Source organism: Apium graveolens, chromosome 6 (assembly GCF_009905375.1).
Source record: "Apium graveolens cultivar Ventura chromosome 6, ASM990537v1, whole genome shotgun sequence".
Lineage (NCBI taxonomy): Eukaryota > Viridiplantae > Streptophyta > Magnoliopsida > Apiales > Apiaceae > Apium > Apium graveolens.
In genome coordinates this window covers 245,549,203-245,621,291 of record NC_133652.1, presented here as the reverse complement: position 1 = coordinate 245,621,291, position 72,089 = coordinate 245,549,203, and the positions used below count along the sequence as shown (strand labels likewise).

Here is a 72,089-nt window from a genome sequence, read left to right as displayed (position 1 = left end):
AACGACTTCGGAAGAATTGATAAGGGATTTTGAGAAAATGGAAATAGAAGTAAAGGTAACCGGAACCGGAACTGAAAAGCTTTTTGAGATCTCAATGCAGCCAGAGTTATTGGAAAAGATCAGATTGTGCCAGGAGAAAATAATGAATGAAGGCAGAGAGTCAATGACTGGAGAGGAGATCCATACTGAGAAAGATGATAAAGGGATAATGAGGTACTCCTACCGAATTTGGGTTCCGAATGTTCAAGAACTTAAAAATGAGATTTTGGATGAAAGCCATAGTTCGAGGTATTCCATTCACCCGAGAAGTACCAAGATGTATAGGGATTTGAAGGAATATTACTGGTGGCCCAACATGAAGAGGGACGTAGCAGAATGGGTAAACAAGTGTTTGACTTGCCAAAGAGTAAAGGCAGAGCACCAGAGACCCAGTGGACTTTTGCGACCCCTGGAGATTCCCGAATGGAAATGGGAACAGATAGCGATGGATTTTGTTGTAGGCTTGCCAAGGACGAAAGCCAATCACGACGCCATTTGGGTAATTATAGACCGACTGACAAAGTCAGCTCATTTCATTCCTATCAATGAGAGATACACAGTCGATAGACTGGTGGACATTTACCTTAAGGAAATAGTGACGCGACATGGAGTCCCAGCGTCCATTGTCTCAGACCGAGACCCCAGGTTCAACTCCAGATTTTGGAGGAGCTTTCAGGAATGTGCGGGGACCAAGTTAAATATGAGTACCGCGTACCATCCCCAAACGGATGGACAGAGTGAAAGGACCATCCAGACACTAGAGGATATGTTGAGAGTCTGTGCAATAGACTTTAAAGGAAGTTGGGATGATCACTTGCCGTTGGTCGAGTTTTCTTATAATAATAGCTTTCATGCTAGCATCGGAATGCCGCCTTATGAGGCCCTGTACGGAAGAAGGTGTCGATCTCCCTTATACTGGGATGAAGTAGGAGAGCGGAAGATGCTCGGCCCCGAAGTGGTCCAAAGGACCAAAGATATAGTGGATCTTATCAGAGGGCGACTTGTAGCAGCCCAAGACAGACAAAAGAAATATGCAGACCTAGCCCGAAAGGACAAGGAATATGAAGTAGGGGACTTAGTACTGCTGAAAGTATCCCCTTGGAAGGGATTAATGAGGTTCGGAAAGAAAGGAAAACTAAGCCCAAGATACATTGGACCTTTTGAGATATTAAGACGGATTGGAAAGTTAGCTTACGAGCTAGCCCTACCCCCTAATTTGCAACAAGTTCATAATGTGTTCCATGTGTCAATGCTAAGGAGGTATCATCGGGATGCCAGGCACATAGTGGAGTACGAGCAGGTGGATATGCAGCCAGATCTAACTTACGTGGAGAAGCCAGTAAGGATTATGGATAAGAAGGAGCAGGTGCTTCGGAACAAAGTGATCAAGCTAGTCAGAGTACTATGGCAGAATCATAATGTGGAAGAATCGACTTGGGAACTAGAGAGCGCAATGCTAGAAAAGTACCCCCATTTGTTTTCTGTTTGATTCCGGGACGGAATCCTTTTAAGGAGGGGAGACTGTAATAACCCCAAAAATTTTCAACTTTTTGTAACCCTTGTGAATAGTGTTTTAGCTGAATGAGAAAACTTTTCGCGCCACACTATGTAGGGGTTCTGTTATGGATATTCTGGGATTTTATTAGTACTCTATGAAGTATATAAGTGTATGTAAATATCGTCAGAATCCAATTCCGAACACTTTGGTTTTCCCGGAAATCCACAAGATACGGAGAGAATTGAGTATAAGGTAACAGGATAAAAAGGATTTAAATTAAAGGATTATGATAGAGGATCATAAAAAGGAATATAATGTATTGAGAAAGGTTAAGGGAACCTAAGTAATAAGATCCTGGGTATGATCCTTCAAACGATAAACGAGAACGAAAGTTAAGCGAACCGTATAACAGATCAGCGGTCATTAGGCAAACGATTAGGAAGTTAATCAAAGGGATTAATGGGAATGATGTCATCCAACCAATAGAAAGAAGACAAGGAAGGAAGGATGACATCATGAGGATGAGGTAAGCATGACATGGGAAGGAAGGAGGTGTGGTTGAATAAGGACCACACAAATTCAAGGGCAAGGTAGTAATTTGCTAAATCAAAAACAAAAACCAAGCCAACCAAGCTAGCAAAATCATTTCATCAAAAATCAAAAACAACCAAGGCATTTGTTCTTCACTTTGCTCTCGGCTTTTACACATTTTCAAGGCATAGAATTTTCAAAATCAAAGATCAAAGCATCCTAAATTGGTAAGAAAATTCCCTAATCATCTTTATGCTTAGTTATGGCTATATCATGAGTTTAAGCCATTAATTCTTTCTCTAACTTCTTCATTTAATCAAAGAAGAAGACAATGAATAGTGTTTTCAAGTTTTTAACTTGAACTTTTTCTTGTTTTTCTTGAAGATCCAAGCTTTCCTAAGGCTTCTCAAAGCTTCTTAAGGCTTCCTAGCTCCACCCACCACTTCAAGGAAGGTATACCATTTCCAAACCCTAGGTTCATATATATTATAAGGTGATTTTGAGTAGTGGGTTGATATTGTATCTTGTTGTTATGATTTAGAGTTTGAGATTTGGTATGGTAGTGAATGGAATGGTAATTATTGTGGTTTTGATTTAAAAGAACTTAAGAATGATTAAAATCAAGTTTAAGCATAAGTATGAAAGATTAAATTGAATTGGTTGGGGTGGTTATGATGTGATAAGGATGGATGTTTGTTGTGTGTTGGATTTGAGGTTGGTTTGTGGTTGGTTTTGTATGGTTTAAAATTGGGAAATCGCGTAAACATAGCCGTCGTAACGTCCGATTTTCTTTGGACTGTTTTTGTGCATAGCATTAGGACCCGAGAACCCCCTGCTAGAATATGAACACTGCCATGTTTAGATAGCTCATGTTACGAGCTTCGTTTTGATATGTAGTTCGTTCGATTCCGATGCACGGTTTAGGAGAAACGACCGTTTCAAGTAACGGCGTTTCGCGAACGAAACTTTTTCCCTCGCCTTACTTTGAAATGTAGGTTAAAGACCAAAAAGGGTTAATTAATGTATGAAACATTTATGGTAAGTGTGTTAGGCAGTTGGTAAGACATTCGCGAAGGAATCGCTTTAAAACTCGTAAAGGTTAAATTATTAAAAATGGTGGAGCCGAGGGTACCCGAGTGACTTAAGCAAATCAGTGAGCGCAAAACAAGCGTTAGAGTCTAAGTTAGTTAAAGTATAGATTTACAAGTGATTTTGGTTTAATTCCAACTTACTTGTTGTTTATAGGTTATCAGACTCGTCCCGAGCCTTTCTCACCCCCAAGTCGCTCAGGCAAGTATTCTATCCGTTATACTGTTGTTGTGATGAATATATGTATTTGCATTATCTTGCGATAGATGCATGTTGGATAATTAGCAAATGATGCGATATATTGTAGCATGTGATATGGTAAATATGCATGCCTGTTTCATATTCTTGGAATATATATCTGTTGGTTCAGTTGATAATACCTATGCTAGAGGATAGCGGTAACTTGCATATACCCTTAGTATAGGGACCTAAAGGTGAAAATATTTTCTAAAACCGGGAGTCGAGGATCCCGAGTAATTTTGTATATATGGATATGGATATATATATATATATATATATATGGTTATAGTTTCCAAACTATTAATCGAATAAGGTTTATTCGATAACTTTATTTTATTAATGAATATTATCTTGAATATTCATTCGAGGACTTATGACTCCTTTATATTATTTATTGAATATTACTTGGATATTCATTTGAGGATGTATGACTCCTTTATTTTATTTAATGAATATTATTTATAATATTCATTCGAGGTATTATGACTCGGCTTATTATTTAATGAATATTATTTCGAATATTCATTTGAGGGCTTATTACTCAGCTTATTTTATTTATTGAATATTATTTGAATATTCATTTGAGGATCTATGACTCCGAGTATTTGCTGAGTTATATTCTTTATTTTATTAAAGAATAAGGTGTCAATAATCAATCTTATTTTCGATTATTCAACTAAAGATAATACTTTCATATAAGTATATCTTTGATTATTTAGTACTCGTTTCAAGTATAAGTTTTAATACTTCTACTTCAATTATTTTTATAAAGATTATTCTTTATGGGAATATTATTTAAATAATAATATTCAGACATTTTCTAAATATTCTGGGGACTGATTTACTTCATCAAATCAGTTTTACTCCCAACACTCTTTAAAGTGTTTTCGAGTCTTTAAAATGATTTTCAAAAGTTAGAGCGGATCCCAAAACTATTTTTATATTTAAGATCTTCCTTTTAAAAAGGGGATTTAAATACTCGCTCAAAACATGGGGGATCCAGCTCGGTGGTGTGTTTTATATTTGCAACAAGATTGCTGTCTTGGTAAAAGAGTTTTTGATTACTTACCCAATATTCGGGAAGTAAAATTCTTGGAACAAGTTAATCCATTAACAGGCATCGCCTGGGAAATATCGGTAAGTTTTCCTTTCCAACTAGATACGACTTCTTGGTGAAGCCGTATCAACAAGTTTCTACTTGGGGAAAGGGGGAACGAGCTTTACATTTCAGAGTCATGGATTTCATCTGAACTAGGAGTGGCATAAGTGGCCGAGTAGCGCCGGCCCAGCCTTATTATATTGGCCCAAATGGCCTGGAAGTTCCGCTAAGGCGGTCCATTCCTTAGGAGTTCAGTGTTCGGTTGACAAGTAAATCCGACAGGTTCTCCTCTACATGTAGAAAATGGTGGGGTTGTACTACTACGACTGATCATCGTAAGTGGTCTTCCTGGCGCGGTAAACTCCCGTAATGAGTTCATCATCCATTTGGATAATTCTGCAACACTACCCGTAGCAATTCGATCGAAAGGCTACTAATGGGTGGTTGCCGAAGCATTGACAGGGTCAAACATTTTTATTGGTGTATCCATTGAATGAAGTATCTCGTAACTTCATCTCTTTTCAAAATATTTCAAAGATCAAATATTTTCAAGTTTTATTTGTGGTCTCATCTATGGGATGACCTCGTAAATCTTATAATACTTCGAACGGTGATAGTTCAAGTAGCTTTATAAATGATATAAGTGTGGGGAAGTATTGGTAACTTCATTCCTTGTTTTTACTTATATCTAGTAAGTAGTTATCTTACACACGATAAAGATTCTAGTAAGTATCCATTTAGATACTTGTATTATTGTTATCACTACATATTATCTTGCGAGCTGTAAGGCTCACTCTTGCTTTATTTCTTCATCACACAACAACAGTTAGGAGAGATGGCCAGACTCCAGCAGACCCAGCGCAAGCGCGTGGGAAGCGTCCCGCGTCTTCCCGATGATGTTGTAGCTGCTATAGCTGCAGAGGTAGATCCATTGTAGTTCAGACCATCTACTTTTGAGAATCAAATTATGTATAATTATAACTTGTGGCAGATAATGGCAATTAACTGTAAATTATCAAGTAATCATTTTGGGTTGTAATAATTTTAAATTGTGGATTCAAAGACTTGTACTTATTTCAATTTCATCTCTGAGACTATAACGGGTTGTGGTGTGTGTTAGTGTGGGGTCACAGCATGAGGTTATTTATTATTAATTGAGTGAAGTGATATTGTGGAAAGAAAGACCGTGACAACCCGGATCCTCGACCCCGGATCTGGGGGTGTTACAATTATCCTGAAACCTACTGATAAATGAGTTCATGCATGAGTCCACCTCAACTGTTTTTGTGCTAATTTTATGCATCTTTAAAATTCTCTTTTACAGTGTCTTCTCAGTGTAAGTGAGTCACGACTGCTTATCAGAATTTATGCTATTATCAGAGTATTTCTCCAGTAATCATAGAGTGTGAAAAGTCACCAAGAAAATATTTTGCTTTTCTAATGCATATTTACTTAATACCAGCTATGCACTTGGGTCGTCCCATTCACATTTTTACTCTAGATCTCAAAGGAGTACCTGATATTTTTCTTTGATTCTTGTTCTTTTTCTTTTGATAAGTGAGGTTTATCAGCACTTAGTACATTCAGCAGTTTTACTAGTATCAGAACTTAACAGATGAGTAGCATTATTCTAATTTGTGACTTAGTAATAAGATATACAAAGTAAACTTAACTAAGCTCAGTTATCAGAATTTGCTAGTGTCATAAGATTTCCACAGAAATAATTACTTCTTTCATGGGATCATTTGTGTATTGAAGACTAGTAGGTCAGTATCTAGCACAATTATCCTCATAGGATTGAATAGTTACTGAAACAGACATATCACTTATCAGAGTTTAGAAACATATATCAGACAACAGTCAGTACTTAAAGACATTTATCAATTAATGCACAGAATATACAAAGAGATTAATTCTGTAAATACTGATCATAAAGTCTGATAACATAGAACAAGTTTAAGCAGATTTAGAGAAAGAACCTGAAATCATTCCAAGTTCATTTACCAATTTTGTAAAGGTAGCTTCACACAGTGGTTTTGTGAAGATATCTGCTACTTGTTGATCTGTGGGAACAAAATGCAATTCCACTGTACCTTCATCCACATGTTCCCTGATGAAATGGTACCTGATGCTGATGTGCTTTGTCATAGAGTGTTGAACTGGATTACCTGTCATAGCAATAGCACTTTGATTATCACAGTAAATAGGGATTTTGAAATATGTTAACCCATAATCCAGTAACTGATTCTTCATCCATAGAATCTGTGCACAGCAGCTTCCTGCAGCAATATACTCTGCTTCTGCAGTTGATGTGGAAATTGACTTTTATTTCTTGCTATACCAAGAAACCAACCTGCCTCCAAGAAATTGGCAGCTACCACTTGTGCTTTTCCTGTCAATTTTGCAACCTGCAAAATCTGCATCTGAGTAACCTATTAATTTAAAATCTGATTCTCTAGGATACCATAATCCTAGATCAGCTGTTCCTTTAAGATACTTAAAGATTCTTTTTACAGCTGTTAAGTGAGGTTCTCTTGGATCTGCTTAAAATCTTGCACAAAGACAGGTAGCAAACATGATATCTGGTCTACTAGCAGTTAGATAGAGAAGTGAGCCAATCATACCTCTGTAATCAGTAATATCTACTGAATTACCAGTATCCTTATCCAGTTTTGTTGCAGTGGCCATGGGAGTGGATGCACTTGAACAGTCTTGCATTCCAAATTTCTTCAGCAAGTTTCTGGTGTACTTAGATTGACAAATAAAAGTTCCTTCTTCACTCTGCTTGACTTGAAGGCCCAGAAAATAACTAAGTTCTCCCATCATACTCATCTGATATCTTGACTGCATTAGGTTGGCAAACTTTTTGCAAAGTTTGTCATTTGGAGACCCAAAAATAATATCATCAACATAAATCTGGATCAAAAGTAAGTCCTTGCCATGGTTGAGATAGAACAGTGTTTTGTCAATAGTTCCTCTGTTGAATCCACTTTCCAGAAGAAACTGAGCTAAAGTCTCATATCATGCTCTAGGAGCTTGCTTAAGTCCATAAAGTGCTTTATCAAGCCTGTAGACATAATCTGGATGTTTGGAATCTACAAAGCCTGGAGGTTGTTCAACATATACTTCCTCTTCCAATTCTCCATTGAGAAAAGCACTTTTCACATCCATTTGAAAGACAGTAAACTTTTTGTGAGCAGCATAAGCCATGAATATCCTTATGGCTTCTAACCTAGCAACTGGAGCAAATGTTTCATCATAGTCAATTCCCTCCTGTTGAGAATATCCTTTTGCAACCAGCCTTGCCTTGTTTCTTACAATTATGCCATCACTGTCAGTTTTGTTTCTGAATACCCACTTTGTACCAACAACCGATCTATTCTTGGGTCTTGGCACTAAGGTCCAGACTTTGTTTCTTTCAAATTCATTCAACTCTTCCTGCATTGCTTGTACCCAATCAGCATCTTGAAGAGCTTCTTCCACTTTCTTTGGCTCAGACTGAGAGAGAAAAGAATTGTAAAGACATTCATTCGAAGTACCTGTTCTAGTTCTGACACCTGCCTCAGGATTTCCAATTATCAAATTAGGTGTATGTGATTTTGTCCACTTCCTTGCAGATGGAAGATTTTCTCTAGAACTGGATGCTCCCCCATGATTCATGCTGTCTTCGGTTTCATTTTCTGATGCTCCCCCTGAAACTATGCTCTCTGAGTTGGATCCTTCAGTATTTAGATTTTCAGTACTTGGCTTATCAGAACTTGACGAATCAGAATTTGAAGAGCCAGATGTATTCTGATGCTTCTTGAGATGTGATAATATCTTGAGTATGCCCCCCCTGCATTGGTGCATCTTCCTTTGACGTAGTCACCACAGTTTCAATAACATCAGAGTTTAATCCATCAGAATTTACAGTATCAGGACTTAGACTGTCAGGACTTGAGGTATCAGAATATGAATCTTCATTTTCAAATCTCAGCTGATCATGATCAATGCAATCTTCAAGTCCAGTGATCTTCTTGTCATCAAAGGAGACATTGATAGATTCCATGACCACTTTTGTTCTCAAATTATAGACTCTGAAGGCTTTTGTAGAAAGTGGATATCCAACAAAGATTCCCTCATCAGCTTTTAGATCAAACTTGGATAGCTGTTCAGGATGAGTCTTGAGAACAAAACACTTACATCCAAATACATGAAAGTATTTGAGATTTGGCTTCTTGTTCTTCACCATCTCATATGGTGTTTTTCCATGCTTGTTAATGAGTGTTGCATTTTGAGTAAAACAAGCAGTCTGCACAGCTTCAGCCCAGAAATAGGTTGGAAGCTTTGCTTCTTCAAGCATTGTTCGTGCAGCTTCAATGAGAGTTCTATTCTTCCTTTCAACAACTCCATTTTGCTGTGGAGTTCCAGGAGCAGAAAATTCCTGCTTTATTCCATGATTTTTGCAGAACTCTTCCATTATCAGATTCTTGAATTCAGTGCCATTATCACTCCTTAAAATTTTCACAGAATCTTTGATCAATTTATCCAGATGTTTGACATGATCAATCAGGATAGATGCAGTTTCACTTTTTGTGTGCAAGAAATACACCCATGTGTATCTGGTGAACTCATCTACTATGACCAACGCATATTTCTTCTTTACAATAGACATGACATTCACTGGACCAAATAGATCAACATGAAGCAGATAATAAGGCTCAAGAATTGATGATTCAGTCTTGCTCTTGAACGAAGATTTTCTTTGTTTAGCCTTCTGACATGAGTCACAAAGACCATCAGGAACAAACACTGATTTTGGCAGTCCTCTCACAAGATCTTTCTTGATCAGTTCATTCATCTTGTTGAAGTTTAAATGAGAGAGTTTCTTGTGCCAATTCCAGCTTTCTTCAGTTGAGGCTCTACTTACTAAACAGATTGCAGAACCATCAGAACTTGTTGAAAGCTTAGCTTCATAAATGTTACCACGCCTGAATCCCTTCAGAACAATTTTTTCTTTAGATTTACTAACTATTTCACAATGTTCTGCAAAGAAATCAACATGATAACCTCTGTCACAGATTTGACTTATACTCAGTAAGTTGTGTTTAAGTCCTGAGACCAGAGCTACATAATTAATGATGACATTCCCAAGATTGATATTGCCATATCCCAAAGTTTTTCCAATGTTGCCATCTCCATAAGAAACACTTGGGCCAGCTTTCTCCACAAAGTCTGATAGCAGGGCCTTATTTCCAGTCATATGTCCTGAACATCCACTGTCCAGAACTAAAATATTTTTCCTGTTGCCCTGCAATCAAAAAGACCACTAATTATTAGTTTTAAGGACCCAGACTTGCTTGGATCCTTTGGCCTTTTTAGGTTTGTTGGATTTAGCATCAGATTTTATGTTAACAGTTTTCTTATCAGAACTTATACTACCAGACTTTGAATCAGAACTTACACTAGAAGGAACAACAGAAACTTTCTTTAAAGAAGGTTTTATTTGATAATAATCATAGTACAAACTATGATATTCCTTACAAGTATAAATGGAATGCCATAAACTACCACAATGAAAACAAGGATTTTGTGGTTTGTATCTAACAGACTGACTCTTAACTCCTGATTTTGAAGATAATGAGTTAATATTCTTATTTTTCCTGCAAAAAGAAGCCAGATGGTTAGAACTTCCACAGTTATGACATGCTTTCCTAGGAGCATCAGGAACAGATTTATAGTTATTGCTTTTATTCACACCTTCCTTTCCATTCCTGTTTTTCCTAGGTGATTTTACCTTGTTTGCATTCTTAACATCTTTCAGCTTATGCTTAAGCTGCTTCTTTGTCATTAAGCCTATGTTAACTTCAGCTGTCTTTTCCTGTTTTAGTTTGTCAGAAGCTAATTCCTTTTTAACTTCTAATTTCTCATTTTCAGATTTTTCAGTTACAAACTTAACAGGTTTTAACTTCGGCTTTTGCTTATCAACAGGCTTAATTTCTACAGTTCCTTTTTCATTTTTATTTTCTCCATAGCCTAAGCCCTCTTTCCAGTTTCCACTGCTTAGCAAATTTTGAGTTGTTTTGCCAGAGTTAGTCCAAGTTCTGATAATCTCTCTCTCCTTTTCTAACTCAGTTTTTAGAGATTCATTCATTTTTAGCACTTCATCCCTAACATAAAAAGCATCATCTCTATCCTGCTGAGTTTGATGGAACATGACTAACTCTTTTTCTAAGAAATCATTTCTTTTCCTAAAAGCAAGATTTTCAGAAGTTAATCTTTCACATGTTAAAGTTTGATCTCTATAACTAACAAACATGGTTTTAAGATATCTTCTCAACTCATTAATATCATCAGTATGAAAAGCATAAGTAGTCTGAGGTACCTTTATTTCAGCAGCTTCAGAACTGCTCTCAGAACTTGATTTATCAGCATTTGCCATCAATGCATAGTTCTCCTCACTTTCAGAGTCTGAGGTGTCTGTCCAGCTTTTCTGCTTTGTGACAAGAGCTTTGCCTTTGTCACTCTTGGTCTTCTTGCAATCAGGAGATATGTGGCCTTTCTCACCACAATTATAACATTTAACATTAGCGTAATCTCCTCTGTCAGACTTTCCTCCTCTTCCTTCAGATCTTCTGAAATTCTTCTTATCAGAACTTATGCCTTTCCTGGAAAACTTCTTTCCCTTCCTGAACTTCCTGTATGCAATCTTTGTGATTCCTTTCACCATAAGAGCACACAGCTTCATCATCTCCTCATCAGCATCAGTTTCAGGCAAGCTTTCAGAATCTGAGTCATCATCACTCTCAGAACTTGATGACTCAGTATCAGACTTTATGATAAGAGCTTTACCCTTGTCTTTCTTTGAGGAAGGTGGTTTGGGGGATTCCTCTTCAGCCTTGAGAGCAACTGTCCTTGACTTTCCTCCTTTCCTCTTGCTTCTTTGTTCCATCTCAAGTTCATGAGTCTTGAGCATTCCATAGATTTCATCAAGAGTTGTTTCATCAAGATTGTAGTTGTCTCTTATTGTTGTTGCCTTCAAATCCCAACATTCAGGAAGAGCTAACAGGAATTTAAGGTTTGTATCTTCAAGATCATACTCCTTATTAACCAATGACAAGTCATTCAAGAGTTTGACAAATCTATCATATACATCAGTCAATGACTCATTAGTCCTAGAGTCAAAGTGTTCATACTCTTGAGTGAGTATTGTCTTCCTGTTCTTCTTAACTGTTTCAGTTCCTTGACACCTTGTTTCCAGTGCATCCCATATCTCCTTAGCAGTCTTGCAGTTGATTACCCTGTTTGACATTACATTATCAATGGCACTATGCAATAAGTGTCGTACCTTGGCATCCTTAGCAATAGATGCTATATCTTCAGCAGTGTAATCACTCTTTTCCTTTGGTACGGTCATTGCTGCTTCACCTGCAACTACAACAGCGAGCTTGGTAGGTTTGTGAGGCCCTTCCTTGATTCTATCAAGGTATTCTGGATCTGTTGCTTCCAGAAACATGGTCATCCTTACCTTCCATATGGGATATTCAGATGGTCTCAATATGGGAACTCTGATAGTCTCATATCGACTCTGAGTTGATGTCTTTGATGATTCCTCAGTTTTGGTAGGCTTAGTTGGAGTTTCTGTGTCAGACATGATTGTGTTTGGATCTTAACTGTATGTGTGTTAACAGAAAGCTCTGATACCACTTGTTAGGTCACACTTTCACTGTAGAGGGGGTGAATACAGTGTCAATCAAATCAAACTTCAAGAACTTATGTAACAGAAAACAAACTTTATTGAAACAATAAACTCTGTTACAATCTGGAACTGTTATCTCTCAATGATGAACAAAATATCACGAGAGCTGCTAGGGTTATAGTAAATAATATTCTCGATAATGATAACACTTATAGTGTAAACCCTATGTCTGTGTTTATATACTACACAGTTACAAGATAATCACTAATTGATATGGAATATAATTCTGCTTCCTAATATATATCAATCAGATATCTTCTATTCCAAGTATTCCATTCTTTATGGAATTCCTTCTTCATGCATATCTCTTCTTATGTTTATCTTGATCTTCTTAACTTTAATCAGCTACTGTCCTTATCTGATCATCCTTCAACACTTAAGTTCCGATATCTATCTCCTGATGCTTATCTCCTGATAACATAAGTACTGATATCCCTTAAGTTCTGTCGTCCAGTATAAGTACTGATCAGTTAAGTACTGATTTGTTCTGTTCAAATAAGATCTGAAATCTAAACATAAAACATATTAGCCATGACATTATCAAATATATCTAACAGAGAGGATTTAGATAGCTTCCCCTCAAGAGTACTACCCTCAAACCTAACAACCTGTGAAGGCTGATTTGCACATGAAGGTGCATTTAAGACATCCATGGGGTCTTCAGTAAAAACTGATGAATCCTCCATGTTTTTTATGGTGTCATCAAGGTCTACCCCAGCTAGTAGCCTCTCACTGCCTGAATGTAGTGTCTGGGTGGTGAACAAGGTTTCTTGAACCAAGTCACTTGATTAGCTTGCATTTGAGGATTGGATTCAAGTGCCGTAGGTAGGGAAGAAATTTGAGAGATTAGAGATTGTTGCTCAGATATGAGTATTGGCAGCCCCCCTGAATAAATGAGGGAGCTTCAAAAGGTGTGCCCTCACTGTGTGTGCCATCCTTATTTCTCCTACCATACACTTGAATTGCTTCAGGTGCAGGCTGTGCAGACTCTGTACAAGGTGCATTGGGGTGAATGCTCTTTTCAATAGACACACCCTATTGAGAGAATGTATCTAGAGTCTGTTTAGTCCCCATTTTTACAACTTCATCCTATTGGGAGGATACAGAGGTGGCTTGAGTGGCCAGCTCAAATTTCTTACTCTTATTTGATCTCTTGACCAAGGGTGACTCAGCTTCAGTTTGATCCTCACCACTCTCAGTTATAACTGTTAAGATTACCTCTTTTCTCTTCCTTTTACTCACTTCATCCTCTTGAGAAGATGAGGTGGTTGGTTTCCTAGCTACTAATGGTTTTGAAGGAACATGCTCAACATGGGTAGATTTCTGTGGGTGTGCCTGTGTTTGTGCTTCCACGGGCTCAGGAACCATTGTTGCACTAGGTTGATTTGCACTACTTCTCATGTCTGGCATAGAATAAGGATAAGTCCTAAATCTTTAAATCATGAAAGGTGTTAACTTAAGACTTACTGGAACCTTATTCTTAATAAGAAGTGATCCAAATAAAATTTTAGATACTTGCTTACAATTGTCAATTAGTGACCTATTTACTCCTTCTAGCATATGTATGTCATTTACTTTATAGTTTAAAGTTGACATAATAAATCTAGGTAGAAAAATTTCCTTACCTCTTGATTCCAATGGCATTGTTAGCCTGGTGCTCAATTCCTCCAGTATGTAGTGTCCTACATTGATCTGTTTGTTGGTGGCCATTGAGTAAACCAGCTTCTGGATAACACTTGATATGTTGTCAAACCCTGACTTCCCGCAGGTGAATGCCCTTGTCACAGAGTCAAACAGAAATGACCATTCCCTCCTTAGATATTTCTTGTTCATGCTGGCCAGGTTGATCTTCTCAGAATAATTGATGAAGTCCATGAATTCATATAGTTCATCCTAAGTTGGAGCCTCCACCAGTTTGTCAATGGGAATGCCCAAAGCCTTATTGACAACATCCTCAAGAATCTCCACTTGTTGTCCCTTGATTATGCAGTTTATCACATTGGTTGCAGCTTGATTCTCATGCACAACTGTCCTTGTTGTTGTTGTGTTCCAGAAATCCCCTAACACATCTAAATACAACACATGATTAGCAGTGAGAGCACCTACAAAGTAGGTCTCAGATAGGAACTTGACAAAATATTGGAAAATCTCAGGGGCGTGGTTTGCATCCAGAAATGCAAGAAAATTGGTCTCCTTGGGGATGAAAGGAACAATATTGTTGGCTACCATTGATATGAGTATGAAGTTAAGTTGGTAAAAGAAATTAGTGAGAAAGGAGTGAAAACGAGAGAGAAATCGATTTTGGATTGAAAAGCTAGGTCACTTGAGATCTCAAAAATTGTAAGTATGTATATGTATCGAGATGTCTGGGTATTTATAGTAAAAGCAAATGACTTGTCGAGAAGTCAGAAATAAATGTTTCGAATATACTTATAGAGAAGTCAATTTAAGAAGTAAAAAATATATCGAGAAGTTATTTTAAATTATTCTTATAGAGAACTAAAATTGACTTATCGAGATGTCAAATAAATACCCAGTTTGTCCAGAAATGGACTGAATTAATTCCAACTTTTATTTGAATAAATTCAAAATAAAATTAGAATAAATTTTCCAGAAGTATTTTACCAAAATAATTTATTAAATTAAATTATTTCAGTTCTGAGTTATTGATAAGTCTAAAGATTATACTTGTAGAGAACTCTGTGAATTAATACTACTAGAGAACTCTACAAGGACTTATCGATAAGTCATAATAAAGCTTATCGAGAAGTCACTCGAGAAGTCAGTGAATTGACTTATCGAGAACTCACTCGAGATGTCTTAAAATGACTTGTCGATAAGTCAGTTAGACTTATCGAGAACTCAGTTCTCTATATACTTTTGATCAACTTAATTCTGCCTTGTGTTAATTTTACATATTAAAGATGTAAATTAACAACTGAGCAGTTTACTTAGAATTTGAAAAATTCCAAGCTAAAATTTTTATTTTTGAAAAATAAATATACATTGATTTCTGAAATATTTATAATTTATATTTCAGTTAATTTCCAATTAAATCGAACAAAAGTTAATTTATTAGAAATTAATCTGTTACAAAACATTAGCTGATTTCTTGCCTTAGGATGAAGAATTAAGCATTCCAATTTTACCTACAAGTCTAGTGAAAGTTGTTTCATCCAAAGGTTTAGTAAAAATGTCAGCTAATTATTTTTCTGTTAAAATAAAATGAGTTCAATGGTACCATTTGTAGCATGTTCTCTAATAAAATGGTACCTTACATCAATGTGATTTGTTCTAGAATGATTAACTGGATTAGCCACTATAGATATAGCACTAGTATTGTCATACATGATAGGAATTTTGTGTAACACTAGGACATAATCCATTAGCTGATTTCTAATCCAAAGCACTTGAGCACAACAACTTCCTGCAACTATGTATTCAGGTTCAAGTTGAGACATATTGTTATTTCTTGCTATACCAGGATACAAGTCTTTGTCCAGGAAATTGACAGCTTTCACTTGTACTCTTTCTGTCAAACCTGCATCCAACAAAATTTGCATCTGTGTAACCAACAGCTTCAAAACCAGTTCCCTTAGAATACCATAATCCCAAGTTTGGAGTCCCCTTCAAGTATCTGAAAATCCTCTTTACATCCATCAAATGTGATTCTTTTGAATTGGCTTGAAATCTTGCACATAAACATGTTGCAAACATGATGTCTGGTCTATTGCAGTTAGGTAAAGTAATGATCCAATCATCCCTCTATAGCTTGAAATGACTACATTTTTGCCCTTTCTATCTTCATCCAACTTTGTTGTAGTAGACATATGTAGATACAGGTGAACAATCAACCATGCCAAACATTTTCAGTAAATCTTTAACATACGTAGTTTGGCTGATGAAGATTCTATCACTTTTTTGACTGACTTGAAGTCCAAGAAAGTAACTTAATTCCCCCATCATGCTCATTTCATATTCACTCTGCATAAGCTTGGAGAATATTTGGCAAAGCTTTTCATTTGTAGAACCAAAGATGATATCATCCACATAGATCTGAACTAGGATCATATCTTCACCATGTTTCTTCTAGAAGAGAGTCTTGTCTATAGTACCTCTAGTAAAACCATGTTTAAGCAGGAATTCTGACAATGTATCATACCAAGCCAGGTGGCTGTTGCACATAAACCTCTTCTTCTAGCTCACCATTTAGGAAGGCACTCTTGACATCCATCGGATACACTTTAAAGTTTGAATGTGTAGCAAATGCTAGAAAAATCCTTATTGCTTCAAGTCTTGCAACTGGAGCAAAAGTTTCATCATAATTAATTTATTCTTCTTGTGAGTAGCCTTTTGCAACCAACCTTGCCTTGTTTCTGGTAAGTATACCATTTTCATCCATCTTGTTCCTGAACACCTATTTTGTTCCAATAATGCTTCTATTATTTGGTGCAAGAACTAACTCCCAAACTTTATTTCTTTCAAACTAATTCAGCTCTTCCTGCATGGCAGATATCCAATCAGGATCATTAGAGCTTCTTCAGTTTTCTTAGGTTCTACTTGAGATAGAAAGCATGCATGTAGGCACTCATTAGCAGTTGCACTTCTAGTTCTCACACCAGCAGTAGGATCACCAATAATTGCTTCTCTAGCGTGACTTCTATCCCACTTTCTTGTGTGAGTTTGTTGACTTGTGCCTTCATTATTTTCTTTATTATTGGTATGACTGGTAGATCCTTCTTCTCTTTCCCCCCTGAGTTTGTGCTATCAAATTCAGGTGTTTGAGATAAGCTTCCATTCCCATTATTTTCCTGTTCAGTTATCTCTTCATTTATCATTTGTTGTGCATCAACTTCCTCTTCTCCATCAGAATCACTATCAATGTTGAGGTTTTCAAATACAAGGGCTTCAGCTTCATTTTCATTAAGGCATTCCAATTCCGGACACTTGTCATCATCAAAAGTCACATATGTGCTTTCCATAATCTTCTTTTGATCTATCACATAGACCTTGTAGGCAGTTCGCTCCAATGAATATCCCAGAAAAATTGCTTCAAAAAATTTTGAGTCAAATTTTTCCACATATTCAGATTTGTCTTTCAAAATGTAACACTTGCTTCCAAACACATGAAGATGCTTTACAGTAGGCTTTCACTTAGACATGATTGAGTAAGGTGATTTGCCATGAGCCTTGTTAATGAGATATATGTTTTGAGTGTAGCATGCAGTGTTAACAGCCTCTTCCCAGAAACTTGTTGGCAACTTGGCATCTTGCAGCATTGTTCTAGCAGCTTCAACTAATGTTTTGTTCTTCCTTTTAACTACTCCATTTTGTTAAGGTGTTCTAGCTGTTGATAATTCTTGAACAATGCCTTTGTTTTTGCAGAATTCACTCAATGTTGCATTCCTGAATTCTGTTCCATTATCACTTCTCAATCTTTTTACACAATTATGAACTTCAGCCTGTTTTTCTATCTTCTTGATGTGTTCAATTATGATGTGTGGAGTCTCATCTTTGTAGTGTATGAACTCTACCCAAGTATATCTTGAGAAATCATCCACCATCACAAGTGCATATTTGTTTCTTGAAATTGATAAGACATTTACTGGCCCAAACAAGTCCATGTGAATAAGTTGTAATGGTGCACTTATAGAATTCAAAGTTTTTGACTTGTGACTTGATCTTTTCATTTTTCCTTTCTGACAAGCTTCACAAACTTCAACTTGAGCAAACTCCAATTTAGGCATGTCTCTTACAAACTCCTTTTTGACCAAGGTGTTAATTGCCTTGAAATTCAAGTGAGATAACTTCTTATGCCATAGCTTGCTTTGTTCTTCTCATGCCTTGGTGTAGAAGCAACAAATTCCATCCTTATTTATTGAGTCCAAGTCTGCAACAAATAAGCTTCATTTCCTTGCTCCTTTCAAATCAACCTCACCAGTTTTCTTGCTGATAAAAGTGCATTCTTCTTTGTTGAATGAAACTTCAAAGCCTTTGTCTGCAAATTGTCTAACACTGAGAAGATTCACTTCAAGACCAGCTACCAGTGCTACATCATCAATGACAATATTTTCAGAAACAATCTTGCCATATCCCATTGTGAATCCTTTGATGTTGTCTCCAAAGGTCACCAAAGGGTCAGCCTTCTCCTCAAACTGTGATAGCAGGGCCTTATCACCTGTCATATGTCTGGAACATTCACTATCTATGATCCATATGACCTTCTTTATTTTTCCCTACACACAATGAATTTTAAGTGTGTTTAGCAACCCAAGCAGTGTTGGGCACTTTCTTCTTGTTAACTGATTTAGCAGAAGTAGAATGAATTTTTCAGATATAGAATTCAATGACTGTTGTGCATTTTCCCTATCTGATGTAGACCCAATTTTTGTTTCTTTAAGGTCTACTCTCAGTTTGTGCAAACTTGTCACAGAATGAGTAGGGATCATTTGCATTTGCTTCATTGTATTTACAGGCTCCTTTAACCGGCTTGCTAACAGCCTTTTTACAAAGGTGAGTTAGATGATTCACAATGCCACATTTTTTACATTCCTTTCTTGGAGAATCTGCAACATAAGCAAAGTTGTTGCTTTTGTTTATCCCAATTTTCCCATTTCTATTTTTCTTCTTCTTTCTTGCATCTTTAGTCTTGGTTTCTTTGACAGGTGTCTTGGAACTTTGTTTGTCCATGAGCTTCTCTTCAATTTTGAAAGATTGAGTTGCTTCTGTATTTTTCTTCTCTTTATCTTCATTAGCAATTTCTTGTTTGATAATCAACTCTTCTTCATTGAAGTTAACTTCACATGCCTTGAACATAGGTGAAACAACCTTTTTCAGCATTGCTGGAATATTTTCATTTTATATTGCTTTTCATTTGTCACCTATATCTTTCTTCTTGTTGTTCAAGGCATCATAGTCAAGACCAATAGTAATGTTTGCACATGGCTTATTTTTCTCATGGCACTGTCCAACTAACTCATATGCATTCTTGAAGGACTTCAATTTAACTTCATTCTTTTCCAGCTTCTCCCTTAGCACTGCTTCAATTTCACTTGCACACTTGACCTTGTTTTTCAGATATGCATTTTCTTGTCTTATAGTTTCAAGCTCCACCAACAATAATTCAGCTTCTTGTTTCTCACTTTCAAGCTTCTCATTTATCTTTGTCAATCTGCTAACTTCTTCATTAGCAGCAACCATAATTGTATGAATGTGAAACATTTTTGTGCTCATCTTCTCTACCGTTTTCTTATATTGACTCACATTTAAATTAATGGTGGTGAGAGTTGTTGCCTGTGATTTTGATGAGGATAATTCACCTTACTCCAAGGCCATTAAAGCATAATTTCCAACTTCCTCATCTTCATCATTATCATAATCATCCCAACTTTTTCCTTCTGCAATATAAGTTTTGCTTTGTTGTTTCTTCATAAGAGCTTCATACTTTACTTCCAGTTCAAGATAAACTTTATTTTTCTTTGCTTTCTTGGGTTTCCTGTATTCTGTAGTAAAATGGCCTAGTTCATCACAATTGAAGCACCTTATCTTTGATCTGTCAACAGATCCAGTTTTGTAACAATTTTTGCTATCAGATGTGTACTTCCCTTTTCCTTTCCAGTTGTTGTCTTTGTTGAATGATTGTCCTTTACCCTTGAATAATCTTGGCTTCTTTACTCTAATGTTAGAGAACTTTCTTTCCAGATAGGCCATTGATTGATCAAGCTCATCAAGTTCATCCAAGGTATAGAAATCATCGTCTTCCAATTACAGAATGACTTGTTCTTGTGAATCATTTGTTCTTTACTCACTTGTTGAGGCAACTGGAGTTTGGGATCTTGGCTCATCATTAGAGGTCTGGCTTTCATTGACAATTAGAGCACTTGAACCATCTACAACATGCCCTTGACCAACTCTTAATGATTTTCTTTGAATCATTTCAAATTCATATGTTTTTAAGATTTCATAAAGAATTTCCAGTGTTATCCTGCTTAGATCTCTCCCTTCTCTGATTGCAGAAATTTTCTGCTCCAAAAGGTCAGGAAGTGTAAGCAAAAATTTCAGATTCACTTCTCCAGCTTTATAGTATTTGTCATGGAGCTGCAAGTCATTTATCAGCTTATTGAACCTTTCAAACATATTAGTGATACTTTTTTTTTGGCTTGGCGATGAAACCCTCATATTGTGAAATCAGTATCCTTCTTTGATTAGATCTAACTTCCTCAGTTCCCTCACAGAGTATTTCAATCTTTTCCCAGATATGCTTGGCAGTGTCACAATTGACAATGTTGTTGTACATTACATTGTCAAGTGATTCTATCAATATCAGCTGCAAGCCACTATACAGGGAGACTTTTTCTTTCTCAGTCTCAGAGTACTCAGAATGGTCTTTTGGAGCATAATGAGTTGGAATAACCATATCACCGTCTGTAGATTCCTCAACTCTAACCATAAAAGTGAAGGGCCCATTTTTTAGAATCTGAATATAGAGTGGATTGGCCATCCTGATAAAAAATAACATTTTCTTTTTCCAAAGAGTGTAGTAAGCTTTGTCAAAGGTAGGAATTTTGATGCTACTGATCTTCTGTGTAATCATTCTTCCAAGATCTTGAATCTGTTTACTTTCAGATTTTGCTCTGATACCACTTGTAGGTAATAAATTACACACAGGGGGTAAATGTGTTTTTATGTTTTTAATATTTTCTTGAAGTCTTTATGGTTGTGAACAAAGTAAATCAAATCTTGTAGTGAAATGTGTTAATGCAAAAATTAAACATGCAATAATAAAGAACACAGATCTTTCAGAACTCACTTAATTTTATATTAAAATTAAGAATGTTTTGCTCGAAATTTCTAGGCTCTTTATTGATAAAGAGCTTAGCTTCTTTCTTGAGAGAGTACAAGAGTTCCTGATCTAAATTGTTACTTCTAACAAATGACCGGTATTAACTTTATAATTTAGTTAACTGCTGGTTTACATAGTGTATAATAAGACATGCTATTAATTTTAGTAAAGTGTCACTTGTCATTTCCATTTTAGAAAAAGCTTATCTTCCATTTCTGGCTTAGCATATCTTTACATCCTGTGTTAACTTTAATCTTCCTCTGTCAGTTAATCTTCACCCTTAATCTTGCACACTCTTCAAGCTGCTTTTTGTAGACTTGTCAATCCAGCTGGTTGGATTATTTGTTAATTATTAATCTTGGATATTGAACTGCTATGCACTTTGTACTTTGAGATTTTACCTCGGGATCTCCAGTTTGGCCTATAGAGAACTTGATATCTCGATAAGTATATTGGCTTATCAAGATCTCTAATACTCCATAGTAAATTTGACTTGTAGAGGTCTCTGAGTTCTCTATAAGAGAATTTGACTTGTCGAGATCTCTGGTCTTCATATCTTCACTTTGACTTATCGATTTTTCTGAGTTCTCTAGTGGCTTATTGACTTGTCGATAACTCAGAGTTCTCTAGTCAAATTTGACTTGTCGATAACTCAGAGTTCTCTAGTGAGTTTTGACTTATCGATATCTCTGAGTTCTCTAGTGGAATTTGACTTATCGATAAATCAGATTTCTCTAATGAATGTTGACTTGTCGATAACTCTGAGTTCTCTAATGAAGAAATGACTTATCGATATCTCCAATCTTCATGTCTTCAATTTGACTTGTCGATATCTCTGAGTTCTCTAGTAGCTTTCCTGAGTTCTCTATAAGTCATTCTGGAGTTCTCGAATGACTTCTCTATAACATTAAATTTGTGACTTGTAGAGATCTTGACTTAGAATATTTTTCCCAAAACAGATTTATTCAACTCCAAACTTCTTCATAATTCTTCTGAGGCATGATCTTCTTGATCTTCTTCCAGATAGAATTCTTAAGCTTGATAATGTCTAAAAGAAAAAGACTCAAGTCTGCTTTTTGACATTTTTAGAGACTTTAATGTTACAATACAAAATGCAAACTAAGATTACAATATAAATTATTTAGGGTTGTCAATTTTACTTAATCTTGTTAAAGTCCAGATATGTTTTGCACAACAATATCTGCGGTGCCTAAAATTTTTATAAACGTATGCTAACAATGTTAGCCGTTGTTAGGGTTAATGTAACATGCGATCAAGCGGTTGTTAGGGTTAATGCAACGTGTGATCATCTGGTTCACATCTTTTTATCTAATTTGTTATTTTGTTTATTACATTTAAAATATAATTTTATCCAATTTATTTACTTATTTATTTATTTAAGAGTAACAAAGTTAATTTTTTTTTTAACAAATCACACCTCAAGTAAAATATAATTTTGTTCTATTTATTTATTTAAGAGAAATAAAGTTAATTTTTTTAAACAAATCACACCTCAAGTTTTTTGCTAAAATTTAAAAAGAGTGCACATAAAAATTTGATAACGCTCATTGCAAATAAAATTTTACAAAATAATTTGTATTATTATTTGTAATAGTAGTGTATATTAATATTTTTATAATTAATGAAATTTAAATAAAAATTTGCTGCTTAAAATTGTATAAAACTATCTTGTCCTTAATCAAATAAATTCAAAATGGCGAAATATAATCACAGTTTTAAAAGCGATTACTTTAATTTCAATTTTTTGTATACCGTTAGGTAAAATAAAATAAAATTTGAAGATACAATAATTAAAAATGATTAAATCTCAAATATCTTGGTATAATTTGAAGATACTGTACACAGAAATTTTATTTGAATAGTTTTGAAAAATTAATTTTACTTTTCAAAAATAAATAAATAAATAACATAAAATAACATTTTAATATAAGAAATATATAAATATTTATAAAAAAAATGCAAGAATGTGGGCCAGATGATCTTATGTTACATTAATCCTAACAAAAGGTGACATTGTCGGCCGTACATTTAAAAAAGTTTTAGGCACCGCGAACAATGTCAAGGATTGGTAGGATTTTCTTTTAAAATCGACTGTTCTAATCTTTTATTCAAGGACTTAGAAGTTGTTTATTGTATAAGATCTCGGTTATAATCTTTTATCCAAACACTTAAAAGCTATTTATTGTATAAGGACTTCGAAGCTGATTATTGTATAAGACGTCTGTGGCAAACCAGGGACCAGACCCCATAAATATTATTACCTCCGTCCCCCTTATTTTTTTATATTTTTTTATATATTTGACACGTATTTTAAGACAATTATAAAATTTAGTTTCAGAATTTATTTTTAAAATTTTATTTTTTTGAATAAAAATTTGAATATTATATTTTCATTTAAAAAAAAAATTACAAAATTTATGCAACTATATTTAATAAGAGTATTAAAATATGTACCGAATATCTGTGCTCCTGTATAAAAAATTGAGGGGACTGTGAGAACAACAGTTTAGCATTGTGAGTTGGAAGTGGAACCTACAATGGAAAAGAAGCACTGTTTTGCGTCTCCGTGATATGTCGTCCTCTTTCATATTACAACTGACATGTGTATACAATTGTTATTTTTATTAAAACTAACTAGATAAGACTCTATAGTCTATATAGTCTCTGCCACTTGCTGCATGCTTATCGGTATCTGTTTATACTGCTGTACACAAAAATCTTTATCTATAATTAATTTCGATTTTAAAAACCTTTTACTAAATTATCAAAATTGAGAATACGTTATCTTTATTATGTCGAGAATCGGAACCCAAATTTATCAAAGTTGTGCAGTAGCAGTTGCTTCAACTCATTTCTTTGCAAAAGAAACAATCTGGTGTTCATGCTTATATATCATTAATTAAAATGTAGTTACTGTCCTTACACGATCTGTATATAAAAAAATCAACTGAACTTCACTAACTACAACTACCATTCAAAGTAAGGACAACTGGACAAGTAACTAAACTAGAAAGAAAAAAGATACACCAGCTCGTAAGGTGTATCTTAGATGGCAATGACTTTGATGGCGAGCGCATAAGGTGTCACTTATTATGGTGTATCTGTCTCGGATCCAAGGAAATACAGTTCCAGCTCAGGAAAGAGCCTACTTGAATTCAAAAAACTCATTAAGCTTGTGCATTAGCACTACATTGAGTTAAGAATGTTTTACTCTTCTTTAGAAAATCAACATCTTATCTGTGTGGTGCATCGACACCAAACTTCTATGCAACACTATCGCCAGGCAAACTAAACTGCTGTATGATTTTACGGTGAAAATCAGGATCATTGCTTCGTCCTAAAGCTTCCCATCTTACTTCAGTCACAATACAGTATTTCTCCTTTATGTTTTTCCCATGAAGAGTGGAGTTGAAGTAATTACATAGCCCATAACCAAACTACTGTCTTTAGTAGGGCAGTGTTGCAGAAGGAACATTAACTTTATAAATCACCTTACCCTGTAACTCTGTAAGTTGTCTTTTTCTATCAACTACTTTCTACTATCTAAACTCTGTCCTAGGTAATAGAAGTTGCTACAATAAAAAGTAATTTTACCTTAAACTACACATAAAAAGAAGTGCAAATACAGCTAAGCAATAAATATTGATGTGGTACCCAACTAATAGCACATCATTCTCTTAACCATTTGATGGTTAGAGGTACTAATGCATTACCCTACAGGACCTGCTTGTGAAACTATAGAGTTGGGGGATAGATATATATTATTTTCCATAAAAAAAAATTAATAAAAAATACAAACCAGGCCTTTCAGATTTCTGTGCTATTTGTGAACAAGATATGGACCGACTAAACAGCAATATCACATCTGTTTTTTATGTACACATGCACTATATAAATCATGTGGTCCTGTTTCACGAACACATCAAGTTATATAACTTTCAGATAGGTGGCTATGAGCAGTTACATTCGTAATTATGGAGTCCTGAAGGAATTCCAAAGACAGCTCCTCTCAGGGCAATTCTTTTCTAGCACTTCCCGTAGGTCTCTCGGTCTTAGTTCCAATATTGGCTCAATTCCAGGATACTTAGAGAAATGCTGCAAAGAACGAGACAAACGAACATTAAAGTCAAAATACGCAGAGAATGTAATGGTGTACACCAATAAATGTATTGTTAATGTAATTACCCGGGTGATCCACAACATGTAAGTAGAAGAAAAGGTAGCCTGCGCCCGGTAATCATCAAAGTCGTTGATAGAAAACACTTGGCATGAGTAGAATAGTTGTAACTCATTATCTAGAAAGGTCTTTATCTCACTAGTGCTTATGGGTGTCAGATTGGAATGCGGCAATGCATCAGCAACATCGGCCACAAACTGATTGATCCAATATAAGGCAAGGAAACGGCGGTAAAGCCATAGTGCCTGCCAAAAGGAAATTACTAAAACAAGTGACAGTGTCCTAAAAAGTATATTATTTAGCATACTACCAATGACCAAATCTCTATCCTTAGTTTTTATGCTGGTACAAACTAATATTAATATTCACATTTACTATTGGTCTAGAAAAAAGTGCAAAATTACACAGTTGCACAATGCTAATAAACTTTCAAAAATCGGTCAGCGAGTACTCAATAAGTTTTGGTCATTTATACCTCTCTCCCGGTGTAGCGTTTTATCAACATCTCATTCCAATCGAGCTCTTCCTACAATCCACATTTCCAAGAGAGTGATTTAAAAAGGTGTAAAATTTTATGCATTTCAAACAGTTGTGTACATTACAGATGTAGAGCTAAAAAACTTGTCTTCCCCGCCTCTCTCTACACAGAGTAATCATTGTGAAACCTCTGACTTTATATATATATATATACATGTATGTATGTATGTATCGTATATATTATTGGGTGAATTTTATAATATAAGTGGATGGTTAATGTGATATAAATCAGTAATTGCCGTCATACAAATTAGTGATTGAAGTATAGATCTGATGACTGGTGTCATACGGATTGGTATTTATGTTCATATATCAAGTTCAAATTTCAGATCTCGTGATTTTAATTGAAAAATGGTGGTGGTTGTTAGTTATTATAAGTGTAGATTAGAATGGTAGAGTTTTAAGAGGAAGAAAAAAATAATTACCGGAACTAAAGGTGTTCGAAGTGGTGACCAGAATTAATAGTGGCCGGAGATAATGGTGGTTGGAGCTAATTGTGTTCAGAGTTGGTGAATGGAACTGAATTTGCTAGCTAACTGGGTCGAATATAATATTTTGCTTGGGCTGGGCTTCGCTTTCTAGTTTCTATTTTAATCTTGTTTCTATTAGATCATGAACCTCTGTATATATAATAATTATTTAGCAAAAGCAAGAAGTGCATTCTTTTTTTTGTCAGAAGCAAGAAAGTGCATTCTAATTAAATAATAAAAGACATCAAATACATAAGTTCATCATACTTCAGTTCGCAAATTAAAGATATAATATTAAGTTCAACTAAACATCGATAAATCATGGCTTCCGTCTCGGGCTCATAAAGAGAAAGACTAGCTATCTCAAACTCAAGTGGATCAAAGTGATCACCATGAACATCCCACAATTTTGTCTCTTCTTTCAAGTAATTTTCACTCTTTCTAGAAAGGAGTCGAAGATTCGTGTACACATAAACTAAGTCATCCGCCCAAGTTGGTAGTATCTTATTCCTTCTAACTGAATGAATAAAGGAATAAGTACTCCAATTCTCTCACAACAAGAAAATAAACAAGGTCGTCTAATACCTTCAAAGCTATTTTTTGAATATTTGGAGCTGAAGCTCCATGAACAAACCATCACATCTCTGGATCCATAGTGCCTCAATCTTCAATAGAGTCGGCAGTACCAAAGGTATCCATATTATCCGAAAATCGAGCACACTCAATACTTACAGCTTTTCTTGCCTCCCCATCTTAATATATCTTTTAATGCATTTGTTTCTTTCTTGAGATAGTTCGATAAGGAGGAAGACGATTTTGATATCCACCAAGCCATCAATGACTGATACCCACCAACACTTGGATTTAATCTAAGTTTATTGTTCATCCTACTTTAGTTATATTTCATTTCATTTACGAAAATGCTTGTAAAAAATTACAATAAATACCTAGAAAAAAAATTGTTCTGACAAAAAAAAAAAGTAAAAAAGAAATTTGTTTTTGTTACAGCTACGTGTTGGTAAATTTTTTAGCCCGGGTGAGTTTCAAAGTCCGCATCCATCCCTCACAACTACACTATACAAAAAATATACATCAATAAATGAAGCATGGATTTGGTATTATGTTTCTAAATGATATTTAGAATGGGTTAAATATCAATGTGGTCACTCAATTAAAACCCATATATCAGTTTAATCATCAAACTTAACGGGGTATCGGTTGAATAACTAAATTTATAATAAATGTCAAACAGATACCTCAAAATATATGTTGAAGAATTAATATTATTTTTATGAAGTTCTATACATTTTCCATGAATCCTACTACAACCAAATGAACATCTATGAATTCTGGTATTTTTGATAATATAGTGATATTTTTAAAAATTTGTCAACTAATTATTTTTAATTTAGTAATCATTTTTTTAATTAAATAAAAATAATTAATAAATTATTTTTAAAAATCTCACTATAGCTTCTATAATACTAGAAATTTATATATTTTCATTTGGTTGTAATAGTATTCAAGAAAAATCTATAAAACTTCATAAAAGTAACTTTTAATTCTCGAACACATATTTTGGGTATCTGTTTGATATTTATTATGATTTTAATGATTCAAATGATTCCCGTTAAATTTGAGAAATAAACTGATATATGGCCTCCAACTAAGTGATCATTTTGATATTTAACCCTATTTAGAATTCATATGTTTAACCTTAGATTGAGTGAATGTGCAAGGCAATAAATTGGTGAAGAACTCTTAGTCTATCTAGTATTGAGAATTGCATAAACTACATCATAAATTGCAAAATCTTCAAAGGGCTCTTTCTTCTCAATGCCTATAATTTCTATTCTTCACTTTCTCAATCATATCATCCCATATGTCAAAAACCAAGTAGAGTGAAAGCTAGTATGTATTAGAGAAATGAAGCATATCATACACACTGATGCATGACCATTCCTCATCATATAGGAGCTCTGTCTGTGAACTCAAGAATATAATCAACCTTATCCCACCAATATTCATCAAGTATCATTATCCTCATGATTTGAGCTATCGGGAGATCATACTCAGGGCAAGCACTCAACTCCTCACAAATTACCAATCTTTCAAGAACATGCTTGAGTAGTTCAAAACTCATAAGCATGATAGTGACGGATGCAAATCTTGTTTCGGTGATACAAAGAAGTTTCAAGGAAGCAAAAAGGTTGAACATTGTGTTGACCATGTTGTGAGTAAGAATCTGCATCAACCACCTCTGTAATCCATTGACACTCATCATACACCTCTCTGTTTGACTCTCTATTCTTAGCATCACAAATATTCCTTAGTGCCAAATTAAGAGTATGCAAAATACATCGAGTCCAAAATTAGGAGGAAATGATCATAGCTAATATAAACTCATGCTTAGGATAAAAGAAACATAGATAAATATGCATATGGTGGACAAATCATAAAACAATGTAATGTTTTTACTCTCATAAAAATATTATAGAAGAAGTGAGTCTAGCATCTCTGTTTGACTCTCTATTCTTAGCATCACAAATATTATTCTTTAGTGCTAAATTAAGAGTATGCAAAATACATTGAGTCCAAAATTAGGAGGAAATGATCATAGCTAATATATAAACTCATGCTTAGGATAAGAGAAACATAGATAAATATACATATGGTGGACAAATCATAAAGGGGGTTCAAAATATGACAAATATATAAACTCTGCTTAGGATAAGATAAACATAAATAAATATATACATATGGTGGACAAATCATAAAGGGGGTTCAAAAGATGACATTTTTGGGGATTATCTTGATCAATCTTGATGACCCATGAAGGGAATTATTGAGAATTGAAAAGGGTTGGTGGCAACTGAATGAAAAAGATGGATTCAAAAAGATAAAAACCCCATGTCCTATCAGAGATGCCATTGTTGGGGAGAACAGGGAAACGTGAAGGAGATGATGGATTGTGGGGACGGAGAGATGAGCGCCAAGATGTGCAAACAGACCGGAAACGGTGGAGATCAATGGAGGAATCGAGGTGTTTGGATATGAGGTCTAGAAGTTCTCGAGGAAGATTACACCATTCTGCCATGGAAAATGTGTGTTTATGGATTTGTGTTGTGTAATTTAAGAGATTAATTCAGTTTAAGAATTGTTAGGTTAGCTTTGCTTGAATTGTGTCTCTTGATCCGCTTGAATGTATATTTATTTCAGCACGGCATGAGGAACATTTTATGGGGGAATTTTTCTGTTTTAGTTTAAAACATGGTTGTCATGTCGGTCGACTAGTCGCGACTAGTCGGCGACTAGTCGACTAAGCGGTGATTGGATGTCGACTCAACATGTCGACTAGCTGAATGTCGATATTTCGGTCGACTGGTCGACTAATCGGTCGACTAGTCGACTAAGCGGTCGACTAATCGGTCGACTAGTCAAGCTGCTCAATTTATATATTTTTTCTGCACAATTTTTATTGCATGTTGCACTACCACATTACATCACAGTTGTATTGGACAATTGTTATTGATCAATTGTTACATATTTCACTTGATTGCAAGTACTTTTCTTTGTTGTACTAAACTGTTAGATGATTGCAAGTACTTTTCTTTGTTGTTATTTGTTAACTCTTCTAGCTTTTTCATCATTCTCTCGAAGTGTCGGATTCTTAATTCCTTAGAATCTGAAATAAAACATTGTGGAATGAGTTGGAACTTAGAACCAAGAACTTAGAAATCTAAAATACATAATATATATATGTGTGTGTATAAATATATATATTCTATTTTTAATTTATAATAATATATTAGTTTTATCGCCTAGTCTATGACTAGTCAACGACTAGTCGACTAGTCGACTAACGGGAGGTCCGTCGACTCACCTCGACTCATCGACGTGACAACCATGGTTTAAAAGAAAACTAAAGTCCTCCCGCTTAAACAAATTTAACTATAGAATTACACAATTTAAATAGGAAAATATTAAATTGAGGGCTGGTTTTTAAGTTTCAAAGCAAATAAGTTGTAAAAAGACTAAATTGCCCTCTCTGCATTCTCATCAACAATCTCAGGAAAAATTAATTTGAATATAGTCTTTTTACAATATATTGGCTCTGAAAATAAAAATACGGCTCTGAATCTAACATATTCCTTTAAATTTTATCGATCCTAAATGAAAAATAAAAGGTAAACCGATAAAAATTTATATGAATTAGTAGAGATTAATTAAAAGAAGAAATATACAGAGGGGAAGAAATGTTTTAGGGAGCTAATGCCATATGAACTGAAGAGGGATAGATAGGACCTGAAATAAAGAAATATTTAAATAAAAAATATTTAAAATTCCGTACAATTGCGGAAGTTAAAATTAAGGTGTATAAGGATATGTATAAACGTCTCAACTCCAAATACTGGATAAATAAGATTTTTAAACTTGTAAAATCTCGTAATAGCATAAACAAGATTTTAGTTCGTTTCGCTATATTAAATATAAAATGATCATATTTTATTGTTTGATTAGGATAATAAAGCGAGATTTGATAAATATTCTTATGAGTTACTTAACGAAGGCAGAGGGCGTGACATTGTCTACATGGCGGAAGATTGTCTTGGACCTAGCATATAATCACACTGTGGAGGCAGACCTTGGTCTGAGTTATGATATTATTAAAGAAGAAGTGAGTCTAGCCTCTCTGTTTTAACATTTTAGTGCCAAATTAAGAATATGCAAAATACATTGAGTCCAAAATTAGGAGGAAATGATCATAGCTAATATAAACTCATGCTTAGGATAGAGAAACATAGATAAATATGCATATGGTGGACAAATCATAAAACAATGTAATGTTTTTACTCTCATGCCCTTGCAAACTGGAGCATTGTTAGTGATAACTTCAACCACATTTTGAGGTCCCACTTCCATGATCACCTCCCGCATCAAGGTGAAATTTAGCTTTGTTTTCACCTTCCCAATTGACCGCTTCCAAGAACATAGGACTATTCTATGTAATGGCCATAAAATTAATTAATGGTCTTTTTTGAGTATCACTCCATCCATCGGAAACTATGCTCACACATTTTTTTTTGATTGGTTCCAATAACCTTTTAACATTAGCCCTTTCTTTTGCAACAATGTTGTGCGCGTAAGTGGAAGGAACATAGCTTGAAAGGTTGAACTCGAAAGTCAATGAATACGACTTGATCTGATGAGGATTTCTAGCAAAATGAAATGGCAAGCCCCCGGAGTAATATGCTCTTGCAATCTCACTATCCAGTTGTGTTCTCAGGTCCGGATTATATGATTTTTGAATCGAATTGTTCTTGTCACTTGCCTTCTTTTCTGGTTCTTCTACTTGTATCTTATGAACTTCTCCTCAAAGCACTACTACATGATTGAGTTCGAGTTGAATAAGCTAGTTGAATTTCAATTGGTCTCCTCCATTTCTCCTCCGCAAACTCTCTTTGCATCTCACTCAAAATTTCGGCAGTGAATTTGACACTAAAATTTGGTCTCCTCTCTCTTAAATAAAAAAAACAATTCAAACTCACTCATTTCATGAGGCGTAAGGGAGGAGGATACCAAATTTTACTACTTGAATCAGTCCCGAAATTTTAAGTGAGATGTAAAGAGAATTGGCAGAGCAGGAAGAGAGGAGGAGATCAATTGAAATTTCACTACCTCCTTCAACTCAACCTCAAATTCAATCATGTCGTAGTGCAGTGCTTGAGGAGGAGTTCATAAGATAAATAGGAGAAAAAAGGAAGGCAATGACAAGAACAATCATATTCAAAAAGCATACAATATGGACTTGAGAACACAATTGAATAGTGAGATTGCAAGAGCATTTTACTCCCGATGCTTGCCATTATTTTGCTAGAAATCCTCATCACATCAAGTAATATACAATGGCTTCCAAGCTATATTCCTCCCACTTATAATACTTTTCGCACAACATTTTTGTAAAAGAAACGGCTAACGTTTAAAGGTTATTGGAATCAATCAAGACCACTTGGAAGGTGAAAGGTGTGAGCATAATATCCGATGGATGGAGTGATACTCAAAGAAGACCATTAAAATTTTATGGAGATTATAGAGAATGGTCTTATGTTCTTGCGGTCAATTATAAAGGCAAAAACAAAGCTAAATTTTACCTTGCTACCTTGATGCAAGAAGCGGTCATGGAGGTGGGACCTCAAAATGTGGTTCAAATTATCACTAACAATGCTCTAGTTTGCAATGCGGCATGTATGAGAGTAAAAAAATCACCATTGTATGATTTGTACACCATATGCATAGTTATCCATGTTTCTCCTATCTTAATCAAGAGTTTATTATTAGGCACGATCACTTAGGAATCATTTTCACCTATATTTTGATTCCATTTGTGGTGCATATTCCTAATTTGGCACTAAAGAATATTTGTAATGTCAAGAATATTGTGTCCAATAGAGAGGTGTATGATGAGTGCCATTAGATCACAGAGGTGGCTGATGCAGCAATATTGATTAAGAACTTCATTCTTAATCACAACATGGTTGACACAATGTTCAACCTTTCTGCTCTCTTGAAACTTCTTTGTGTTGCTAAAACAAGATTTGCACATGTCATTATCATGCTTAGGAGGTTTAAACAACTCAAACGTGCTCTTGAAAGATTGGTATTTTGTGAGGAGCGGAGTACTTGCCCTGAGTATGATCTCCCGATAGCTCATATCATGAGAGGATAACGACACTTAATGAATATTGGTGGGATAAAGTTGATCATATCATGTGATGATGAACGGTCCTACATCATTATGTATGATATGATTCGTTTCTCTGATACAGACTAGCCGTCACTTCACTCCACTTGGTTTATGAAATATGGGATTATATGATTGAGAAAGTGAAGAATATCATACATAGGCATTGAGGAGAAAAATCCCTTTGAAGATTCTACATTTTATGGTGTATTTCATATAATTTTCATTGCTAGTTGGAAGAAGAGTTCACTAATTCATTCTTGCGAATTCACTTAATCCAAGGTAAACTTATGACCTCTAAACATTATTTTCTAGTTTATCCTTTCACCAAATCCAGGCTTCTTTATTGATGGATATTATTTAATTAGTGTAGATATTACAGTCATGAATGACTTAGTGGAGCACAAAATTGTCTCCCTCCTCTTCAAGATTTTGAGTTATCTCAAGAAAGAAACAAATGCATCAAAAGATATTTTCCAGATGGGGGGCAAGAAAAGTTGTAAGTATTGAGTATGCTCAATTTTCAGGACATAGATACATTTGGTACTGCCGACTCTATTGAAGATAGATGCACTATGGATCCAAAGATGTGGTGGCTTGTTCATGTAGCTTCAGCTCCAAATATTCAAAAAAAAAAGCTTTGAAGCTATCAGGGCAGCCTTGCTCTTCTTCTTGTTGCGAGAGAAATTGAAATACTTATTGCTTTATTCATTCGGTTAAAAGGAATAAGATACTACCAACTTGGGTAAACTTGGGTAGAGGATTTAGTTTATGCGCACACCAATCTTAGACTATTTTTCAGAAAGAGTGACAATTACTTGAAAGGAGAGAGACAAAGTAGTGAGATTTTGGTTGTGATCACTTTGATCCACTTGATAGCGTCGAAGAGCTTGAGATAACCAGTCTTTCTTTCGATTAGCCCGGAATGAAAGCCATGATCTATGAAGATGATGATGCTTAGTTGAAATTAATATTATGTCTTTAAGTTGCTAAAACTTAAGTATGATGAACTTATGTATTTGATGTCTTTTATTTTGTTTAAATAGAATGCACTTTTTGCTTTTGCTAAATAATTATTTTTTATATGTGTAATATATATTTTTTATTATTTGTCGTATCCCCCCGCACCCGAATTCTCATCTTTAGAATTTTCCGATTTCCCGTATCCCCGCACCTCCCACCCATGTACCCGTGCTTCCCATTGTGCCACTACCGGGTTTGGGGTGTGCCACTATGGAGTAAGGGAAATAAAAGCTACACCAAGACCCTAAATTATGCTCAAAAAAATCTACAACATTCACAGTAGATCTTGAGAACACCTCCTAAAGCAAGAGATTGATAGGTAGGTGACAAACTTGGAGTAAAAATATATGGATTGCTTCTATCTCAAACTACTGAATGTTTTTTCTTCATATTATAACTTCTTTCTCTTTTTAGCATAGAAGCCAAAGGGGGGAGGGTATTTAAGAATAGTAAAATTATTCTCTAATTTGGAGCAAATAAAAAAAAGGTAACATATGTCTAGACTTAATGGCATTTGACTAACAAAAAGCAAAACAAAGAATAAGATTTAAAACTAAGTATAATACCTTATAAATTTTAAAATATTCTGCATCATGACTAGAGATTGTTTTTGGACCTTGCTTAGTCTGCGAACCCTTGAACATCCTAAGCATTAGTCGCTGCCAGATACAAATGTTAGCTTTTGATTCATCATCAATCAATAGTTTATCACCATGAGTATTTATAACAATTTTATAATGATTCATTTTTCATTTCTTGGTCTCTGAACACCTTTAGTATGTAAAACAATTTTTTGTACAATCTATGTCTTGATTAATATACACCATATTAGGGGGATAGAAGTTGCATTCTTGAATACATTCCTAATATTTTCTTTGAAACGGTACAAAAATGGGTAAATAGTAATACAGGAAAATTTGGTATATATCAATTAGCATACAGGATAAGATAGCAAACTTGATAAGAATTTAAGATACATTATTAACAGTTAATTATTGCACAAAATTGTAAAATATAATTATTAATCGCCTCTAAGAAATTAAGTTTTATTATAAATTATAAAAGGAACTCCGGATTATATCGACCTCATCCAATGAAACTGTATAAAGTAATTCATGCCTATCTGTGTTGCTTTCCGAAGAAATCCAACGTAATTTACTCGGGCTTTTTAAAGAACTTTTAGATACATAGGAAGAAACTCGGGCTTTTTAAAGAACTTTTAGATACATAGGAAGAAAAAACTCACCGAGCGATAGTGAAAACAAGAGTTGTCAGCTACGTTCAATCCTGCCCAATCTCGGCTACTGATTATCTCATATATAACCTGATATATATTTAGATCAATTAGAAAACAAGAATTACGTCAATAAACTACAAAGACTACTCCAATATTCAGAGTATGGACTCATCTACGTAGCATTAGAGACTTAGATTATGGTCAGAACCAGAAAAATAAATATAAAAACATTAATACAGACGCTATGTTTGTTTAGCAGGTTTAGCATTTCCCTTCCTCGGATGAACTAAAAAGGGATGGGAAATATTCCAACAGATTATGCTAAAGGATTATGTAAATGAGAGCAAATTGTTTATTGTCCGAGGATTATAATGTTAGTTAACAATCATGGCCTACGAGTTAAGTACATGTCCAGAGGTCAGGACACCATTGAAAATAGATATAAAAGCCAATTCCTAAACAATTTGCATTCTATATTCCATATTCTTTGGAATGCCAATCCGAGAAAATTTAGAAACTGACCTGCCCACTTGACATGTAGGACACTAACCAGCAACGATGATTCCATGCGCGATAATTCATTTTTGACTTCTGCAAGACATGGAACACATATTTAGAATATTACACCATATATTGTCAGCAACCTTGACTTTTCAAAAAATCAGTGAGCTTGAATCTTCTAGAGTTATTAGGCTTTTTGATATCTCACAAATTCTTCTCCCTCGGTGCAAATTCTTTTTTTTTTAAATTAATTATTTGTAGCATAATTTTAGTCTGCCTTGCCTTTGCTGTTTACATCTCCGAGGGGACATGTTATAAGAAAAACAACTCTTCTTCCTTGTGTGAACTGAGGTTAGGAAATGGAATACATTTTATTGAGAGAGCCTTCAAACATTGTTAAGATATGCAGGAAGCAAATAATGTAATCTAAACAAACAAAATAGTACCACGGCTCCTTTTACATATAACATAAGTAAAATTTCAAAATTGCAGTACCATATATTTTAGAATGACAATCAGTTGGGTTCAATTTCTAAACGAGAACTGAACCTCTGCAATTAATTTCACCAAATCAGATTCCTTCCCCACAATCTCTTGCAGATTCAAACACTTTCCAGATATCATTTTGATCACCCATCTCCTGTTTATCATTAACATCAACAGAAAAATGCATTTCATCAATGCATAAAAGTAGCATAAACAAAATATTATATTAAAAAACCTTGATATAATTATATTAAAGACATGTATAGAACAATTATACACAAACACCAGCAGAAGCAAAGATTAGACGAACACAAGGGATAGAACCACTTGTGCAGCCAAAGTTTAACTTCAAAGTTTTAACTTTGTCTAAAGCACTTTCACCTTTTGGTGAATAAACAGGTTCACAGAAATAATTGTTTTTACCTATGGCTCCAAGCACACTCACTTTTTGGTGAATATGACAGAACCAGCTTACTGAAACCAAGTTCATCCATTAAGTTAGCAACATGTGGCTCCTTTGAAACCATTAGCTTCCTGAAATGATCAAAAAAATATATGACGAAAGAGTGGATCTTTTATCGGAAATTGAGAACAATTCTATCACATATTGGGTAAAAGCAAAAAAAAAAATCAAGTACACCCGTTGAGCTTACAAGCTATGTTTCCAAGTGCTACTTAAAAAAATCTCCTTCCTGTAGAAGGATCAAAATGTCCATTATTTTATTAGTTTTTTACTTCAGGTGATGCTATCTTAAATATACTTGACAAGGAAGTGCATACTCGTAGGCGTGGACTTCAAACTATAATAGTACTCAAGTGCTTTGTATCAAATTCAAAAGAAAATTAATATAATGCATTTGAAAAGCTGTGTTAGAGTCAGGAAACTAACAAAAGCCATAAGTACATATACATTGGCTAGAAGAAGAGCAGGATTAAAAAAATTATATGTGATTAGTAGGTCACCTATGGTACAATAATATGGAGAACAAAAGCAAAGGCGTGAATGATACATAGATGAAAAAGGAAACCTATAATTCCATGCAGTGCCAAAATCAGAACTAAGCAGCAAAAGTGCCCTGCTATGCTTCATGACGTCGATTGCACAAAAGTTCTGGAAAGAGGAAGAGCGGCCTGAAACACTTGCATCTCCAGATTCCTCATGAAATCCGGACAGTTTTGCATTATTATACTGTCCCACTGCAGCCATGAATGCATATTTGGCGGCTTTATATAATGGAAGAAGAAATTCAGTTGATATACCCAGCTTATGATCCCTATTCCAGAAAACCATATCTGGAGTATTTCCTTCCAAAAGTTTTTTATTGACACGCTCATCCTCTGGCTGAGCAACAGTTTCAAGAGATGCAGATACCAGAGTACTAGCTTCCTCAGCCAGTGCAAGAAATTGAGATGGATGAATAAACCCCACTTCATTACTGTATAAAAGAGGAAAGTTAGTAAGGAATATATTGTAAATCAAGACAGGGTCTAAAAGTCGAGGTGTAGCACCCTGTAATACATCACAAAGGGTCACCTAAATTTATGAGAATTGGGGTATTCATTTATACATCATAAGTCGATTGTTTACAATTTATCATGAAACTACATTACAAAATAAACCACATTCTCCCAAATCGTGTATAGTGTATACAAAGAAATTCACATATAATAATAAAATTCAAATCGTAACAAAAGCACCCCAAGAATTGTATAGCTATGGAGTGACAAGAAATTACAATTCAATCCAAAAGACGGCTGTAATTTATAGGGTGGGGACATTACTACATACATCTTGGTCTAAATGCAGATAAACACAAACACATATTATATGATGGTAATAAAAATGCAGAAAAAGGAGGAATGGCAGGAGGACTGACATTAAAGGATCGGAATCGAGAATAGATTCTAAGTGGAACAATAACTGAGATGGGTCTGCCTCCTCCATTGATTAAGCAATATGATGTAATAGGAGCCTTTAGTCTGAATAAATTTGATGATCCTGTTCAAAGGGGGGGTGTATGTAAGTATATAAATTATAAGTGAGGTCAAAGACAAGTCCTTTACTTACATTACACCAACAACAAAACCAAGATTATAGTAGTTTAATTTAAGGGGTGGAGTATATATTTGATTAGTTACCCAACAACATTAGCATCATCAGTTGTGAATTAGGATTGAAATTCAAAATCAAACAGAGATAGAGAATATATGCCCACTTAACATTGTTGTAAAGGATAATTTTAATTTATTTTAATTGGTTTGTATTTATTAATAACAATAAATCTCCTCCATACACAAAAATTCAATCAAAGCTAAAGACAGATTCTGCGCTTGTGCCCGTTAGAAAAGCCGATTAAAGAATATGAAAGAAAAAAAGAGAGCTCTTGTTGCATACCTTGTATAGTTGTATGTAAGTATAGAACTCGGTTCTATGTTCAAGTTTGATCCAATGCCCTTCGATAACGGATTCTCCCTAAATTATTTAATCTTTTTTATTTTAAAGTCAAGAGTAAACTCTCAAATTTATTATATTTACATGTGTTACCTCGTTTTCAAAAGAAACTAAAGTAAATGCTGATAAAATTTTAATTTTACATATTTTATATTTAAAATTTTCATCTCATTTTTGTAATGAAAATATTTTCTCTCAATTACTTACTTCTTTATTTGCTAGTAAAAATTCAAGAAGAAGATCTTAGTCGGAAAAAACTTCTCGACTTCAAATTTTATAGTGTTTGGTTTACTCCAACTCAAAATTCCCGAATTCAATCTGTGTAGTGTTTAATTTAATATGTTAATTTAGGGGGCGTTTGATTCATGTGTAGGAAACGGAATGGAATTAAGAAAGGGAAAGAAGTAGAAAGAAAAGTAATAACCAAAAATTATTGTATGTATTTGGTTCAAATCCGGAAACGGAATGAAAATTTACATAATTATATTTATTTTTTGATTTTTTAATATTAAGTAATCTCAATATAGTCAAATATATTTATATTACAACAATATAATATATTAGCATTATAATAAACCAACATATTTAATTATTTAATAGAACCATTAAATTTTTTAATAAATTAACATATAAATTTATATCAAAATTATTTTTAATTTATAATAACTAAATTATAAATTATTTTTTAAATTTTAAAGTAATTTTGCATACTGATCTATTTTTTGGATCCAAGATTTAAATTATAATAGAAATAAAAAAACAAAAGGGGGAAAGGAAGTTCAAATACCTAGTCTAAATAAAGAGAATGAGTCTATAAGTTTAGCTTTGTTAAATATCCCATACTAAACGGCCCCTTAATCTTTTAGTGACAAGTATTTTAACCTCGACTCTCATTAAGCTTATTCATTTTGGTTCATTTTTAACTCGTACTTGGATGTTTACAGTGTCTTGGCTTTGACCGTCTTGGCCATTTTCGAATATGGGGCGTAACTCTGATATTTTGTAAAGTTTACAACCTCCGGCATCTTTGTATTAGAACAGGCAAAAGTAATATATACTGTATACTATATTTATATAATATAATAATCGAAATGTACTATAATTTGGTTCAATGGTTATCCCTCAATTTTTTTTTTTTATCGTAGTTAACCCGCAGCCGCTACCCTTCAATTTTGGTTATTAAAAAAAAAATAGTGTCATATATCCGCTAGATTATTAAATTATTAAACCACTACAAATATAATTTACTTATCCTAATAAACTATAATCACATCTTATTCTATTTTTAAAAAATAAATAAATAGTGTTATATATCCGCTAAACTACTAAACTACTAGATATAATATACTTATCCTACTAAACTACGACCACACAGGTCATCCTATTATTTTTATTATAAATTTATAATTATTAGTTACCCAATAACATTAGCATCATCAGTTGTGAATTAGGATTGAAATTCAAAATCAAACAGAGATAGAGAATATATGCCACTTAACATTGTTGTAAAGGATAATTTTAATTTATTTTAATTGATTTATATTTATTAATAACAATAAATCTCCTCCATACACAAAAATTTCATCAAAGCTAAAGACAGATTCCGCGCTTGTGCCCGTTAGAAAAACCGATTAAAGAATATGAAAGAAAAAAAGAGAGCTCTTGAAAGAAAAAAAGAGAGCTCTTGTTGCATACCTTGTATAGTTGTATGTAAGTATAGAACTCGGTTCTATATTCAAGTTTGATCCAATGCCCTACGATAATCGATTCTCCCCGAATTATTTAATCTTTTTTTATTTTAAAGTGATGAGTAACCTCTCAAATTTATTGTGTTTATATGTATTACCGCGTTTTCAAAAGAAAACGAAAGTAATTGCTGATAAATATAAATTTTACATATTTTATATTTAAAATTTTAATGAAAATATTTTTTCTCTCAATTACTTACTTCTTTTTTTGCTACTAAAAATTCAAGAGGAAGATCTTAATCGAAAAAATTTAAAATTCTTCATTGAAAGTAAATGCTGATAAATATAAATTTTACATATTTTATATTTAAAATCCTTGAATGGGTGAAAAGGAGAGGACACGCCCTCGTCTTCCAGCTGTTAAGAAAACCAAAAAATATTGATGGCGCGCCCAATTCGAGAGAATGAAGGAAGAAAACATGGAGGGGAATAGATAAATATGGAGTACTTGAGAAGACATTCATTGTGTTAAGGGCGACCTATGTTAAGGCGCCCCTATACTAATAAGACGCACCCTGTTAAATAACAGACCTATGGAATCTAGCGTTAAGACTAAAGGATGAAAAAATTAAAAGATTGGAAGCCGGGATAGGTGTGCCTTAAGGCGTGTTACAATAAGAATTACTGTTGACAAAATATGAAGGTGCGCCCTACAGTTCAATATAAGGGCGCGCCATGGTTGAGTTTCGAAGAGTATACGTTTTTAAACCTAATTGAAGGCAAACGGTTGAGATTCCTAGAAACATAAAATTGGAGATTGGACCAAGTGATTTTGGATCTAAAACAGCAATAATTCGGAATTACACATATACATACACATATATATATATATATATCATTTTATGCACATCACCAAGAACAGTTAAGGAAGTTGAAGAGATAATGGGGCATGCAGTGTGATTTACTTGACGGAATTCAGAAATGTGAGAAGTTTTACATACCTTTTAGATCGGAGAAGAAGTTGATCAGAAAGGATTTGGAGAATGGAAGCAGAGGAGCTCGATTCCGAGTAAAATGGTGCTGCCGGAGTTGAAACTATTTGTGAAAAAAGAGAGAGTAAAAGTAAAAAAAAAGTGACTGATTGTGACTTGTATTTATAGTAAAAAGAGGACAGCTGTCAAAATCAATCATGTCAATCACGATTCCCGGAGAATAAGGAAAACCGTTTCGAATCATTTCAAATTCTAGGACGCGCCCTCTTGAATGCGCGCCTCCTATGATTGTCAGAGTAACTTGAAATTCAGAATGTACAAAACTTGGAACTTTGAAAGGGCAAGCCCTGTTGAGGGCGTGCCCAACAGATAGTATTGGAAAGTTTGTTTATACAGATTTTAGTAAAGATGAAGAGAAATTTCAATCCCATTTTCAATGACATATGGAATTTGGGGTAGTTGTTATGCCCAAATATTGGTATAAACAATATTCAGATTTGAGATTGATAAAATAGGCAAAATTGAAGAAGAAACGCCTAAAATTGAGGAACATATAAGATTATCTTTCCATAAAAGGAAAGAGGGCGCGCCCTATGTATAAGCAGGACGCGCCTTATGGTGAAAATGGTTGATGGAAAGTTGCAGTTGTCTATGCATGGGAGGCGCACCCTCACACATAGTGAGGAGGCGCACCCTCACACATAGTGAGGAGGCGCGCCCAATTACTGAAGAAAGGGTGAGGAATTCCTTGATTGAATTCTTTCCTATAGTGAGCCTTAAGGCGCGCCCTGGATGAGTAGAAAAACTTTGATAAGACTTCAACATAATTACTTGGCCAGGTTCTTTGGAAGATTCATGGAAGATGGAGATTATTGTACTAACCTATTTGATGCAGTTACTCTATCGAAAAACTCCTTCCTGTAGCATATCTACAGGAAAGGCGGTGTTCGTGGTCAGAGACCTCCAGGGGTATACCTGATGATTGATGACCTCCTCGTGTAGTCAATGAGTGTCCTCATTGGGGATGTGGGGTGAAATCTGGTGTGTGCTTTGGGAGCTCTGTCTCTGTAGTCAACAGGTGTCCTCGTTGGGAGACTTTGGAGTATCCTGCACTTTGCACCCAAAAGCTTTGGATCACTTGTCATGTAATCTGGTAGGGGCTCCTTATCGGGGGACAAGGATGCGTCCAACATTTGGGGTGAACCACGGCTATACCTGCGTCCGCGGACTAGAGAAACAGCTGGTAGCGGAAGGTTATCCTTGGCCAGGGAGATGCCTTATCCCTGAAGTCTCGAAGCCGCGGACGAGCCTTGGGCCTTTGTGGTTGAGCCTCATCGGTGGAGATTCCTAAAGCTAGTAGAAGACGGTTTCCAGTGGGTTTCCTACTGGGCCTCAAGATAAGAAATCTAAGCCCGTTAGATTTCTTGGTCCCCAAGAACTACGTGGGCTTGATTCCCTATAAATAGGGATACGTAGGCAAATTGTTAGGAGTTAGAAGCGAGAGCGCATAGGAGCCACCACTAACCCTAAGCAATCTCAGCCACCAATAACCACCACCACCAATTACTATTGATCTTTTCCGTCGAATACTGTTCATCGGATCCATCAATTACTGTTCACGTTTCCGACGAAGAACCGCCATCACATATCTTGTTTCCGGCTACGAACCTCAGACTTTGTTGCTCCCAAATTCCTCCGTCAATAAAGTGGTGCTAGAAGGAGGGGCTAATCAAGATCTGCATCTAGGAGGAAGGATGTCTCAATATCGTGATGGAAGTTTTATGATGGATGCTCTGAGGAGGAATCTGATCACGGCTTTGAACATGAACCTTACATTCCGCCGATGACTGATCGTCCCACTCCGGACGTTGGGGGACAGCCGCCTGTGCTCATCGTTGCTGACTTGTTGGAACAACTGTATTGCATGGGCGATGCTTTGAACGGCTTCGATTCAAGGTTGAGCACCGTGGAGCGGCGCAAGACCAGAAGGGGCCTTCGTCGCAGCCGTGCTACTCATGCACCTGGAAAAGCACCTATGACTGATAAAGATGTCACAGCCAGCCACGGCCACACTGGAGGAGGGCGTGTGTCGATAACCCCGCGATGCCTGAACTATTCCAATGATACGTCCCCAATCATCGAGCTGGTGGAAGAAGATGCTGATGGTCGAGAAATCCTGTGGACGGATAACTGGGGAGCTGCCCATCTGCACCGGTCTGGACGTAGTCCTGAGAAACGCCGACAGGCGGAGTCCATGCCAGAGAATCGGCAACGAGGCTTCGCAGCTTTAAAGGATCGCTTGGGGATCCGCTTAGGCGATGATGATTTAAGAATGTTGTTACTTGAATGGCAAAAAGAAGTTGATTGTGGAGATGCGATGCCCCTTGATACAACGTGTGTGTCCCTGAATTCCCAGGGAAATCAGGAGCGGCATCGCGATCATGAGAGAGCTCCTCCCCGCAGATCACTGGACCAATATAGTCGAGGATATGGAAGCGATCATTGGAGAAGACCCCAATGGAGGGGAAGAGGCGGAGGCCGAGGTAGGTACTTAAATGGGTATCGTCGCGACAATTACCGTGGCCACATTGATACCCGATGTTGTAATCGAGCAGACAACGATAACTATGCTGAATATGATGATCACAGAGATGTGGAAAATTATGACCGCAGGACGGCTCGAGGTCGCGGTCGAGGTCAAGGAGGAAATCAGGGGGGAGATCAAGGTTGGAACCCCGAAGTAATTGTGATACCAGAAGAGGCCCAGAACACGAACCAGCAGCAAGCCCCTCCAGGTGGGAACCAAGTAGAGGTACCTCCACCGCAACCCCAAGGTCTGCAGCCTCAAATGCAAACTATCCCAGGTGTGGGGACCTTCAATGTGGGAGATATAAAAAGGCTACTTAACCATCTGGAAGGCAGAGTGATGGCCACAGCCGAAATCCCTTCCCCATTCTCGGTGGCTGTAAGAGAGGCACAGTTGCCAGCCGGATATCACAACACTACTAGCGATCTCCGTTTCCACGGAAGCTCAGACCCCGTGGAATTTCTGGGCCGATTCTATATAGAGATGGACGTATATCAAGTCCCAGACTTGGCTCGATGTCGACTCTTGGCAGCGACTTTTAGAGAAAGTGCCCAGCAATGGTTTCAAAAGCTTGGGCCGGGAGTAATCACTTCCTGAGATCAAATGAAGACTTTTTTCTTGACCAAGTTCCAAGCAGCTGTGAGATATGCTCCCTCTGTTACAACCCTCGCCAACGTCAAGCAAAGGGAAGATGAAAGCTTGACGTCGTACTTTAAGAGGTTCAATGCAGAATCTACCAGCGTAAGGGGGGCTTCAGACGAAGCCTTGAAGAGCTTTCTAATTACAGGACTAAGGGTTGGTTCAGACTTCTGGAAACACTTGCAAGGAAAAGACCCAGCTGCTCTAGCAGACGTCTTTGCTTTGGAAGAGTCGTTCAAAGCCATGAAGCAATCTCTGGCGGAAGTACAACCAGCTGCGCACGCAAGTCAGAGAAACAAAGCAAGAAAGAGAGACAGATCTCCAAGCCCGAGGAACAAAAGGAGTAGTCGAAGCCCGAACCGGGTGAATACTACGACCACGAGCAAGGAATGGATTCCTCCCTCGAGCTATGATTATAGAACAAACCGGTACACGCCATTGGTCGCGTCAATTGAGCAGATCTTTGAGGTAAACAAAAACAGAGGGCTGTTTAGAAAACCTGAGGCTCTATCATCCTGACAAAGTAGAGACAAGAAAAAGTATTACGAATACCACGAGTCATCCGGGCACAACACACATGAATGTCGCTAACTAAAAGATGAGATCGAAGCACTTATCAAAGAAGGATACCTTGGTGAATGGGTAGTTACGGAAGTAAGGAAACACAAGGATGACATAGCAAAGGAAGAAGAAAGGTGAGCCCCGCGGGGGTTGAACAATGAAACTCTGGAGGAAAATAAATTTGTCAGGGATGGCAGCATCCGAAAAATCTACGGGGGAGATCCCGGGATGGAATGCAACAACCGAGCCTTGGCGAAATATGCTAGGGAAGCCCGGTTTAGACCTCTCACGGACATTCATAGAGTGGAAACTCGACCGCCCAAAGTATTTAAGGGCGAGTCCATGGATATTACCTTCAGAGAAGCAGATGCCCGATGGGTGCATCACCCCCACAATGATGCGCTGGTTATTTCCATCCAGATTGGAACCAAAAACATCCATAGGGCCTTCGTGGACAATGGAAGCTCGGCAAACATCCTTTACTACAGTACCTTTAAGAAGATGGGGCTACCTGATCGGGATATGTCAGGGGAAGATTCGTGGGTCTATGGCTTCTCTGGCGCGGGAGTAAGAGTTACGGGATCAATTCGGTTGCCATGTACTTTGGGGGAAAGCCCGTTGTCCATAACAAAGATGCTCGAGTTCAAGGTTCTGAATCAGGAGTCGTCCCACAACGTGCTGTTGGGACGGCCTTTTCTTCGGGAGATGAGGGTTATTACTTCAATCCACCACCTTACCATCAAGTTTCCAACACCAAATGGTGTGGGGAGTATAAAGGGCTCTCAGTATGACTCTCGGGAGTGCTACAGGCAAGCTATGAGAGGCTTTAGAAAGGACTCCCATGTCGAAGATGCATCAGATGATGATCGAGAAAAGAGCATCGAGCAACCGATCGAGGAAATCCGAGTCCATTATTATGTCGAGCAAGAAGACGAGCGCCCCTCTGAACTGCCTCCAGCAATGTTGTTCTTGGAAGACACAATCAGAATTGAAATATTGGAAGAAGAGGAATCCTCAAATACCATAGTCCAAGCAGATTTCAATGGGGAATGGCAAGAAGGAGGATTTGATGTCTTGCAAAGTCTCGGACATGATGAGCATAAGGTAGATGCCCCTCTCCCTGAGGGCGCACCCTTGCCCTTAAAAAGTATAAAGGAAGTTGATGCCCCTGCGATGCAGGGCGCACCTTCTGAAGAAGTCGATGCTCCTCCTAAAGGGGATGCGCCTTCTCTACAAAACCACGAAAATCATGATGCGCCTGACCTAGATCCACGGATACCAATGCCAACGAAGAAGATGGGGCCAGCAGAGGATACAATTGAAATCCCTGTCGATGAAAAAGATCCAAGTAAGGTTTTGAGAATTGGATCTCAGTTGGTACCAAGGGTAAAAGAGGGTATTTCGATATTTCTCTTGGCAAACCTTGAAGTATTTGCATGGAACCATTCTGACATGGTGGGAATCGATCCAGAGGTAATGTGCCACCGTTTGAATATCGATCCCATGTATAAAGGGGTTTGACAAAAGCGCAGGGCCGTAAGCGGAGAGAGGGCTATAGCCTTAGCAGAAGAAGTGGATAGGCTTTTGGACATCGGACTAATTCAGGAGTCCTTCTACCCGGAATGGTTGGCCAATCCAGTGTTAGTAAAAAATCCCAACGGCAAATGGAGAACATGTGTGGATTTCACCGATTTGAATAAAGCGTGTCCGAAGGATAGCTTTCCTTTACCAAGAATTGACCAGTTGTTCGACGCCACGGCGGGGCATGCCTTGCTTAGTTTCATGGATGCGTACTCCGGATATAATCAAATTCCCATGTATGGGCCTGACCAGGAACACACCTCTTTCATTACTGATAGGGGGCTCTATTGCTACATTGGAATACCATTTGGCCTGCTCAACGTCGGTGCCACTTATCAAAGATTGGTAAATAAAATGTTTAAGAGGCAGATTGGAAAAACGATGGAGGTATACGTGGATGATATGCTCGTAAAGTCTAAGAGGGGGGAAGATCACATCGCTGACTTAGCTGAGATGTTCCATATTCTGAGAAAGTATAAAATGAAGCTAAGTCCTCAGAAGTGCGTATTCGGTGTGGAATCGGGGAAATTCTTGAGATTTATGGTTAACCACCGAGGAATTGAGGCCAACCCTGCAAAAATCAAAGCTCTTTTAAACATGAAATCTCCCACCAGCGTCAAGCAAGTGCAAATCCTGACATGAAGGATTGCAGCCCTAAATCGATTTGTCTCGAAGTCATCAGATAGGTGCAGAGAATTCTTCAAGGCAATCAAAGGAATGGGGAAGGATTTTGTATGGAACCCAGATTGTGAAGAGGCTTTTCTGAAAATCAAAGAGCAATTGGGAAATCCTCCAATATTGGCCAAGCCGGATGACGGAGAGACATTGATTTTTTACTTGGCAGTATCTGAGTACTTTGTCAGCGCGGTGTTGGTGAAGGAGGAAGCAAGCCACCAAAGGCCTGTGTACTATGTGAGCAAAAGGTTGTTGGATGCGGAAACCAGATATACCAATATGGAGAAATTGGTGTACGCGCTTATCCTTGCGGCACGAAAGTTAAGACCCTATTTCCAGGCTCACCGAATAGAGGTCTGCACCGCTTATCCACTTCGGCATATTCTGCACAAACCTGAATCATCGGGAAGGATGTTGAAGTGGGCAATAGAGCTAGGACAATTCGATTTGGAGTATAATAAAAGGAAATCCTTGAATGGGTGAAAAGGAGAGGACACACCCTCGTCTTTCAGCTGTTAAGAAAACCAAAAAATATTGAGGGTGTGCCCAATTCGAGAGAATGAAGGAAGAAAACATGGAGGGGAATAGATAAAAATGGAGGACTTGAGAAGACATTCATTGTGTTAAGGGCGACCTATGTTAAGGCGCACCCTATACTAATAAGACGTGCCATGTTACATAACAAACCTATGGAATCTAGCATTAAGACTAAAGGATGAAAAAATTAAAAGCTTGGAAGCCAGGATAGGTGTGCCTTAAGGCGTGCTATAATAAGAATTACCGTTGACAAAATATAAAGGCGCGCCCTACAGTTCAATATAAGGGCGCGCCATGGTTGAGTTTCGCAGAGTATACGTTTTTAAACCTAATTGAAGGTAAACGGTTGAGATTTCTAGAAACATAAAATTGGAGATTGGACCAAGTGATTTTGGATTTAAAACAGCAAAAATTTGGAATTACACATATACATACACAGATATATATATCATTTTATGCACATCATCAAAAACAGTTAAGGAAGTTGAAGAGATAATGGGGCATGCAGTGTGATTTACTTGACGGAATTCATAAATATGAGAAGTTTTACATACCTTTTAGATTGGAGAAGAAGTTGACCGGAAAAGATTTGGAGAATGGAAGCAGAGGAGCTCGATTCCGAGTAAAATGGTGTCGCCGGAGTTGAAACGTTTTGTGAAAAAGGAGAGAGTAAAAGTAAAAAAAAGTAACTGATTGTGACTTGTATTTATAGTAAAAAGAGGACAACTATCAAAATCAATCATGTCAATCACGATTCCCGAAGAATAAGGGAAACCGTTTCGAATCATTTCAAATTCTAGGACGCGCCCTCTTGAAGGCGCGCCTCATATGATTGTCAAAGTAACTTAAAATTCAGAATGTACAAAACTTGAAACTTTGAAAGGGCAAGCCCTGTTGAGGGCGCGCCCAGTAGATAGTATTGGAAAGTTTGTTTATACAGATTTTAGTAAAGATGAAGAGAAATTCCAATCCCATTTTCAATGACATATGGAATTTGGGGGGTAGTTTTTATGCCCAAAAATTGGTATAAACAATATTCAGATTTGAGATTGATAGAATAGGCAAAATTGAAGAAGAAACGCCAAAAATTAAGGAACATATAAGATTATCTTTCCATAAAAGGAAAGAGGGCGCGCCCTATGTATAAGCAGGACGCGCCTTATGGTGAAAGTGGTTGATGGAAAATTGCAGTTGTCTATGCATGGGAGGCGCGCCATCAAACATAGTGAGGAGGCGCGCCCAATTACTGAAGAAAGGGTGAGGAATTCCTTGATTGAATTCTTTCCTATAGTGAGCCTTAGGGCGCGCCCTGGATGAGTAGAAAAACTTTGGGAAGACTTCAACATGATTACTTGGCCAGGTTCTTTGGAAGATTCATGGAAGACGGAGATTATTGTACTAACCTATTTGATGCAGGTACTCTATCGGAGAACTTCTTCCTGTAGCATATCTACAGGAAAGGCGGTGTTCGTGGTCAGAGACCTCCAGGGGTATGCCTGATGATTGAAGACCTCCTCGTGTAGTCAATGGCTGTTCTCATTGGGGATGTGGGGTGAAATCTGGTGTGTGCTTTGGGAGCTCTGTCTCTGTAGTCAACAGGTGTCCTCGTTGGGAGACTTTGGAGCATCCTGCACTTTGCACCCAAAAGCTTGGGATCACTTGTCCTGTAATCTGGTAGGGGCTCCTTATCGGGGGACAAGGATGCGTCCAACATTTGGGGTGAACCACGGCTATACCTGCGTCCGCGGACTAGAGAAACAACTGGTAGCGGAGGGTTATCCTTGTCAGGGAGATGCCTTATCCGTGAAGTCTCGAATCCGCGGACGAGCCTTGGGCCTTTGTGGTTGGGCCTCATCGGCGGACATTCCTAAAGCTAGTAGAAGACGATTTCCGGTGGGTTTCCTACTGGGCCTCGGGATAAGAAATCTAAGCCCGTTAGGTTTCTTGTTCCCCAAGAACTACGTGGTCTTGATTCCCTATAAATAGGGATACATAGGCAAATTGTAAGGAGACAGAAGCGAGAGCGCATATGAGCCACCACTAACCCTAAGCAATCTCAGCCACCAATAACCACCACCACCAAACACTGTTTATCTTTTCCGACGAATACTGTTCATCGGATCCACCAATTACTGTTCACGTTTCCGACGAAGAACCGCCATCACAGATCTTGTTTCCGGCTACGAACCTCAGACTTTGTTGCTCCCAAATTTCTCCGTCAACAACAACCTCCAACATCTTTGTATTAGAACAGGCAAAAGTAATCTATACTATGTATACTGTATATTATACTATAATATAATAATCGGAATGGACTATAATTTGGGTCAACGGTTATCCCTCAATTTTGGTTATTAAAAAAATAAATAAATAGTGTCATATATACGCTAGATTACTAAATTATTAAACTACTACAAATATAATTTACTTATCCTAATAAACTACAATCACATCTTATTCTATTACTAAAAAATAAATAAATAGTGTTATATATCCGCTAAACTACTAAACTACTAGATATGGTATACTTATCCTACTAAATTACGACCACACAGGTGATCCTATTATTTTTATTATAAATTTATAATTATTATATATTTACATAAATATTTTACAATTATAATATGACCGGATAAATAAAAATTTTAAATATTAACATGAACCCGTGCATCGCACGGGATTTAAGGCTAGTAATCTATACTATCGATACTATAATTATCGGAACGGAGTATATTTTGGTTCAATGGTAATTCTCCTAATTTATTTATTAAAAATAAAAATAAATAATACTTCTTCTGTCCCATTGAATCTTATACATTATTTTTCGGCACGCTTTTCAATACTTCTTTAAAACATAACTCTATAACATTTTTTTTAAATTTTTTTCCTGAATAAAAGTTTTATGTTTAAATTTTTATTAAAAAAATAAATACAAACATTATGAAACTATACTTTATAGAAACCTCAAAATACGCGCAAATAGTAAATATAGAGAACACAGTGGGATGGAGGTAGTATTATATACATGTTAAACTACTAAATTGCTATATTACCTAGTCTCCTTGTCCCTCTAAACAACGACCAAAACCTATCGTACTAAACTACAATTACACCTCCTTCCTAATTCTTTTATTATTTTTTATTATAAATCTATAATATATAATTATTAATATTTATATAAATATATTAAAATTAATATATAATTTGGATAAATAAAATATAAAATTTATTTAAATATTAACGAAGCTCGTGCATTGCACGGGATTTAAGCGAATCTATACTATACTGTAATAATCGAAATGAGGTATAATTTGGTTCAACGGTTAACTCCTAATTTTGGTTATTAAAAAAAATAAAAGAATAGTATTATATATCCGCTAAGCTACTAAATTGTTAAACTCCTAAATATTGTCTACTTATTATAATAAACTACGACCACAACTTCACCTATTATAAATGTTATATATCTACTAAATAACTAATTATTAAATTACTAAACTAAGTCTACTTAAAATAGGATCACACATTATCCTATTATTTTAATTATAAATTTATAATTAATATAAATTTATATAAATATTTTAAAATTATAATATGACGAAATAAATAAAAAATTTAAATATTAACAACAACGGTGCCTGACACAGGATTTAAGCTTGTAGTAATAAGTGAAGAAAGATATTGTTGATTCAGAGTGCTTGTGCCTGCGCTGTACAGAGATATCTGTTTGCCACATTTTTTTATGTTTTTAATATTCTTACTCCACACGGAACATTAGTTTATATTTTATTTTTGAATATAATTTATCACGTAACTTAAACTTCAATTTATTAATATTCCAAATTTATTTTTTTGCAAATTGTTAATTATTTAATAAGTGGTTGAACCGCAAACCGATCCGCAATAACCGCAAATTCGCAACCGCAAATGACGCGGTTAACCGCAACCGCATTTTGCGGTTGCGGATGACAATTTTTTAAAACCGCTCTTCGCGGTTTGGTTCGACTTTTACCCCAAAACCAATCCGATCCGAACAGCGTCCACCCCTGTACACTTGGCAGAAGCTGCACGAAGAAAGCCGAGAAATTCTGATAGAAAATTCTTTAACAAACTAATGTATGTCACACAGTATACTCATTAATTCAGTAACCTGGAACCCATGCCATTAAATATTGCGCTACTGCCCACACTGCCTCTATCTTCTCCTTTCCAAACACGAGGAGATGATATACCAAGTCGGCAAATTTTGAATACTATTCAATTCCAACTACAAAAATTACATAACTGCAACTAATTATATACATTCAAAATATAGATCAAAGTAATTAAATACCACAATAAATTTGCTTTTCAACTAGAGAAAATCTAAAAAAGTACATAAACAATAGCAAGTGAAAAACTAATTACAAGCAGACACACATATATAGTTACATACACATAGATACTCCAACCTTTCAACTGATATTCAATTGCTATTGCAAAAATGTGAGGGCATAAACGATGCCCGCCAAATATAGCTTAGAAGACTCTTCTCCTCGTCTTGCCATTCTGCTCAACTATTATAGCTGCTGGTCACCTTCCAGACCAACCTCACCAACATAATAATACTGAACCCCTTGATTACCCCCCCCCACCCCCCTCAAAGATAACATATTATCTAAGAATAATTTGAATTTGTAATGAATTTATCAATTCCAAAACAGATAACATTCCGATTATCCGCGTAATAATAACATGATTTAATTACTAAAGTAGCTCGATACATTTATGATGCACAAGGGCAAATACAGAGTTACACTTTAGAACTCTACTTTATCAAATGAAAAAGCATAGTGTCCTTGGCATAAAATTAAAGTGTATGTACACAATCATCATGAGCATGGCATCCATCCAGCAGAGAAGAATTTCTTGCTTGCTTGTAAGGAAGTTTGCATTATATTCTTAGATGATCCAATCCAGCCTGCAAGAATAACAATCCAATCAATCATATAATTCATCACAACAATATTAAATAGAACCAATTACATATCTCATCTAAGGAAGAGGAAGGGGGTTGCTAGTTATCTTAAATCACACGCTGAAATACTAATGCACATGTTAAGCTTGCAACTGAAAACAAATTTATTATCCAGAAATAGAATCGACAAACGTTGATTTTTACTGGTGCAAGGCTAAAAAGCCGAGGGATGGCTACAGTAATTAAGATGCATGTACATGTACATTCATGTATGCATAAAATTTAATAATTATGGGACACCATTTTATATGTAAACATGCTGAATCCCATACTTTCATTATGCAAATATAATACTTTGTATATACATATAGATATAAAGGGGAGAAGATAAATGAGTTTCCATAAGAACGAGTTTTCATATAACACAGTCTCTATATGTATTTCCTTTAGATCATATTACTGGTCTTTATAAATTCTTAAAACTAGCTAAACCACTCAATTATCATTTTTTACCTCAAAATGAAAGTCATTACACATATCAAGCTATCGCTGCTACTATACACAAATCTGAAAGTGCTCAGAGTTTATATACTTGAAATAATTAATAGTAATAGCTTAATTAAGATCATGTCTAGAAGAAAAAAGACATAACATAATCAAATGTTAATCTAGCCGCCCCCAAAGCCAATACCATATAGCATTCCAGATTTAAGAAACCATATAGCCATACCATCACTTCAGAATTGGTTATGCATTTATAAGCTAGTGTGGTCAAAGGTATCTAAGTTCTCACTTGACATTGACAAAAAAAGTACAGTATCATAGTACCTCAGTAAAGGAAATCACTGATAATTTTCTTTTCAACTTGCTCAATTTATTTAATTTCATATCAGTCGACACACATCGCAGTTCACCATCAAGACGTTAGGATCTATATCAAAGATTTTGAGCTCAGAAAAAAATAATTGCAGACATCACAAGATATTTTATATACAAATTACAAAAGGGAAAACAAAAATTATCAATGTTGACATTAGGTCCTTGGATAATATAGCCGATGCAAAAAAAAGTTACATACATCTAACTAATTAGACAATGACAAATGATCAAAATTGTATTACATTTATAAATAAAAAGCCATACGTCAACTTACATCGCATTTTTGACCTAAAAGGGTAATCAAATAATACATATATCAACATTAAACAACATGCTAACATCCACGTTGCATATTAGTTTGAATTAATCAACACAGTACAAAACAACCAAATTAACCAGAAATCAACTACTTCAACTTAAAAAAATGGCATCTAAGCTGGCGGAAATTATACTTACCTCCACCGGATTCGGAGGTGAAGAAGAAATCCAAGCAGGAGGTGGCCAAAATAGTTCAGATAAACCAGGATAGTTTCCTAGAGGACCAATATTCCCACTCTCCAAATCGAAAACACTAATTCCTCGACTCTTCAAGACACCATCTTCCACCTTATTTGAGTTAGTAAACAAAATGCAGTTCCCTTTGCATCCTACAAAATCAGAAGCTAAACCCGAGAAAGCACAATTATCACCCAAAAAGATAATTCTATCCCCTAAATTCTCAACCTTAATCCACTTCTCCCCACTCTTATCCAACTTAAACACCTCAAACCTCACAGTCCTTTCACTCATATAACAATCAAACTCCTCATCCCCATCAATCCCCTCATCATCCTCCGCCCCCACACTCAAAAACTTATCAACCATAAACAATTCCCCACATCCATCCACCAACATTTTCGTATCCCCTCCAAACACCGAATCAGCAACAAACTTAACCGTCACACGCTCACTCCCAACATCCACAATCACACTCCTTCCCGTACTATCCACAGCATAAAAACACCCCTTATAAAAAATAACATCATCATAAGGCGACGGCATATCCTCAACAACAGTCCATTTCAAATCACCCGATTTCAACAATGCCAATCTACCACTAACATGAATAGTCAAAATTACATAACCTCCACCACACCCCACATCACAAAACGCAACCTTTTCCGAATAAAGACTACCAGCATCCCCAATTGAAGTCGCGAAAGGACGATAATTAATATACTGCAAAGTGAATTCCTTCCCCAATTCACAAACCCTCAACCCCAGAAAATCAAGAACTCTAGGAAAATCAAACGGAAGAGGCTTATACTCATCGCGCGAAAGGGGGTTGAAAAGATGACATTTTTGGGGATTATCTTGATCAATCTTGATGACCCATGAAGGGAATTGCTGAGAATTGAAAAGGGTTGGTGGTAATTGAATGAAAAAGATGGATCTTTTAAAAAGATAAAAACCCCATGTAGTTTCAGAGATGCCATTGTTGGGGAGAATTGGGAAACGTGAAGGAGGTGATGGATTGTGGGGATGGAGAGATGAGCGCCAAGATGTGCAAACGGATCGGAAACGGAGGAGATCAATGGAGGAATCGAGGTGTTTGGATATGAGGTCTAGGAGTTCTCGAGGAAGATTGCACCATTCTGCCATGGAAAATGTGTGTTTTGGATTAGTGTTGTGTAATTTAAGAGATGAATTAAATTGAATTGAAAATTTGTTAGTTAGCTTGCTTGATTTGTGTCTCTGGGTCCGCTTGAATGTATATACTGTTTCAGCGCAGCATATGGAACATTTTCTGTGGGAATTTTTCTTTTTTGGTTGGAAGAAAACTAAAGTCCTTCCTCTTCAACAACTTTAACGATAGAATTACACAATTTAAATACATCATTACTAAATGCATAAAAAATTTCTCCATATTATAATTTGTAATTACTATTATATCCCTCATTTTTTCGGTGCAAACTGTAAAGTTGAAAAATGAGTAATACATTAAATACATACGTGGTCATGAATAGATTATCAATTCCCAATTTTATATACACATCCCCCTAGTACTTTTTTGATTATATTTTTTATAAGACATTTTCACTTTTGACATATATTAATATCTTAATATACTTCAAGTGATTAGTTAAAAATATAATTTTTAAATAATATTTTATAAATTAAATTATTTATATATTATCTATTTTATTTACAAAAAATATTAAAATACGTGCAAAAGTCAAAACTCATATAAAAAAATGTTTTGTTTTTATCTACTCAAGATAGTTTAATCTTTTTTACCTCCTTCCTCTTTTAAGTATATATTTTTACTTTCTATAAGGAAATTTTCTATTATTTTATTCCGATTACAAATATAGTTTACTAAATTTTGTGACCTTACTTTTATATGCTCACTTTTTATTTTACAATAATTATTATTATTTGAATCAAGTATAAATAATTTTTATTTCAATAATAGTATTTTTATATTTTTTTTTCAAATAATTGTATTACATTAAATTATTATTTTATCAAAAATATTAGTCAATAAGACAATTTCAGTTTACAAATTAGTGCAATTTGATTAGTTTTGGTTAATAAAAGATTATAAGATTAGTAGTAAATCTTAAAAAAAGCAAAACATGTGTCCCGATTACCGGCGTATTTAATGTTTGCAAGATTACAAGGTTGATATTTAATGTTGGCAGAGTTAGAGGTGAGGGACATAGTAGTAATTACTGATTACTGCGCGGAACAATTTTTTACTGCATTTAGCACCACCACCCTTTAAATAGGAAAATATTATATCTGAGAGCCGGAAAAAGTGTCAAAGAAAATAACATGTAAAAAAATTATACTGCCCGAATACATATCAACAACCTTAGAAAACATTAATTCGAGGGTATTATAGTTTTTCATAATATATTTGCTTTGATAATTAAAAAAGACTTTAAATTTAATATTTTCCTTTAAATATTATCGATCATAAATGAAAAATTAAAAACAAACTCATAAAAGAAGTAATGTTTTAGAGAGCTAATGTCGTATGAAAGGGACAGAGAAGACCTGAAATAAAGAAATATTTATATAAAAAAATATCCAAAGTTTTCTACATATACGAAAGTTAAAGTTAAAACGTATAAGGATAGATACAGACGTCTCAACTTCAAATACGTGGTGAATAAATTTTTTTAAAAACTTGTAAAATCCCGCATACAACAAAATTTTAGTTCATTTCGCTATATTAAATATAAGGGTGATCATATTTTATTGTTTGATGAGGACATTAAAGCAATGTGAGATAAATATTTTTATGAGTTATTTAACGAAATCAGAATGTGTAACATTGTTTAGAAGGTGTAACATTGTTTAAAGGTCGGAAAATTGTTTGGATCAAATATATAATGACATTGTAGAGCCGGACCACCTTGGTCTGAGTTATGATATTATTAGAGAAGAAGTGAGTTGGTTTGGGGAAGACAGTTGATCCTGACAGATTCTGATTAAGGTGTAATAGTGTTTGGCATAATCCGGTGTCCGATGGTAAACATATCTTTTTAATGTTATATTTTGGACGGTTAAGATGTCGAATAAGTGGCAATTAAGTGTTGCGTGTAATATCCTGTAATTTTTAAAATTAGATTAATAATAGAATAAAAAGGAATAAAATTAGATAAGGACTATAATTTAAAATTGAATTATACTAATCGGCCTAAAATTTGGATCAAACTTTAATATAGATTTCTTGTAGGTTAAAAAACAGGGTTTTATATCATTATGAATACATCATATTTGTCTTTCCCATTTTTATTGTTAAAATTCGTAGGGTTTTTTTTCACAAAAATCAGCATTTTTGTAAATTCGTAGAAAATTCATAGTGAGTCAGAATTTACTCCCACTGTTTTTTTATATGATGTTTTAGGTTTTCGTTCTTGTTTATAAATATATGTTGTTCTCTCTTTTCAAGGACAAATGTATAATATTTTATCATTATTGCTCTTATTTACTGCTTAAACTATTTTCAATAAACCTAAAAAGTGAAAAGTTCTGGTTGATTTATTCCTATCAATAACTTGTAGTTTTTATATAGGACTATAGTAGAGGAGCATTACTATACATACATATACATACATTTTTATTTATTAAAACTCCATGAGTGCAAGGAGGAATAACCGTGATGGAGAAGAGAATGAATGTCCATTAAAATTAAAGAAAAATTCTAGAGGTAACATTATTTGTGAAGAAGTATAATAATGTCATTTATATACATACCTAGTGTGTGTTCTTTTTTACTACAGGATGATAATAATCAAAAGTAAAGGTTTATGAATACTTTCAAGGATACACAAAAAGAGCATAAACCGCCAATGAATTTGAACATGCACCTGTTTGACCTCAACAAATTACCAAAAGAAGAGAGTATATATGAGATGGTGCATGAAATGTCACAAATATATTTTCCTTTTGTGTTTAGATTGTAAAACATTTTGAGTTGAGGTTGCAAATATATTCATGTACCCCATCCATTTTGAGTTGAGGTTGCAAATATATTCATGTACCCCATCCATTGTAAAACATTTTGAGTTGAAGTTGTAAAACATTTTGAGTTGAGGTTGCAAATATAACTCAAGTAACAGAAAACAAACTTTATTCAAAACAATAAACTCTGTTACAGTATAGAACTGTCCTCTCTCAGTGATGAACAAATATCACGAGAGCTGCTAGGGTTACAATGAATAATCTTCTCGATAATGATAATACTTATAGTGTAAACCCCATGTCTGTGTTTATATACTACACAGTTACAAGATAATCGCTAATTGATATGGAATATAATTCTGCCTCCTAAAATATATCAATCAGATATCTTTTCTTCCAAGTATTCTATTCTTCATAGAATTCTTTCTTCATGCATATCTCTTCTTACGTTTGTCTTGATCTTCTTTTCCTTTCAATCAGCCGCCTTCCTTATCTGAACGTTTCCTTTAAGTCCTGATATTATCTTCTGATAAATATCTCCTGAACCTTAAGTACTAATGACTTAAGTTCTGACTTCAGTATAAGTGATGATTTTAGTTAAGTACTGATTTGTCCTGTTTAAGTAAGATCTGAAAACTAAATATAAATCATATTAGTCATGACATTATCAAATATATCTAACAATCTCCCCCAACTTGTAAATTAGCATAATATACAAGTTTAATATTTGATGATGTCAAAAACATTAAGTACAAATGCATGACAATTTGACTAGATAACTACAACTTACAGTCCTTAAAGCTTTACCAACTTTAACTTCTGATAACAACTTCAGTCTGTATACATATCAGAATTTAAGCAGTTGTAGATCTTGACTTGGCTTCACTTTCTGATCTCTCTGATGTCAGGAGATGGCCTGAGATAATTCTTTAACAAATATCTCTCAGCATATCTGAGTTCATCAATCATCCTCCTTTTAGCATCTTTAAGTTCTGCAGAATCTTCACCAATTTAAAAGATTACAGCCCTGAGATCATTAATTTTAGCTTTCTTTATGTCCTGATCCAGTCTGATCGAATACGCCTTGTCAGACTCAAGATTGAATTCCACAGCCTTGTAACCCAGAAAGGTAGTTATAATATTAGCAGAGTTAGGCTTCATCTCAACAATATCACCCTTGTGATCTCTGTACTTTGGAAGATATGTGATGTCAGACTTAGCAGAATAAAGCCTTTTCCAGTCTCTGAATTTGACTCTTCAAATAATTTGCAGCACTTTCTGTTATTTTGTCATTCACTTGAAGTAAGAATAATACATGTTCCAATTCTTCAAAATACTTCAGTGGAATGGTATTTTCCCTTATATGATAAACCCTACCATCTGTCATGAAGTACAACAAGATGTGTTCTTTCAAGTAGGTATGGTAAACCATCTGTACATATTCTAGTTGATTCAATCTTTCAGGAGTTGCTCCAATACCTGGTTCACTTAAGGAAGTTGGATCATTGGTTGTGTTATGTATTCTTCTTTCATCAGCACTACCCAATCCAGATTTATCTCTTGCTTCCTTTCCAGTAACCACTCTTACTTCAAAACTACTTACAGCAGTCTTCAAAGGTTGAGTTTGTTTGGCTTTGGTGAATCCTGGTAAGAGTATCTTTGAAGGTTTAACATGAGCAATGTCAGAGGTTTCCTTTGATTTATCTTCTGATATCAAGTTAACTTGAGCTATGTCAGAGGTTACTTGCTTCTTTGAGATATCAGAACTAACCATATCTTGTCTCTGAACAACTTGAGCAATGTCAGAGGTTGTCTTAGAAAATTTTCTTGAAGTCAGAGCAAGATCAACATCTTCAACAGTAATTTCTTCATCTACAGGAGGCACATAAACCTTGATATATTCACCAACTTTCTCTTTGCCCTTGGACCTTGGATCTATCTGCAATTGTGATTTAGCCTTGGTTGCTTCAGGATTTATTCTTTCTTTTATCACAATGCCTTTGACCTTTGGAAGTTTCTTTTTACCAACAGAAGCTTCAGATTTAGATTTGACTTTTTCTGACTTAAGTCTAGCTTCTTCTTCCATCAGACTCTCAAAGTCCATTCCTGGATTCTCCTTAAGAAATAACTGTCTTGATAATTCTTCATCAAGATCCAAAAATTCATCAGAACTTATCCTTTTACCAGTAGCAGAAGTAATTCTTTTTCCAGCATCAGAACTTGTCCTGTGACTTGTAATTTCAGTTCTTCTTGATGAGAAACTTCTACCTTGACCATAACCTCCACTCATTCCAGAGTTTCCCTGGTCATCTTTTTCATCATCCTTCCCCTTCAGTGTCTGATCAGTTTTGCATTTGGACTTAATTACTTTCTCCCCCTTTTTGGCATCAGCAAGTAATAGAAGAGAGACAAGCAATTCCACTGAAGCTTGGATTTCATCGAGTTGAGATTGCTGAAAAGCTTGATTTTTCAAAATATCATCAATCCGAGACTGTTGCTTCTCTTGGGTCTTCTCAATGTAAGCAACTCTGTCAAAGGTAGGTTGGAAGAATTTTTTCTTTTCAATTTTTTTAACCGTTTCTTGCTTGAGCAATTCTTCCTGAATTTTATGTAACTCTGCATGAGTTGTTGAATGGAGATCTTGCAGATGTCTAGTACTCAATGCAGTGACTCGAAGCTGTGTCTTGAAATTATCATTAATTAACATTTCATCAGCTTTTGCCAAGTGCTCAGCAAGAATCTTGTCAGATGGAACAAAGGTAACTGAGTTCCATTCCTTAGTCCACTCCTGTCCTCTAGGATTTTCACTCCAAGGTACTGGTGCTGCTCTTGTCACAAACTTCTCAACTAGTTTAGATTTGTGAACATTTTGTGGAGGTGCATGTCCTGAAGGACCAGCTTCATCAGCATCTGCATTAATAGCAGCATCACCAGTAGTATCAGCATTTGAAGCATCAGAACTGACAGAATCAACATCTTCTGATAAAATAACAGTATGAGAAGCAATTGAGGCTTCAGCATCATCCTCTAAGTGCTGATCTGTTTCCAAGTTCTGATCAACAGCCATATCCTGATGCTCACCTATATTCTGATCATCAACATCTAGATGCAGAGAAGGTGTTGTAGACAATTCTGGAGTTTGAGTAGCATCAATAAAAGGTGTCGTTGATGGATTAATTACTGTTGGAGCTTTTAAGTAGAGAACCTCAGGCACAACCAGGTTGTGAATATCAATTTCAGCACTTGTGCATGGGTCTACAGGAGATACAATTTCATGTACAGGAGACACAGATGGTGTGTTTGCCTTGTCTGTAGCAGCTTCCTGAGTTGGGGATAATGGAGAGGGAGATGCAGTAGCTTCAGCAAATTCTGGTTCTTTTGAGATCAGAGATTCCTGATCTCCTTCCTTAGCTGCTGCTTCCTCATCATCTGAAGCTGGCCTTTTAGCTCTCTGTTTCTTGTATCTCTTTGAAGGTGGGGATTCCTTGGGAGGTTCAGCAGAAGTCATTTTTCCAAGCCTTTTGAGAAGCTTAGATCCCCCAATTCCAGAATCCTTTTAAGAAGGGACCTTCTCAGCTTCTTTAACAACAGGTTCTGATGCAGAAACCTGTTCCTCACTATCAGACTCATCTCTCAGAACAATCCTCCTTCTCTTCTGTGGTGTCTGAGGAACAGTCTTTCTCCTCTTGGGCTTGGAAGATGAAGGCTTCACAGTAGGTGTTGAGGATGAAGGTTGAGCTGTCTGTGAAGGTGTGAGATATGTTTTGAGATATGTTCTGAGAGAGGGTTGAGCTATAGATGTATGTGTGGTATGTTCTGATGGTTGGTGTGGTGTTTGGGATGTGGTGGTAGGTTGAACATCAGGATAAACAGATCCATAGGTTTGAGGATCAGCATTTACCAGGATCTGTTTTACAGACTGAGGAATCTGTAAAGGTCTAACCACCGTTTTCTTAAGGTCAGCATTTACCAAGTCATTAAAAGCCCGTTTTGCAAGTTTAAAGGGTGGAAATAAGTCAGTGGTAGGTTGGGGTTCATCAGCACAACAAAAATTATATATAAGCTGACAGAATCTAACAAAGTAGACAACATTCCTATCCTTTGTCATCCTATCTTCTATAAAACCTAGCACAACACTTGCAAAATCAAAATGAGTTTGGTTAATAATAGCATACCCGATGTGCTGACTCATTATTGGAATGTCATCAAATTTGGAACACTTATTCCCGAAGGCTTTAGTGATGCAGTCGAAGAAAAAGCTCTATTCCTTTCTGATATGTGCTCGTTTCAACTGTCCAAGCTTAGCCAAACTCTGCTCATACCCCAAATTGGCCATGAGTTGCTGTAGAGCTGATTCCTCCGGTGTTGAGAAAATACAGCCTTCTGGTAAATGTAAAGCCTTGCGAACTGTTCCAGGAGTTACCACATGCTCATCATCATTGACTTCAAAAACAATGCTGGGAGTACCAGTTGCACCACCATTATCAAAATGCCAAGTCCGCCAAAACGTCAGAACTTGTTGGCTTGAAAAGACTGAAGGCTGGGTTAATGCATACCCAATTTCACTGTGTGTAAGAAGATCTTGCACAAAATGCAACTCAGACGGAGCTTCATCATGATTTAGAATTACAGCATAGTTGTTGGGAACGAACTTGGCTCCATCGATGATCAAATTCTTAGGTGCCATGAGAAAAATTGATAATTAAGATTGCCTGTAAGGTGTTTGATAAAATGTCTGTATGAAAAACCAACGTCAGGATATGAGAGAGAGTAAAAGCAAAGAAAGAGAGATAAAGTGTAAAAGTAAATAAAAGATTGTATAATCTTCTCTCTCTCTTACTTATACTTGGTTAAAAAAAATAACCGTTGGACACCTGTCAGACATGCAGCAATAATGAATAGTTAATGGGCACGGGAAAACAGTAATCATTACTTATCACATGCAGTTTTTCAAGGAAAAACCGTTTCACTTACCAAGTAATCCCATTAATTGAGGTAAGTCAGTTTTAATTCAAAATTTAAACTGTTCCCACTTATTTAATCATTTTCACTGTAAAACCAATATTCTGTAAAAAAATTCAAGTGTGAGAATGACCAAAAAAAATAAATCAATTAAACAAATACTGATATTTTAAAATCAGAACTTAATTTAAATCAATAATTAAAATGGTCATCAGAATATGGATATATCAGGATTTAACAATGCAGTAGAATTGCAAAACATCTCAGAGACAAAATCTTGTAAAAATATAAAATTCCATTAATATATTAAGAGAATACATTCATGAAATTGAAAATTACATCAGAACATTACAAGACTGTCCTAAGCTACGAAACCTATCATCAACAGCTTTTGTCCTTGGCTAAGAAGCCGAACAAATCTAACGATGAAGAAAAACAGGAAGAAGAAAACAAATTATTTCTTCTTCCGACTCTCTACAAAAAGAATAGCGAGTCGAATGATTCGCTCTTGTTGGCGGAGAGCTTCCAACCTTTCTTCTTCCAATCGCTCCAGATGGCGATTGTAGTCCATATAAAAGAACAGGAGGTGTGTGAGAACCTCCTGAGGAACCGAGTCCCAAATCTTATCAGGAATGACAGTTACGTGCCATTCCTGCTGCCAGTCCTCACAGCTCGACTCCATGTTGAAGGTCTCATAGTTTAAAAACATATTGTAGTTAACCATGATTGTATTGGTATGAAGGAAAATAGAGTGAGTATGTGAGAAAAAGAAAGGATGTGTAGGCTGATGTGAGGTGATGGTTTATATAGGCAATAGAATGTCAGGAGACGCAAGGAAATTTAATGCTGACAGGTAGAAATAATTCTACCTCGTCTCCCTAGACTGGGAAGAAGAAAAACAGTAATTGGAAGTGTAAAACAGGGTTTAATGCGCACAAGAAACAAGTAAATATTACTGTGCATGTACTTGTTCCACTAACCCTAATTGTATTGACTACTAATATCTCACCCGTACATATTCTGATTTAAAATAAGACTATTTCAGATTTTAACCACAAATAAGTCAAATAGAGGATCAGAATTTAATATCAGCACTTAGACTTATATCAGAACTTAACAGTCATCAGAACATGATTTCTTAACTCGAAAAATGAATGCCTATCTCTGTGATTCTTCACACAAATTCTAATTTTGGTTCTTCAGAACTTATTTATCAGAACTTCCATCAGAACTTGTCCTTAGAATTTATGCAATCTGACACATAAACTGTTCATCTAAAACAACATTGAACGTCACAGTAATTTTCATCATTCATATGGAGTGTAAGTGTGTGCATTAAGCAAAATATTAGACAAGGAGTAAAGTCTGATTCACTTTAGTACATCTTAGAAATAAGGCATAACTAAGAACTTTACTAAATATCTGTCATTATTCTGAAGTTTACTTTTGATTGAGTTCATGCACAAGTCCACCTCAACTGTTTTGTGCTTATTTTATGCATCTTTTAAAATTTCATTTTACAGTGGCTTCTCAGTGTAAGTGAGTCACGACTGCTTATTAGAATTTATGCTATTATCAGAGTATTTCTCCAGTAATCAAAGAGTGTGAAAAGTCACCAAGAAAAATAATTATTTCCTTTTCTGATGCATATTACTTAATACCAGCAATGCACTTGGGTCGTCCCTTCCACATTTTTACTCTAGATCTCAAAGGAGTACCTGATTTTTATTCTCTTTTCTTTTACTTTTTCTTTTGATAAGTGAGGTTTATTAGCACTTAGTACATCCATCAGATTTACTAACATAAGAACTTAACAGATGAGAAACATTATTCTAGTTTTTGACTAAGTATTAAGATAGACAAATTAAATGTGACTAAGCTCAATATCAGAATTTGCTTGTGTCAATAGATTTCCACATAAATAATTACTTCTAACATGGGATCTCTAGTATGTTAAAGACTACTAGGTCAGCATCTAGCACAGTTATCCTAATAGGATCGAATAGTCACATAAACAGTCATATCACTATCAGAGTTTAGAAAGTTACATCAGACAACAATCAGTACTTAAGCAACTTTTAATTAAGCACAGAATACACAAAGAGAGTAATTTCTGTAAATACTGATCATAAAGTCTGATGCATCAGAACAAAAGCTAAGCAGATTTAGAGAAATAACCTGAAACCATTCCAAGTTCATTTACCAATCTTGTAAAAGTAGCTTCACACAGTGGTTTTGTGAAGGTATCTGCTAGTTGTTGATCTGTTGGAACAAAGTGCAATTCCACTGTACCTTCATCCACATGTCCCCTTATGAAGTGGTACCTAATGCTGATGTGCTTTGTCATTGAGTGTTGAACTGGATTACCTGTCATAGCAATAGCACTTTGATTATCACAGTAAATAGGGATTTTAAAATATGTTAACCCATAATCCAGTAACTAATTCTTCATCCAAAGAATCTGTGCACAACAGCTTCCTACAACAATGTATTCTGCTTCTGCAGTTGATGTGGAAATTGACTTTTGTTTCTTGCTAAACCAAGAAACCAATCTGCCTCCAAGAAATTGGCAGCTTCCACTTGTGTTTTTCCTGTCAATTTTGCAACCTGCAAAATCTGCATCTGAGTAACCTATTAGTTTAAAATCTGATTCTCTGGGATACCACAATCCCATATCAGCTGTTCCTTTAAGATACTTGAAGATTCTTTTCACAGCTGTTAAGTGAGGTTCTCTTGGATCTGCTTGAAATCTTGCACAAAGACAGGTAGCATACATGATATCAGGTCTACTAGCAGTTAGATAGAGTAGAGAGCCAATCATACCTCTGTAATCAGTAATATCTACTGATTTACCAGTATCCTTATCCAGTTTTGTTGCAGTGGCCATGGGAGTGGACTTGAACAATCTTGCATTCCAAATTTCTTAAGCAAATTCCTGGTGTACTTGGTTTGACAAATAAAAGTGCCTTCTTCATTCCGCTTGACTTGAAGGCCCAGAAAATAGTTAAGTTCCCCCATCATACTCATTTGATATCTTGACTGCATCAGTTTGGCAAACTTCTTGCAAAGTCTGTCATTTGTAGAACCAAAGATGATATCATCAACATATATCTGAACCAGAAGTAAGTCCTTTCCATGGTTGAGGTAGAACAGTGTTTTGTCTATAGTTCCTCTGTTAAATCCACTTTCTAGAAGAAACTGAGCTAAAGTCTCATACCATGCTCTTGGAGCTTGCTTAAGGCCATAAAGTGCTTTATCAAGCCTGTAGACATGATTAGGATATTTGGGATCTACAAAGCCTGGAGGTTGTTTAACATATACTTCCTCCTCCAATTCTTCATTGAGAAAAACACTTTTCACATCCATTTGAAAGACAGTAAATTTTTTGTGAGCAGCATAAGCCAAAAATATCCTTATGGCTTCCAATCTAGCAACTGGTGCAAATGTTTCATCATAATCAATTCCCTCCTGTTGAGAATATCCTTTTGTAACCAACCTTCCCTTTTCTTTGTAATTATGCCATCACTATCAGTTTTGTTTCTGAATACCCACTTTGTACCAACAACATATCTGTTCTTTGGTCTTGGCACTAGGGTCCAGACTTTATTTCTTTCAAATTCATTTAACTCTTCCTGCATTGCTTGTACCCAATCAGCATCTTGAAAAGCTTCTTCCACTTTCTTTGGTTCAGTCTGAGAAAGAAAAGAATTGTAAAGACATTCACTTGAAGTAGCTGTTCTAGTTCTGACACCTGCATCAGGATTTCCAATTATTAAGTCAGGTGTATGTGATTTAGTCTACTTCCTTGCAGATGGAAGGTTTTCTCTAGAACTGGATGCTCCCCCATGATCCATGCTATCTTCATCAATATTTTCTGATGCTCCCCCTGAAACTATGCTCTCTGAGTTGGATTCTTCAGAATTTAAGTTTTCAGAATTATCAGAACTTGGCTTATCAGAACTTGACGAATCAGAACTTGAAGAGCCAGATGTATGTTCTGATGCTTCTTGAGATGTGGTTGTATCTTGAGTATGCTCCCCCTGCATAGGTGCATCTTCCTTTGGCATAGTCACCACAGTTTCAATAACATCAGAGTTTAATCCATCAGAGTTTGCAGTATCAGGATTTTCAGTATCAGAATTTAAGTCTTCATTTTCAAATCTCAGCTGATCATGATCATTGAAATCTTCAAGTCCAGTAATCTTCTTATCATCAAAAGAGACATTGATAGATTCCATGACCACTCTTGTTCTCAAGTTATAGACTCTGAAGGCTTTTGTGGAAAGTGGATATCCAACAAACAGTCCTTCATCAGCTTTTAGATCAAATTTGGATAGCTGTTCAAGATGAGTCTTAAGAACAAAACATTTGCATCCAAATACATGAAAATACTTCAGATTTGGCTTCTTTTTCTTCAGCATCTCATATGGTGTCTATCCATGCTTGTTAATGAGTGTTGCATTCTGAGTAAAACAAGCAGTCTGCACAGCTTCAGCCCAGAAATAGGTTGGAAGCTTTGCTTCATCAAGCATTATACGTGCAGCTTCAATGAGAGTTCTATTCTTTATTTTCAACAACTCCATTTTGCTGTGGAGTTCCAGGAGCAGAAAATTTCTGCTTGATTCCATGGTTTTTGCAGAACTCTTCCATTATCAAATTCTTGAACTCAGTACCATTATCACTTCTTATTATCTTCACAGAATCTTTGTCCAATTTATCCAGTTGCCTGACATGATCAATCAAGATAGATGCAGTTTCACTTTTTGTGTGCAAGAAATACACCCATGTGTATCTGGTGAACTCATCCACTATGACCATAGCATATTTCTTCTTTGCAATAGACATGACATTTACTGGACCAAATAGATCAACATGCAATAGGTGATAAGGCTCAAGAATTGATGATTCAGTCTTGCTCTTGAATGAGGATTTTCTTTGTTTAGCCTTCTGACAAGAATCACAAAGGCCATCATGAGCAAATACTGACTTTGGCAGTCCTCTCACAAGATCTTTCTTGACTAGTTCATTTATATTTTTGAAATTTAAATGAGAGAGTTTCTTGTGCCAATTCCAGCTTTCTTCAATTGATGCTCTACTCATCAGACAGATTGCAGAACCATCAGTACTTGTTGAAAGCTTGGCTTCATAGATGTTACCATGCCTGTATCCTTTTAGAACAGCTTTGCCTGTAGATTTACTAATAACTTCACAGTGTTCTTCAAAGAAATCCACATGATAACCTCTGTCACAGATTTGACTAACACTCAGCAGATTGTGTTTAAGTCCTGAGACCAGAGCTACTTCTTTAATGATGACATTCCCAAGATTGATATTGCCATATCCCAATGTTTTTCCAATGTTGCCATCTCCAAAAGAAACACTTGGGCCAGCCTTCTCCACAAAGTCTGATAGCAAGGCTTTATTTCCAGTCATATGTCCTGAACATCCGCTGTCCAGGACTAGGATATTTTTCCTGTTGCCCTGCAATCACAAATACCACTAATGATTAGTTTTAAGGACCCAGAATTGCTTGGATCATTTGGCCTTATTAAGTTTGTTAACATTTGCAGCGGATTTAGCATTAGAGTTTATGATAACATTTTTCTTATTAGAATTTACACTATCAGACTTTGAATCAGAACTTACACTAGAAGGAACAATGCTAACTTTCTTTAAAGAAGGTTTTATTCGATAATAATCATAGTACAGACTATGATATTCCTTACAAGTATAAATGGAATGCCATAAACTACCATAGTGAAAATAAGGATTTTGTGGCTTATATCTAACAGACTGACTCTTAACTCCTGACTTTGAAGGTAAGGAGTTTATGTTCTTATTCTTCCTGCAAAAAGAAGCCAGATGGTTAGAACTTCCCCAGTTATGGCATATTTTTCTAGGAGCATCAGGAACAGGTTTATAATCATTGCTTTTATTCACACCTTCCTTTCCATTCCTATTTTTCCTAGGTGATTTTACCTTGTTTGCATTCTTAACATCTTTCAGCTTATGCTTAAGCTGCTTCTTTGTCATTAAGCCTACGTTTACTTCAATTGTCTTTTCCTGTTTTAGTTTGTCAGAAGTTAAATCCTGTTTAACTTCTGATTTCTCATTATCAGACTTTACAACTACAAACTTAACAGGCTTTAACTTAGATTTTTGATTAATAACTATAGGATTAATTTCTACAGTTCCTTTATCATTCTTATCATCTTCATAACCAAAGACCTCTTTCCAGTTTTCACTACTTAACAAATTTTGAGTTATTCTGCCAGAGTTAGTCCAAGTCCTGATAATCTCTCTTTCCTTTTCTAACTCAGCTTTTAGAGATTCATTCATTTTAAGCACTTCATCCCTAACATAGAAATCATCATCTCTATCTTTCTGAGTTTGATGGAACATGACTAACTCTTTTTCTAAATAATCATTCCTCTTTTTTGCAAGCAAGATTTTCAGAAGTTAATCTTTCACATGTTAAAGTTCGATCTCTATAGCTAATAAACATGGTTTTAAGATATCTTCTCAACTCATTAATATCATCAGTATGAAAGGCATGAGTAGTTTGAGGTACCTGCAGCTTCAGAACTGCTTTCAGCACTTGCCATATCACCATTTGCCATCAAGGCATAATTCTCCTCACTTTCAGAATCTGATGTGTCTGTCCAGCTTTTGTTCTTTATGACAAGAGCCTTGCCTTTGTCACTCTTCACTTTCTTGCAATCAGGAGATATGTGGCCTTTCTCACCACAGTTGTAGCATTTGACATTTGTATAATCTCCTATGTCAGGCTTTCCTCCTTTGCCCTCAGATTTTCTGAAATTCTTCTTATCAGAACTTGCACCTTTCCTGGAAAACTTCTTTCCCTTCCTGAACTTCCTCTATGCAATCTTTGTGATTCCTTTCACCATAAGAGCACACAGCTTCATCATCTCTTCATCAGCATCCGTCTCAGGCAAGCTTTCAGATTCTGAGTCATCATCACTATCAGAACTTAATGACTCAGTATCAGACTTTGTGAAGAGAGCTTTACCCTTGCCTTTCCTTGAGGTAGCTGCCTTTCAGGGTTTCAAGGATTTGGCCTTTCAAAGCATAAGATACAATGGTTTGAGTGTGTAAGCAATCTGGTTCAGTGTTTGATAATTAGTTTGTATGTATTTGTGGAGTAGTATCGTATATTTGAGGTTCGTATTTGGGTATGCAACAATCAATGGCTTAAAAAGAATAAGGTTTACGGCTCAAGATCAATAACTGAAATCAGGGTTTGGGGTTCAGTGCTTCAAAGCACTTGTAATATAAAATAAGATTATCAATCACTACAACATCTCGAGAAAGTTCAGAACACTTGCCCGGTACTGGCTTACTATACTGCACTCACTTTCAATCACCACTGTCTTACTCCTCGACTACCTGTTTCCCTTTCCTACGCCTTGCCTCTTCTGCTCACATATCATAAGCATCTATCAATACTCAACTCGCACAATTCTATTCGACACATACTTCTATCTACCCTTCGTTTCACCCAAATCCGATTAACGGATTGAAAGTTACGCAATAAACAAGTAACATCAAATACATAGACCGACAGTTAACCAATCATGTCACATATAACATATAACACATCATATAATAAATGATATAACATTTATAAAGAAGTCTCGGGTTATAAACAAGCTTTTGGATATTTAAAATGATTTTTAAAATATTTTTCGGAATTAAAACAGATCGTTGAATCAATTTTGAAGTAGTAAATAGGGTTCGGTTGGCCAATTCTGACTTCAAAACAATTTTATAATAATTATCGAGCCTTAAAAAATTTAAAATAATATTTTAAAGCTCGAAACTATTTTTCGGAATTTTTAAATCATTTTTAAATAATTAAATTAAATTAAATAATTAAATAAAATCAATTAATAATTAATTAAATCAATTAATCAATTAATTTTTGAATTAATTGACCAATTAATCAATTAAAAATTAACTGAAATTAATTAACTAATTAATTCAGATTTATTTTTAAATTAAAAATAATTTTTGGAATTAAAATAATAATTTTTTGGAATTTTCAGAAATTAAAAACGAATTTTTATAATTAAAATAAATAGGAAATATGATTTTTAAATAATTTATAAACAGAATTCCAAAATATGCAAACTCTGGAAACCTGGGGGACTAAACTGTTTCTTCCCCAAAAGTCCAGGGGCCTGTTTGCAATTTTGCAAACCCCCGCCGTCGACTCGCCGGAGTGTGGCCGGAGAACACGATTCCGGCCACCTCAGGCCACCAAACTGTCCAGAATTAATCTACACATTACCAGGAACTTATTTATACAATTGAAAACATTCATACGGGTTATAAACCCTAATTTTAAAATTCGAGAATTAAACCCATTTTTGAGCATGTTATTGAACTCCAAATCAGATGTATTGACATATGAAAATCATCAGGAAAACAAGCTCTATAACATGCAAGCATCAAATCATACAAACAATCATCCAAACAAAAATTCATACTTTTAATAAAATTAATTCGAAAATAAATAATTTTTCAGAAAATAAACCTTGATTTCTGCAGTGATTTGGAACACAGAATCTGATAGAACACCTCAAGACCTTCGTTTTGAGTACTCGAGCTTTTCAAACGGACTCCGGTAACACCTCCGATTGTTGGTTTGATTCTCAGAAAGGTTTATGAATATATGAATTTTCTCTGGAAATTTATATAATTACTGACTGCAAATGATTTTCGATACGAAATAAAATACGGTAAAAGTCTATTTATAATTACGGAAAATTAGTATCCCGTTACATTATTCCGGATATAAAACGGTACATTTATGTGTAAAAACTGATCCAAA

At 35.6% G+C, this 72,089-nt stretch overlaps 2 protein-coding genes across 5 annotated transcripts; both read right to left on the bottom strand.

Annotated features, from left to right (window-relative positions):
* Nucleotides 1-24,840: 24,840 nt before the first annotated feature.
* Nucleotides 24,841-38,428, bottom strand: LOC141668872 (uncharacterized). Of its 4 annotated transcripts, XM_074475911.1 has the most exons (12): nt 38,410-38,428; nt 38,148-38,269; nt 37,299-37,706; nt 36,924-36,962; nt 36,694-36,804; nt 36,334-36,424; nt 35,806-35,874; nt 35,293-35,370; nt 34,613-34,705; nt 25,750-25,800; nt 25,283-25,519; nt 24,841-25,192 (listed from the first exon to the last, which is right to left on the bottom strand). In XM_074475911.1, exons 2-12 carry the CDS (start codon nt 38,213-38,215, stop codon nt 25,070-25,072), a joined length of 1,368 nt encoding a protein of 455 aa, XP_074332012.1. In that variant the 5' UTR covers nt 38,216-38,269; nt 38,410-38,428; the 3' UTR covers nt 24,841-25,069. The 4 variants fall into 4 exon arrangements, with proteins under 4 accessions (XP_074332012.1, XP_074332014.1, XP_074332015.1 ...); XM_074475913.1 differs by lacking the exons at nt 25,750-25,800; nt 38,410-38,428 and having other exon boundaries at nt 38,148-38,346; XM_074475914.1 differs by lacking the exons at nt 34,613-34,705; nt 38,410-38,428 and having other exon boundaries at nt 38,148-38,346.
* Nucleotides 38,429-52,691: 14,263 nt separating this feature from the next.
* On the bottom strand, nt 52,692-55,649 carry LOC141667791 (F-box protein SKIP23). Its single transcript, XM_074474410.1, has 2 exons — nt 54,275-55,649; nt 52,692-52,942 (listed from the first exon to the last, which is right to left on the bottom strand). Exons 1-2 carry the CDS (start codon nt 55,457-55,459, stop codon nt 52,916-52,918), a joined length of 1,212 nt encoding a protein of 403 aa, XP_074330511.1. The 5' UTR covers nt 55,460-55,649; the 3' UTR covers nt 52,692-52,915.
* Nucleotides 55,650-72,089: the final 16,440 nt, after the last annotated feature.

Excerpts from the sequence above, each read along its gene's own strand:
- LOC141668872 (XM_074475911.1), bottom strand. The coding sequence starts at position 38,215 with ATGGAGGAGGCAGACCCATCTCAGTTATTGTTCCACTTAGAATCTATT. Across the intron at positions 34,706-35,292 it reads CTTGTTTTCACTATCGCTCG|CGACTAATGCTTAGGATGTT; the intron begins GTGAGTTTTTTC and ends TGTATCTGGCAG. Across the intron at positions 25,801-34,612 it reads AATATTTTAAAATTTATAAG|GAAGAGCTCGATTGGAATGA; the intron begins GTATTATACTTA and ends TGTGGATTGTAG.
- LOC141667791 (XM_074474410.1), bottom strand. The coding sequence starts at position 55,459 with ATGGCAGAATGGTGCAATCTTCCTCGAGAACTCCTAGACCTCATATCC. Across the intron at positions 52,943-54,274 it reads CACCTCCGAATCCGGTGGAG|GCTGGATTGGATCATCTAAG; the intron begins GTAAGTATAATT and ends TTATTCTTGCAG.